Source organism: Rattus norvegicus, chromosome 2 (assembly GCF_021556685.1).
Source record: "Rattus norvegicus strain SHRSP/BbbUtx chromosome 2, alternate assembly SHRSP_T2T, whole genome shotgun sequence".
In the NCBI taxonomy this organism is placed as follows: Eukaryota; Metazoa; Chordata; class Mammalia; order Rodentia; family Muridae; genus Rattus; species Rattus norvegicus.
In genome coordinates this window covers 64,505,961-64,578,049 of record NC_141535.1, presented here as the reverse complement: position 1 = coordinate 64,578,049, position 72,089 = coordinate 64,505,961, and the positions used below count along the sequence as shown (strand labels likewise).

At 38.3% G+C, this 72,089-nt stretch overlaps 1 pseudogene; it reads right to left on the bottom strand.

Annotated features, from left to right (window-relative positions):
* Positions 1-43,290: 43,290 nt before the first annotated feature.
* On the bottom strand, positions 43,291-44,447 carry LOC108350230 (glyceraldehyde-3-phosphate dehydrogenase pseudogene; annotated as a pseudogene).
* Positions 44,448-72,089: the final 27,642 nt, after the last annotated feature.

Here is a 72,089-nt window from a genome sequence, read left to right as displayed (position 1 = left end):
CACAGGATCCCTTGTTTGAGATCGTGCATAAAATTTAAGAAATAGTTTTGGACTTTAAGGCCCTTCAGTTGAAATGAAAGCAAGAGAACTATTTCATGTTTCATTTTCTGTAGAGCTCTACCCTATAACCTGCTTAATCGCTGTCCACTTACTAGAATCTATAATAAAATGGGTCTGCAGGCATTCACATGCTGGATTATCTTGATTACATTAACTAAAGTGCAAAAGTCTACCCGCTATGACTGTCATGCTTCCCTGGGCTGGGATTCTGGACTTTGTATAAAAAAAAAAGAGCTAAACACAAGCATTCCTCACTCTGCTCCTTGGCTGCAGATATAATGTGACCAGCTATCTCAAGCTCTTGCCACTCTGACAATACATATATACATACATACATACATACATACATACATACATACATACATACATACTTACATACGTTCCAAATGTAGTCCAAAATAAACCCTTCCTTACGTTGTTTTTATCAGAGCATTTTATCTTGGCAACAAGAAAGGTTACTGAAACAGTCTCTGAAGATGAAAACAATAGGAAACAATGAAACAACATACAATTACAGGTATAGGATATCAAACCTGGAGAGGTCACCTCCTATAGCCAGGCAGGAACCCTAGTGGAGCAATAAGGACATCAACCTACCAACAAAACTTTGACCCAAAATGTACCCTGTATATAAGAAAGGCAGGGATGGGAGATGGAGAAGAGACTAAGAAAATGGCCAACCAATGCCTAGCCCAATTTGGGACCCATCCCGTAGGGAGCACAAATTCCTGACACTATTAATGATACTCTGTTTTGCTTACTACCGACAGGAGCCATGTGGTGAGAAGTTGTAGAGCTGGTCACTTTGTGGGATCAGGCAGGAATGTCGATAACCCTGAAGCAGATGTACTCTAGGATTCTAACCAACAGCAACCTAACTATTTGAACTTGACCACAGTCCCAAACCCCCCAAAACTTCCCAGAACAGTGACACCAGGGGGAAACACTGTGTGCAAACACATGAGCCTACGGAGCATGCTCTAAACCCAAGTTTAACAAAGAAAAGGACTGATTTGCTTTTAAGTTGATTACAAAATGGTTAGTACATAAATTGACCTGAAAAGAGGATCAATTACATTCACCTAGACCTCATCAATGCTCTAAACACGGGACCCTGGGGAAACTTCATGATTTCCATTGTCTGGTTTTCTTCGTTTTGCATTGTGAAGGCGTACGGAGTTTCCTTCACACTGGCAAAGTATTTAACGTCCCTATAAACTGTTCAACTGCCTGGCCCTTCTTTCAATGCTCCTCTCCATTCTAAAACTTTATTTTCAGAACTTTTTTCCTAAGCTCTCTACCTTAAAGAAAGCAAATCACTTGATGTTATTACTCTAATTTTAAAAGCACTTTTTCTCAATGAGGTAATTTTATTTCTCCTCAGATAGCAGGTCCCCTGTAGTCTCCAATATTTATTTAGCCAACCATGACATCAGTCTCATTGCTTCCAATTCCCAACAATCCAAGATGCCACCCTTACTATCTCCCCTCAAGCCTAACCAATTTTCTCTATGCCTTGATATTTATTGTTACTTTCTCGGGAAATTTACCTTCTTCTTTCTGTTTTATCAATGTCTACTTCTAAATTCATGTTACAAAGATCTCAAGCAAAATAATCCAACTATGATATCTACAAAAAATGTGACTACATCTTATTTTACTAATAGAAAAATATTTGTAAATAATAAACAAAGAAAAATAAATGACAAACTGCAACCATCCATGTATACCTGTGGGTATATAGAAGATGTAAACATTTTCCTTTATATTTAAGAATTCGATTCATATATTCAATAAATTTGACCATCCCTACCTCTTCAACTCCAACCTTATTCTTGCACTCTCTTGCTTCAAGTCTCCATTTGTTTATAAGTCACTAAGTCCACTCTGTCTTGTCCATACCTGCATGGCTATAGGGCCATCCACTGGGCCATGAGAAAACTACCAGTGGTCATATCCTTAAAAAAGAATGAATCTCTTTCCACCCAGCAGGTACTTACTGCTAACAGTTCCTTGGTGAGAAATTTGGAAATCATATGCCATATATATATATATATATATATATATATATATATATATAAAGATTTTCTTTTGCTTGATCATATCTAAGTTGTGTGTTAAGTAACCTCAATTGTTATGAGTTCATAATGTAAAAGCTATTTTGAAGTGGAAATTTCTGGATTCTTTAACCATCCAGTTGTGTCCTGTGATGTTTTTCTGGAAGCTGTCTTTTAAGAGGATATGTGATGTTTCCTGAAAATAGACACTTGAGAGAATGTGTGATGCTTAGAAAGTATTTAAATAGAACCCTACAAACAGTGAGAGCTTTTGCATTGTTATGTCATATACTGCTTTGCTTCTTTGCTGGTCTTCACTGGTCTTCTCTGGCCTTTGCCAGTCTTCACTTTATACCAAAGAACTTCTCGTGATATTCCAGATGATTCTGGCCACTTTCCCTGACTTGTGCCAATTCAGTAGAGCCTTGCTGTTTCTACTGGATCATCCACAGCTACTGATTCATGTTTGATGTTTGCTATTGAATTGGTTTGCTGGTATCCTGACAACAATTATGAAATCCCCCCCCCCAAGAAACTACTTCTAAACAGGTCCACAAACCCCTTTTCCTAGTAACCCTTTTTTCTCCCTTACCTCTGGCTGGTGGGAGAGAAGGAAAGTCGAAACATTTAAAAACCCTAAATAACGTAAGTTTTGAAAAAATCTAAGCCTATACTATGTCATTTCCAGAAGATAGCATTTCAATGCAGTCATCATATTCTCTGCTTTTTCATTCTTTCTGTCTCTTGTTCTAAAATGTCTTGAGATTTGGTAGCCAGTGCTTAATTAATGTCCTCCATAAGGGTGAGGACTCAGTCTCTTTGCTCAGTACTATAACCAGTCGTGCATCTCTCAACTGACTGCTTCCCACTCTACAAAGAAGATATTTTTGTCAAAGCTGAGAGCAGTCTTGATAATGTATGATGTGTCAGGTATTATTCAGGATGTTGTTGAAATATTGATATCATATCAGAATTTAGGTCTTCATAAGGAATAATTTTGTAGTATGCCATGCTAACAATTTTTAAATAAAGATATTAGTACCTTACTGCTACATAAGTTAGCAATAATACAATCTACATCAGTGGAAATCTAAGAATTGTAGTTAAAGTGACAATACTACTCAATTTTTCACTTAAATATTACCAAGTTAGAAGACTGAACTCAAGCCCTTACCTGCTAGGTAGTAGCTTTAGTAGTAGGTAGATCCTCAGCCTGTCAGAGGTTATTTGGTTTAACCAATGTGACTTCTGAATAACACCATTGTAGGGCAACCAGTGATTTCATTAAAACTATTTTCATTTATCAGAAATATTCACATTTTGCAAAGTTTTCTGCTGACTCATGGCACAGGTATGTAGGCCAGACAACTTTTGAGAATCTGTTTTCTCATTCTGTCATGGATCTGTGGAACAAAACTCAAGCCATTAGGCTGAAAGGCAGGAACCTTCACCCACTGAGTCTTCAGAGCAGCCTGTTTGACACTCCGTGTGTGTGTGTGTGTGTGTGTGTGTGTGTGTGTATAATCCATTTACAATATATGTACATACACACATATATATGTATGTATGTGCATTTTCTAACAAATGGAATAATTTTTAACATAGAAGATAGATTGAATGAAAATGAAAAAGAAAAATAATGTTTCATACATACCTATGGGTTTAATACCAAAAATAAATGATTATTTGCTTAGACTTTGACATTAAATTTCTCTTCATTCCAGTCTCGGACTCTTTCTTTAACCTGTCACTCTAGAAAATTTGTCAGCCAATTCCATTCCAATCAGGTTTTCAGTTTTTATAAACCTTAGTAAGATTCACTCAGATGTGTGTGTATGAAATGGCTTGAGAAAGACCTTACTATAAAACCTTAACATTCTATCCATCTTAGAGTAAATTCTGCAGCCATCTACCCTCACAGGTTTAGAAATTTAAAGACACTGTTCTGTTACCCTCAACATACCCATTTTAATTATATGAAACCCCAAGGAGCTTGAGAAAGCCTAAGAATCTTCCAAAGAAGCACATCGTGTTAGTTAAAGGAAAATATTTATACTTCATTATCTTTTTAAAAGATCTTAGTAGTACACTGAATTGGTGTTTGTTTGGGAAAAAAGATGAAAGCCATTTTTGGCAGGAATATGGTTGAAAACTTTCCAGAATGTATTTCTGTTCTCAATGGAACAAGAGAACTTGGTATTTTCTCACTTTTACAAAGGAGAAAGTGTATTCATATATTCACATGTTTGTGACAAATCAAATAAAGTGTCTTAACTTTGACAGAAGCTCTACCTTTCTCTTGAACCCTCCCCCACATTTCATGACAGAGAAGCAAAGAGAAACCATCCTAATAGCTGTGTGTATCCACACAATAAATGTCTCTGTGAGAATATAGCTCTCATAAATATTATTTTGTGTATATTATCTGAACTTCACTATTTTACATGTAGAACTCAGTCATGGGGAACGTGTCGTTGTTCATGAATAGAGTCATTCTTCTTACTGTGCAGAAGATCCATCACATAATAAAAGCTTATATTTGTGAAATGTTTCACACATGCATAGCACTCAGAGTGCTTTACATACCCGGTTTTGGTTGATTTTCATAAGTGAGTTAAATACCATTGCTACTATTTGTGTTTTACAAAGGGAGAATAAGGATAACAGAGATGTTTAGCTAATCTCTCTTGGCTGTACTGTGGGAAACAGCAGACCCAGGCTTGAGTAAGACAGATTCTTCTCTACAGCATTCATGACACTGTCCTTTATAGGTGATGCCTATGACATTCTTATTAATATTTGTTCTTTATGCAGCAATTGGAATACTAGATTTTTATTTATTTTGAATTGCTTGAGTTTAAACTCAGCTCTTGGAGAGGTTCTTTGTGTTTTAACATGGAAGGCAAGCCTTCTACCAATGGTCTATGATGAATTCCAACTCTTCTTCCTTTCTTTTTGCATTTTTGAAATTTTAACATAATTACACCATTTTCTGTTTCTCCTTCTTCCCTCCCAACCCTCTCATATACCTTTCCTTCCTCTTTTTAAGCATTTTTAATTAATTGTTGTTACAAGTGTGTGTGTGTGTGTATGTGTGTGTGTGTGTGTGTGTGTGTGTGTGTGTGCTCACATAAATCTGACAGTATATATGTCACTTTTAAAAACACATGAAGCTTCTGGTCTCCATCTGCACCGAGATAAGGCTGTACCAAAACCTCTGGACCAAAACCTTCCTGGAGAGAGCTGTTCTCCCAGGAGTTCTCTGACTCCTAGGACCACAGGAGAGACCCCAGTTTCATTCCACTAACTATCCAAAGAGGGACCCACCAGAATCACAAAAGGCACAGACACTTCCAAGCAGCCTGGGATAGGAGCCCTCTGATCTCCATCTGTACCCAGAGCTAAGGCTGTCTACAACCCTCCAGACCCAAAGCCTGCCCAGAGAGAGCTGGTTTCCCAGGAGTGTTCTTGCCCCTAAGATGTCAGGCTCACAGGCCTACAGGGAGGACAAGCTCCAGTAAGAGACAGCAAGACCAACTAACATCAGGGATAACCAGATGGCCAGAGGCAAGCACAAGAACCTAAGCAACAGAAACCAAGGCTATTTGGCATTATCAGAACCAAGTTCTCCTACCATAGCAAGTTCTGGATATCCCAACACACCAGAAAAGCAAGATTTGGTATTAAAATCACATCTCATGATTATTATAGAGGATTTAAGAAAGACATAAAAAACTCCCTAAAATAAATACAGGAGATGGATGGTGGGGGGAACAACTGTATGGGGGAGGGGGAAAGGGATGGGGGTTTAAGGACAGGAAACTGGGAAAGGGAATAACATTTGAAAACATAAATAAAGAAATATATCTAATTTTAAGAAAAAGAAATGGGGTAGAGTGTGTGGAGGGGAAACTGGGACTGAGATGTAAATAAAAATATACCCAATAAAAGAAAGAAAAAAAACAAAAAGAATCTTTTGCTTCTGTATCAGGTGCACATCTATACTTAGCTTACATTTTCACTAGCAAAATATGTGAGAAATGATTTTATCCCTTCACCCGTCTGATGCATGTCTCCTTTAATGATGAAATAATAACTAATTAGACCTATAATGAACAATGATCTGACTGGCTTGGAACTTCAAATCCTTGTACCTTAACTTCATAGACATTATTTTTGTAGATATTTGTTAACATATCTGGCTGTATAATAAACCATCCAAATAAATAATTTAAAATTAAAAAAACAAAAAAAAATACAGGAGAATACCAGTAAACAAGTGAAACCCTTAAAGAAGAAACCCAAAAATCCCTTAAATAATTACAGGAAAACAAAAACAAACAGATAAAGGAATTGAACAAAACCATCCAGTATCTAAAACTGGAAAGAGAAATAATAAAGAAAATGCAAAAGAGACAATCCTGGATATAGAAAACCTAGGAAAGAGATCAGGAGACATAGATGCATATACTGCTAAGAGAATACAAGAGATAGAAGAGAAAATCTCAGGGACAGGAGATATCATATAAAACCTTGACATAACAGTCAAAGAAAGTGCAAAATGCAAAAATCTTCTAATCCAAAATGTCTAGGAAATCCAGGAAACAATGATAAGATCAAACCTAAGGATAATAGGTATAGAAGAAAGGGAAGGTTCCCAAATTAAGGGGCCAATAAATATCATCAAGAAAACTATAGAAGAAAACTTTCCTAACCTAAAGAAAGAGATGCCAATGAACATACAAGAAGCCTACATAACTGCAGATAGATTGGACCAGAAAAGAAATACCTCCCATCGCATAATAGTCAAAACACCAAATGCAAAAATAAGAGAAAGAATGTTAAAAAGCAGTAAGGGAAAAAGGTCAAGTAACATATAAATGCAGACCTATCAGAATTACACCAGACTTCTCAACAGAGACTGTGAAAGCCAGAACATTCTGGGCAGATGTCATACAGTCCCTAAGAGAACACAAATGCCAGCTGAGGCTACAATATCAAGCAAAAATCTCAATTACCAAAGAGGGAGAAACTGAGATATTCCATGACAAAACCAAATTTATACTATATCTTTCCACACATCCAGCACTACAAAGGATAATACAGGGAAAACTCCAACACAAGGAGGGAAACTACACCCTAGAAAAAGCTAGAAAGTTATCTTTTTTCAACAAACCCAAGAAGTTAGCCCCACAAACATAATTCTACCTCTAAGAACAAAAATAACAACAACAAAAAAAAAACAACAATCACTATTCCTTAATATCTCTTAACATCAATGAACTCAATTCAGTAATAAAAAGACATAGACTAACAGGCTGGATATGTAAACAGGACTTAGCATTTTGCTGCATATAGGAAACACACATCACTGAGAAAGAAAGACACTACCTCAGAGTAAAAAGATGGAAAACAATTTTCAAAGCAAATGGTCCCAGGAAACAAGCTGGAATAGCCATTCTAATATCGAATAAAATCAACTTCACCCAAAAGTTATCAAAAAAGATAAGGAAGGAGTCTGCATACTCATCAAAGTAATAAACTACCAAGATGAACTCTCAATTCAAAATATCTATGTTCCAAATGCGAAGGCAACCACATTCATAAAAGAAACTTTACTAAAGTTCAAAGCATACATTACGCCATTCACAATATTAGTGGGAGACTTAAACACTACACAATCATCAATGGACAGATCATGGAAAAAGAAACAAAATAAAAACACAGTAAAACTAACGGAAGTTATGAAATAAATGGATTTAACATATCTATAGAACATTCCATCCTAAAACAAAGGATGTACTTTCTTCTCAGCACCTCATAGTAGCTTTTCTAACACAGACCATTTTGTAGGTCACAAAACAGGCTTCAACAAGTACAAGAAGATGGAAACAATCCCATGCAAACTATCAGATCACCATGGACCAAGACTGGTCTTCAATAACAACAAAACCAGCAGAAAGTCCACGTATACATCGAAGCTGAACAACATTATACTCAATGATAACTTGGTCAAAGAAGAAATAAAGAAATTAAAGACTTGAGAATTTAATGAAAATGAAGATACAACATACCCAAAATTATGGGATGCAATGAAAGCAGTGCTAAGAGGTAAACTCATAGCTCTGAGTGCCTCCAAAAAGAAACAAAAGAGAGCATATACTAGCAGCTTGACAGCACACCTAAATGCTCTAGAACAAAAAGAAGCAATTACACCCAAGACAGGTAGAAGACAGGAAATAATCAAACTCAGGGCTGAAATCAACCAAGTAGAAACCAAAAGGATAATACAAAAAATCAACAAAAAACAGGAGCTGGTTCTCTGAGAAAACCAACAGGATAGGTAAACCCTTAGTCAGACTAACATGAGGTCACAGAGAGAGGGTCCAAATTAACAAAATCAGAAATGAAAAGGGTGACATAACAACAAAATCTAAGGAAATTTTTTTAAAAAAATCATCAGATTCTACTAAAAAAGCCTATATTCAACAAAACTGGAAAATCTGGATGAAATGGACATTTTCCTAAACAGATACCTGACACCAAAGTTGTTGTAAAAATATAAAAATAAAAAAGTAAGTATAGTTGTCTTTTACCCCGCTGGGTCTACACCTTGGTGCCCCAAGATACCTGCTAGATATCTTGGCGGAAGCACAGCCCAGCTGCACTTTCCTACACTCAAACTCTCACATAAAAGAACACACAACACAATAATCTTAGATCCAATTGCTAAGATATAATTGCCCACTTAAACATACAAAGCCCGGTACTATCCATCCCTTGAGAACATTAATAACAACCTGTAAATACACAGAGCAGAATCTTAACATCACCTGCCGTCTTGTCCTACCACGGCTTCTCAGCCCCTCTGTCCCTCCTGTCTCTCCTCTCTGTCCTAGTCTCCTTCTCTTCCTTCAAACTTCTCTCCTGCCCATCCTTCCTTCTCCAATAATAGGCATCCTTCTATCCTGTACCTGCCCCTCACCTGTACTTTACAAATTCAATGGGGAAAAGGATCTGGTCAAGTCACCTGATTCCTGAGTATGCGACTAGGCAGCTGTCCTTGGGGCAGTGGAATTAGCATCAAAATACAGATAACTTCAGGGCAAACCATAGCACAAAGTTAAATCAGGATCAGATTAAATCATCCAAACAATCCCATAACCCCTAAAGAAATAGAAGCAGTCATTGAAGTCTCCCAACCAAAAAGCCCAGGAAGAGATGGGTTTAATACAGAGCAGAAATCTAGCAGACCATCAAAGAAGGCCTAATAAGGGTAATCTTCAAACTATTTCACAAAATAGAAACAGAAGGAACACTACCCAATTCATTCTTTGAAGCCACAATTATGGGAATATCTAAACCACACAAAGATCTTACAAAGAAAGCAAACTTCAGACCAATTTACCTCATGAATATCAGTGCAAAAATGCTCAATAGAATTCTGACAAACCAAATCCAAGAACACATCAACATGATCATCCATCATGATCACAGAGGGTTCATACCACGAATGCAGGGATGGTTCAATATTCGGAAAGCCGTCAACATAATCCACTATTTAAACACACTCAGAGGAAAAAAAAACACATCATCCTCTCATTAGATGCTTAGAAAGCATTTGACAAACTTTAACACCCCTTGATGATAAATGTCTTGGAAAGATCAAGAATTCAAGTCCCGTACCTAAACGTAGTAAAAGCAATATACAACAAACCAGTTGCCAACATCATACGGAATGGAGAGAAACTTGAAGCAGTCCTACTAAAATCAGGGACTAGACAAGTCTGTCTACTCTTTCCCTACCTATTCAATATAGTACTTGAAGTCTTAGCCAGAGTAATCAGACAGCAAAAGGAGGTTAAAGGGATATAATAGGAAAGGAAGAAATCAAAATATCATTATTTGCAGATTATATGATAGTATACTTGAATGACCCCAAAAATTTCACCAGAGAACACCTAAAACTGATAAACACCTTCAGCAAAGTGGCTAGGTATAAAGTTAACTCAAATTAGTAGCCTTCCTCTACTCAAAGAATAAACAGGTTGAGAAAGAAATTAGGGAAATGACAACCTTCACAATAGTCCCAAATAAAATAAAATACCTTGGTGTGACTCTAACCAAGCAAGTGAAATATCTGTACAAAATAACTTCAAGTCTCTGAAGAAATAAATTGAAGAAGATGTCATAAGATGGAAAAACCTCCCATGCTCATGGATTTGCAGGATTAATATAGTAAAAATGGCTACCTTATTGAAAACAATCTATAGGTTCAATGTAATGCCTACCATAATTCCACCTAAATTCTTCATAGACTTAGAAAGAGCAATTTGCAAATTCATTTTGAATAGCAAAAAATCCAGGAGAGCAAACACTATTCTCAACAACAGAAACATCTGGGGGTATCACCATCCCTGAATTTAAGCTGTATTGGAAAGCAATCATGATTTAAAAAAAAATCACATGTTATTTGTACAGAGAAAGGCAGGTAGATCAATGGAATAGAATTGAAGACCCACACACCTATGATCACTTGATCTTTGACAAAGAAGCTAAACCCATCCAGTGGGAAAAAGACAACATTTTCAACAAATAGTGCAGGTTCAACTAGAGGTCAGCATGTGGAAGAATAAATGCAAATTAACCTATTCCTATCTCCTTGCATAAAGCTCAAGTCCAGGTGGATCAAGACCTCCACATAAAACCAGATACACTGAAAATAATGCAAAAAGAAATACATAGGTACAGGAGGAAATTTCCTTAACAGAACATCAATGGCTTGTGCTCTAAGATCAAGAATCCAAAAATCAGACCTCATAAACTTTCAAAGAATCTGGAAGGCAAAGGACACTGTTGATAGAACAAAATTGCAACCAACACATTGGGGAAAGATCTTTACCAATTCTACCTCTGATACAGGGCTAATATCTAACATATACAAAGAACTCAAGGAGTTAGACTCCAGAGATCCAAATAATCCTATATAAATATAGGATACAGAGCTAACAAAGAATTTTCAACTGAGGAATATTGAATGACCACAAAGCACCTAAATAAATGTCCAACATCTACAGTCATCAGGGAAATACAAATCAGAACAACCCTGAGATTTCACCTCACACCAGTGAGAATGGCTAAGATCAAAAACTCAGGTGACAGCAGATGCTGGTGAGGAGCTAGAGAAAGAGGAACACTCCTCCATTGATCGTGGAATTGCAGACTGGTACAACCACTATGGAAATCAGTCTGTGGTTCCACAGAAAATTGCACAGAGTGCTACCTGAGGACCCAGCTATAGCATCCTGGGCATATACCCAAAAGATGCTCCAATATATAACAAGGACACTTACTCCACTATATTCATAGCATCCTTATTTATAATAACCAGAAGCTGGAAAGAACCCAGATGTCCTTCAACAGAGGAATGGATACAGAAAATGTGGTACATTTGCACAAGGGAGTGCTATTAAAATCAATGAGTATATGAAACTCGTAAGCAAAGGATGGAACTAGAAATAGCATCCTGAGTAAGGTAACTCAGTCACAAAAGAATACACGTGGAATATACTTGTTCATAGGTGGATAAAGTAATCCAAATCTTGGAATACCTTAGATACAATTCACAGATCATATGAAACACAAAAGAAGGAATACCAAAATGTTGATACATCAGTCCTTTTTAGAAGAGGTAACAAATACTAATGGGAGGAAATACAAGGAAAAAAGGTGGAGCAAAGACTGAATGGAAGGACACCTAGAGACTGCCGCACCTGTGGATCCATCCCATATGCAGCTACCAAACCCAGTCACTATTACTGATGCCAAAAAGTTCTTGCTGACAGGAACTTGATATGAATGTCTCCTGAGAGGCTATGCAAGAGCCTGACGAATACAGAGGTGGATGCTTGCAGCTAACCATCAGACTGAGCACAGGAACCCTAATGGACTGAAGCAGCTGAAGGAGGTTTACAACCCCATAGGAAAATCAACAATATCAACCAACCAGAACTCCCAGGAGCTAAACCACCAATCAAAATACACATGGCTCTAGCAGTATATGCAGCACAGGATGGCCTTACCTGGCATCAGCTGGAGGAGAGGCACTTGGTCCTGTAAAGGCCTGATGCCCCAGTGTAGGAGAATGCCAGGGCAGTGAATTGGGAGTGGATGGGTGTGTGAGGGTGCACCCTCATAGAAGCAGGGAAAGGGGGGATTTTATAAGGGGGGGTGTGGAACCAGGAAAGAGGCTAACATTTGAAATGTAAATACATAAACTATCCAATAAAAAAGATAAAATATAAACATGCAGTGACAGCCTCAATCTCTTTTTGTAAGAACCCACTGCTGCGTATATTTACAAATACAATTTTTGTCAAAGATTAAACGTCTGTCATCTATTTTCAGTACACTACTTACCATAGATTCTAGAGCCTAAGAGCTATCAACTGTAGAATCAAATATGAGTTGTAATAAGTGGTATGTTCACCCAGGAGGAGTAGAAGGCAGGAAATAATCAAACTCAGAGCTGAAATCAACCAAGCAGAAACAAAAAGGACCATAGAAAGAATCAACAGAACCAAAACTTGGTTCTTTGAGAAAATCAACAAGATAGATAAACCCTTAGCCAGACTAACGAGAGGACACAGAGAGTGTGTCCAAATTAACAAAATCAGAAATGAAAAGGGAGACATAACTACAGATTCAGAGGAAATTCAAAAAATCATCAGATCTTACTATAAAAGCCTATATTCAACAAAACTTGGAAATCTGCAGGAAATGGACAATTTCCTAGACAGATACCAGGTACCGAAGTTAAATCAGGAACAGATAAACCAGTTAAACAACCCCATAACCCCTAAGGAAATAGAAGCAGTCATTAGAGGTCTCCCAACCAAAAAGAGCCCAGGTCCAGACGGGTTTAGTGCAGAATTCTATCAGACCTTTATAGAAGACCTCATACCAATATTATCCAAACTATTCCACAAAATTGAAACAGATGGATCACTACCGAATTCCTTCTATGAAGCCGCAATTACTCTTATACCTAAACCACACAAAGCCCCAACAAAGAAAGAGAACTTCAGACCAATTTCCCTTATGAATATCGACGCAAAAATACTCAATAAAATTCTGGCAAACCGAATCCAAGAGCACATCAAAACAGTCATCCACCATGACCAAGTAGGCTTCATCCCAGGCATGCAGGGATGGTTTAATATACGGAAAACCATCAACGTGATCCATTTTATAAACAAACTGAAAGAACAAAACCACATGATCATTTCATTAGACGCTGAGAAAGCATTTGACAAAATTCAACACCCCTTCATGATAAAAGTCCTGGAAAGATCAGGAATTCAAGGCCCATACCTAAACATAGTAAAAGCCATATACAGCAAACCAGTTGCTAACATTAAACTAAATGGAGAGAAACTTGAAGCAATCCCACTAAAATCAGGGACTAGACAAGGCTGCCCACTCTCTCCCTACTTATTCAATATAGTTCTTGAAGTTCTAGCCAGAGCAATCAGACAACAAAAGGAGGTCAAGGGGATACAGATCGGAAAAGAAGAAGTCAAAATATCACTATTTGCAGATGACATGATAGTATATTTAAGTGATCCCAAAAGTTCCACCAGAGAACTACTAAAGCTGATAAACAACTTCAGCAAAGTGGCTGGGTATAAAATTAACTCAAATAAATCAGTAAGTAGCCTTCCTTTACACAAAAGAGAAACAAGCCGAGAAAGAAATTAGGGAAACGACACCCTTCATAATAGACCCAAATATTATAAAGTACCTCGGTGTGACTTTAACCAAGCAAGTAAAAGATCTGTACAATAAGAACTTCAAGACACTGAAAAGAAATTGAAGAAGACCTCAGAAGATGGAAAGATCTCCCATGCTCATGGATTGGCAGGATTAATATAGTAAAAATGACCATTTTACCAAAAGCAATCTACAGATTCAATGCAATCCCCATCAAAATACCAATCCAATTCTTCAAAGAGTTAGACAGAACAATTTGCAAATTCATCTGGAATAACAAAAAACCCAGGATAGCTAAAACTATCCTCAACAATAAAAGGACTTCAGGGGGAATCAATATCCCTGATCTCAAGCAGTATTACAGAGCAATAGTGATAAAAACTGCATGGTATTGGTACAGAGACAGACAGATAGACCAATGGAATAGAATTGAAGATCCAGAAATGAACCCACACACCTATGGGCACTTGATTTTTGACAAAGGAGCCAAAACCATCTAATGGAAAAAAGATAGCATTTTCAGCAAATGGTGCTGGTTCAACTGGAGGTCAACAAGTAGAAGAATGCAGATCGATCCATGCTTATCATCCTGTACTAAGCTTAAGTCCAAGTGGATCAAGGACCTCCACATCAAACCAGACACACTCAAACTAATAGAAGAAAAACTAGGGAAGCATCTGGAACACATGGGCACTGGAAAAAATTTCCTGAACAAAACACCAATGGCTTATGCTCTAAGATCAAGAATCGACAAATGGGATCTCATAAAACTGCAAAGCTTCCGTAAGGCAAAGGACACTGTCGTTTGGACAAAACGGCAACCAACAGATTGGGAAAAGATCTTTACCAATCCTACAAGAGATAGAGGCCTTATATCCAAAATATACAAAGAACTCAAGAAGTTAGACCACAGGGAGACAAATAACCCTATTAAAAATGGGGTTCAGTGCTAAACAAAGAATTCACAGCTGAGGAATGCCGAATGGCTGAGAAACACCTAAAGAAATGTTCAACATCTTTAGTCATAAGGGAAATGCAAATCAAAACAACCCTGAGATTTCACCTCACACCAGTGAGAATGGCTAAGATCAAAAACTCAGGTGACAGCAAAGGCTGGCGAGGATGCAGAGAAAGAGGAACACTCCTCCATTGTTGGTGGGGTTGCAGACTGGTACAACCATTCTGGAAATCAGTCTGGAGGTTCCTCAGAAAATTGGACATTGAACTGCCTGAGGATCCAGATATACCTCTCTTGGGCATATACCCAAAAGATGCCCCAACATATAAAAAAGACAGGTGCTCCACTATGTTCATCGCAGCCTTAATTATAATAGCCAGAAGCTGGAAAGAACCCAGATGCCCTTCAACAGAGGAATGGATACAGAATATGTGGTACATCTACACAATGGAATATTACTCAGCTATCAGAAACAATGACTTTATGAAATTCGTAGGCAAATCGTTGGAACTGGAAAATATCATCCTGAGTGAGCTAACCCAATCACAGAAAGACATACCTGGTATGCACTCATTGATAAGTGGCTATTAGCCCAAATGCTTGAATTACCCTAGATGCCTAGAACAAATGAAACTCAAGATGGATGACCAAAATGTGAATGCTTCACTCCTTCTTCAAAACGGGAACAAGAATACCCTTGGCAGGGAATAGAGAGGCAAAGATTAAAACAGAGACAGAAGGAACACCCATTCAGAGCCTGCCCCACATGTGGCCCATACATATACAGCCACCCAATTAGACAAGATGGATGAAGCAAAGTGCAGACCGACAGGAGCCGGATGTAGATCGCTCCTGAGAGACACAGCCAGAATACAGCAAATACAGAGGCGAATGCCAGCAGCAAACCACTGAACTGAGAATAGGACCCCGGTTGAAGGAATCAGAGAAAGAACTGGAAGAGCTTGAAGGGGCTCGAGACCCCATATGTACAACAATGCCAAGCAACCAGAGCTTCCAGGGACTAAGCCACTACCTAAAGACTATACATGGACTGACCCTGGACTCTGACCTCATAGGTAGCAATGAATACCCTAGTAAGAGCACCAGTGGAAGGGGAAGCCCTGGGTCTTGCTAAGACTGAACCCCCCAGTGAACTAGACTTTTGGGGGGAGGGCCGCAATGGCGGGAGGGTGGGGAGGGGAACACCAATAAAGAAGGGGAGGGGGGAGGGATTAGGGGGATGTTTGCCCGGAAACTGGGAAAGGGAATAACACTCGAAATGTATATAAGAAATACTCAAGTTAATAAAAAAAATAAGTGGTATGTTATTCAGACATACATTTTGCAAATGCTGACAATACATGTCTTTATATTTTGTTAAAGAATAAAAGAGTGGATGCATTCAGAATTTAATTGATTGCTTAGTAAATAATATTTAGGAAAAGATCAATTCCATAACTATTTAGCAAAAGCTCTTCTCTGAATTCCATATTTAGTTTCCTACAAATGTAGCATATAGTCTTACCCCCAATGCTTTTCATACATATTTTATTCATTCCCACTTTAATGTAAGAAATGCACCTCTATATTTCTATCTCCCTTATTCTCTTTCCCTCTCTTCCTCTCTTTTTCTCTCTTAATTACCTCTTTTCCATTATTGTACCCCATTTCATCATCCTCTCTTCCTACTTGCAGTCTCTCTGCTCTAAGTTCATTAATCAGTGAATGATGGAAATATAGGAAGTAGGTAATTTCCAATATGCTTTTCCTAATTCTTTCCCATCTCCCTTGTTCTCAGTGTCAGAAACCCTTGATCATATTGATTAGTGTACATTCCTTTGATCAGTCGTTTCTTAGCTAAGTACCATGGTACACATGTTTAATCCAAGCACCTGAAGTGCAGTGCAGGTAGATCTCTGTGAAGTTGAAGCCAGTGTGGTCTACCGAGTAAGTTCAGGTCATCCTGGCTAATTAAAACCCTTTCTTTAAAAGTGCCCAATTTCCTTTTTATCTTGTCTTGTCCTTGTCCTTGTCCTTGTCCTTGTCCTTGTTCTTGTTTTTGTTATTGTTCTTTTCTTGTTCTTCTTGTTCTTGTTCTTGTTCTACTTGTTTCCCCCCCTCCTCCTCCTCCTCCACCACCACCACCACCACCTCCTTTTCCTCTTCCTCCTCCTCATCCCCCTCCTTCTCCTCCTCTTTGTTTTTAACTATTTTATGATGTAATGTAATTTTAAAAACCCAAACATGTAATTTGCTAATTGTGTTAAGATGGGAGCTACATAGTAACCTGATAGCTCCAGAGTAAAATGTAGTTTCATTTCTATCATATAGCCACATTCATTGTCTCAGTAGGGTTTCAATAGCTCTGATAAAACACTATGACCAAAAGCCACTTAGAGAGGAAAGGGTTCATTTCATATTCGATATTGTACTCTATCACCTACACAAGTAAGAGCAGCAACTTAAGGCAGGAACCTGGAGGCAACAATTGATGTAGAGTCTATGGGAGAGTTCTGGCTTCCTCAGCCTACTTCGTTACCACCCAGGATCACCTTTCCAGTGATAGCAACATTCCCTGTAAGCCAAACCCTTCCATATAAATTATTAACCAGGAAAATGCTCCACAGGCTTGCTTGCCCACAGGCCAATCTAGCAGCGATATTTCCTCAGTGGGGGCTGTGTCTTCTCAAATAACTCTAGCTTGTATCAAACTGACAAAAAGGGACATTGATTAAAATAAGTGTACATAGAGACATTTCCAGTTTGCTCTTTGTTGTGTAGACACAGCATGAATTCACTGTAGTTTGTTTTATTCAGTTTGCCTTGAGGAAAATTCATTTACTTGTACCGATAACATTCTGTGATGCTTTAATGACAGATGGAATGAGCAAGATCTTAATCACCTCGCTGCAGCGACAAGAGGGCCATGCACCTGTGCAGGCCTAATAGCAAAGAGAGAGCATGCTACCTCACTTGTAATTATTGGACTAACATTGTTTAACTATCAGCTATCATGTGTTTTGGGATTTTGTTTAATTAATTATTTTGAATTTTTCAATTCTATCGCCCTGGTTGTATAATTTTTATTCTCCTCTCATTTCATTATATTTTGTGGCACACAACTGACTCCCAATCCTTTATATGGAAATTGTGTTTTATGTGAGTAAAAATTCAAGGTTCATTCTTCATAAATCCAAAGGAAAAAATATCTACATCTAAGTAGGTGTGCTTTCCAAAGTACAAACGTGAAATAAAAAGCAGGGAAAGCTTCCAAAAAAAAATGAGAATGGGAAAAGTATTTAAATGCAGACAGTTGGAAAATGTGTTGTTTCACCTCTGTATGATTTGTGATTCCTACTCTTTGCCTCTCTCTCTCTCTCTCTCTCTCTCTCTCTCTCTCTCTCTCTCTCTCTTTCTCTCTCTCTCGTAGGATGCTTGCCTGTGTGTTGCATAATTAAAGAACCGCAGTGGAGAAACAGGAGTGAGTTGAATTCTGAAACTGATTTTCACGAGTGGGCAGTGAAGAATTCAGTTTGCAAAACCAGAAGGAAGACTTTGTACAAAGCATTGTGGTAGAGAAAAAGGTGAAATGTAAAAGCATAGGAAAAGGAGGTCTCCTGACATCCTGATAAAAACTTGAGAATTATTTGGCAGTTCCAGCAGCTCTTGACAAAATAGAAGCACTGCAGGGCATAGGCACATGTCCAAACAGTCTAAAGACTCAACCGAAGTCCCACCACTGTGGACTCAAAGCACCCATTAAGGGCTAATACACAGCAGTCTTGATCAAATGCCTACTGTGACATGTTCCAACTATACTTCCAAAGAGCAATGTGGCTATTTAAGTCTTTGTTCTTACTAACCACTGCACTAATGAGTTGTTCCTTTGGCTGTCAAGCAAGATTTGGAGGGAGGTGTGAGCTTAGTAGAGAAAAAGATTAAAATAGTTTCTTCAATATAATGTTTAAAAAGCACTCTGTGTGTCAACTATCCAGAGTCCCAGAAAAGTTGGAATGATAATGGAAACTGGGTGTTTATTATATACTTATATTAATTCCAGAAGGTTAGCCCTAAAAAAATTGCAAAGCCCTCTACTTTAAGAACCCCTTGCCTTGACTCTATTAGGATACTTGTCAGGTATATATCTGACATAGACATTCAATATGACCAAGGTCAATCTGTAAAACACTGGGCAAGACCTCATATGTGTTCTGATCAATCATTTCATAAATTTTTAGCATTCCTGGCAATCACTGTTTATTTTTTCAGACCATGTGTAGAATTTGTATCTATTAAACTTCTGCATCCCCAAACACTTACTCCTAATTTGGTATTCTCAAAGCCAAAAGCTATGGTAGTTCATTAATTTGCAGTTGGTGTTGTGCAAGTGCTCCCCATAACTTCTTTTACTTCCAAGGGATTGCTTTCTGAATTGCATTCCAACTAGCAGAAGTAATTGATTATGCTTAGTTCTTGGTTAGTCTTCACAAATGGCTTCCCAAATTAACACTAAGATGATATGAACACATCTTTGATTCAATGAGCTGTGGTTTATAAAAACATTTCCTCATTTATTTAATCATTTAAAAATCACTTCTGAGTACACACTTACGCAGAGGTAATGTGAACATCCAGGACTATGAAGGCATGGTTTATTCAGCATTACAGTCTAGTGAATAGATATAGCATACAAACTAGTGTGTGTACAGAGGGTGGCATGTAATATGTACTGCAAAAGAAAGTAAACACAAATGTAAACAGGGAATCACCATCTCTACTAATGGGTGTTTCTACAGATTAACAATTCCTAGAATTGTTAATTTTACATTTGTAGACCATTAGAGTCAACTAACTGGTGTCACTCACCAAGTTCTGAGCAGGTGACATCACAGATAAACAATAAACAGATATTCAATAAGCTCTTTATAACCTTGATCTTCTGTATGTTCAGAAGTACACAGTGAACAATAGCTCAGAAAATGTTAACCTTGTGGAAAATAAAATCCATTTGCTTCCTAGCTTCTCATCAAACTCTCAGACTTCTTATCCTTGTGTTTCTCCTCTACCTTAGAATCTGCTAAAACAATCCTGTCTAATTCATACTCAGTGTCCATTCCACTTTAAAAGGAAACCAATTAAGTCACTGGATTTCATACCTTGTACATGGTAGAAATAGATTCCTGAGATTTATTTTTATATTCCATCACTCTTAACTGCTAATCTTCCATAAATGCATACTTAATGTCATCTGTAGGAAATCTAAAAGTATGCATTATATATTCATGGTGAAACAGCATTTACCTATCCTCCATTTTAGTCCTTAGTAAAAGATAGGATGAGTGAAGTCCTATAGAATTCATCGTTAATGAATCCCATTAAAAGGATTTTAATGAATTTTGTGCTCCAAATTTGAAGATTTTAACTTGTGGCATCTTTCTTCTTTTCAAAGTAATCACAAATTTAATCGAGTTACTATGAGTTTTATCATCCATGTAAGATGGCACCCCCCTACACTTTTATCACATAGGAAACTATGAGAGAAGGGTTTCTGAGAGTTGGGGACAACCAGCCATCGAGGGATGCCTAGCAAGATGCTGACTCCAAAATTAAAGGAAAAGATATACAAATATTTAACAAGGAAAATGTTATCAAATTAATAGAAATTTTCCACTTAGATCAATGAGATTATTTGTGGCATAATATATCCCAAAAATACAAAATTATTTTGTAATTGAAGGCATTTGTAATTTTGTAAATTGAAGGCATTTGTGTTCTGTTTACTGTTAGAAATGAAGTACATTAGCACATTAGTAAGTAGTAAGTAGAGTTTGTCTCTTCTTAAGTTAAATTATAAGTTAGACTGTAGGGAGACAAATAACCCTATTAAAAATGGGGTTCAGAGCTAAATAAAGAATTCACAGCTGAGGAATGCCGAATGGCTGAGAAGAACCTAAAGAAATGTTCAACACCTTTAGTCATAGGGAAATGCAAATCAAAACAACCCTGAGATTCCACCTCACACCAGTCAGAATGGCTAAAATCAAAAAAACTCAGGTGACAGCAGATGCTGGCAAGGATGTGGAGAAAGAGGAACAATATAAACAATAAACAGATATTCAATAAGATATTCACTGTTGGTGGAATTGCAGACTGGTACAACCATTCTGGAAATCAGTCTGTAGGTTCCTCAGAAAATTGGACATTTAACTACCTGAGGACCCAGCTACACATCGCTTAGGCATATACCCAAAAGATGCTCCAATATACAACAAAGACACATGCTCCACTATGTTCATAGCAGCCTTATTTATAATAGCCAGAAGCTGGGAAGAACCCAGATGCCCTTCAACAGAGGAATGGATACAGAAAATGTGATACATCTACACGATGGAATACTACTCTGCTATCAAAAACAATGACTTTATGAAATTCATAGGCAAAGGGATGGAAATGGAGAATATCATCCTGAGTGAGGTAACCCAATCACAGAAAAACACACATGGTATGGACTCATTGATAAGTGGCTATTAGCCCAAATGCTTGAATTACCCTAGATGCACAGAACACATGAAACTCAAGAATGATGATCAAAATGCTAATGCTTCACTCCTTCTTTAAAGGGGAACAAGAATACACTTGGGAGGGAATAGGGAGGCAAGGTTTAGAACAGAGGCTGAAGGAACACCCATTCAGAACCTGCCCCATATGTGACCCATATATATACAGCCACCAAACTAGGTAAGATGGATGAAGCAAAGAAGTGCAGGCTGACAGGAACCGGATGTAGATCTCTCCTGAGAGGCACAGCCAGAATATGGCAAATACATAGGCGAATGCCAACAGCAAGCCACTGAACTGAGAATGGGACCCCCGCTGAAGGAGTCAGAGAAAGGACTTGAAGAGCTTGAAGGGGCTTGAGACCCCATATGAACAACAATGGCAAGCAACCAGAGCTTCCAGGGACTAAACCACTACCCAAAGACTATACATGGACTGACTCTGGTCTCTAACTGCATAGGTAGCAATGAATAGCCTAGTAAGAGCACCAGTGGAAGGGGAAGCCTTTGGTCTGCCAAGACTGAACCTCCAGGGAACAGGATTGTTTGGGGGAGATCTGTGAGGGGAAGAGGATTGGGAAGGGAACACCCATAGGGAAGGGGACGGGGAGGGGCTAGGGGGATGTTGGCCGGGAAATCAGGAAAGGGAATAACAATTGAAATGTAAATAAGAAATACCCAATTTAATAAAGATGGAGGAAAAAAAGAACAAAAAAAAATAAAAGAACATCAGATTTGTTTGTTTGCTATATTAAAAAGCAACCTCCTCTAAATTCATTGAAATGTGGATGACTATGTACAATGGAGAATTTTTTGACAGTATTAAAAATTTGGTTGAAAAAATAAAGGTGTTCATTAACATTAAAAATGAAAATAAAATAGATACTTGTACCATCAGAAAAAAAATAAAAGACTTAGAAATAAATTGAATGAAATAAACAAAGCTCTCCCCGCCCTCACAAAAAAACAGGTTAGGTAAGAAAGATAATATATATTAAAAAAAAGAAATGTTTGGAGAATGGTGCTTTTCCATGAACTGAATGATCTAGCGCTATAAAAATGCCTAACGGACCCTAACTAATCAGTGGAATCCCAATAATTAACTCAATAATTATGGTAGTAAGTGACAAACTGAATCTTAATTGCTAATTAAGAGGCCAAGAGAAAATGGAAAGGTGAATCTCTAAGAGCAACACATTGGGAACCTTACAGAGTATCAGTGCTGACAATCTAAAGGAAGCAAGATCAGTGAGTGCAGCAGTGTAGGGGTAAGGAATAGTCAGCTGTATTGTGATAGAGCTCTGCTCGAGTGCCAGGGTGAAGACCAGTTCCCAAGTTCTATTTCCAAGCCAACTGTTTCTCCATGTGGAAAAAAGTTAGATTTGAGCCCCATCTCAAATGGTCAAGAAAGAAGTGATGTCTCCGTGGATTGAAAGTATAAGCGGAAAACTAGAACATACATCATCTAAAAGATAACAAAGGATACTGTCTCCATTTTTTGAGGGGTGATAAACACCTCTTAAATAGTCAGCAATGCATTTAGTAAGTAATGAAAACACTACAAAGTGTATATTGCTAAAGTTGATTGTTTATGTAAAGTCACCAATAAAGACTCATGACAATACTTAGAATGAGAGATTAGTTCAGTGCCACCTGCACCTGAGGAAAAAAAAAAAACTATGTCAGGTGTTTGCAAACGACTCCATTCAGTCATTAGGAAAATAGAATCAGCTCATTTTTTTTTCCTCAAAAGGAAAAAAATTGAACGGGCACTTCCCAAAGCAAGATACTCACATGCACAAGCTGCACAGACAGGTTTACTCAACATGTTTAGTTATAACAGTACTTATTTAGTTAAAAATAAAATGAGATAATATGAAAATGGAACAAGGGTAGGGAAATTGGGACTGAAGGGTTTAAAGTGCTTGATCTGCAGAGTACACCCAGAGTACAGCCATGGTGGGTTCTCAGGATTTGGGAGGGGAAAGGCAGGTGCCCAGGGACCTTCCAGTGCAGTCAAATTAGTGATTTTAGATCTTTTCTAAGAAAAGATAGATGCCTCCTGAAAAACACTGTCAACGTCTGGTCTCCATACATAAATACTCAATGCACACACATGTGTACAATTTCACATAAGAACTGCACACACAAACATATGTGACATAATGAATAATCGTAAATGTTGATATGTTGGTTACATTTTTCAAAAACTAAAACAAATGTTATAATAATATAAATGTAAGGAATTTATATACACAGTTGAGGATTTTGTAAAACACATCTGTCATGTTCCATTTTGGAAGGCCTTTTGGTAGCATTTTCTAAAGTTGAATAGTGGCAGACTCTATGGCCCAGTAATTCAACCACAGGCATACACATAAAAGAAAAAAGATACATGTGGCTCTCTACTTGTGTGTGCAAAGGTTCTAAATTTCATACTCCTCTGGTCAGATACATGGGTCCTGTGATTTCTGATTGTGGTGTAGAACTGACAATATATACTACAAAGTTTTATATATTACAATTTATTTTATAATGATATCATATGAAAATGTATATTTATTGAAAAATAATGCATTTTAAGACACCATATTTTAAGTAAAATAAATGTAAACCTTTAGAAATTGAAGCTATTTTTGCCACAGCAATCCTGAATAGAATACGTTTACCTCTCCACTTTCTCTGGTTCTACCCCATTCTTATCAAAAAGGCTTACCCTCATTTCTGTGGAAGAAATGACATGGTTTAGCACATATCCTTTCTCATCATGGAAACCAAAAGCTCAGAGAGACACATTGGAGAATACTGAAGACATGTGGTCCTCAGCATTCAGACTCATTTCCCTTCAGTATAACCACTTCTGAGTAGGCTTCTTTTCTGTCAACCTCAAAGCACTTCTTTGATTTTGTCAGCTAGAATATATAACAATTTATTTTTATTTCTTTGTTCTGAACTACTAAATAGATAACATTACTTTTCACCATGGCAGTCGGTTTATAGTAATATTGCAGCAGGAAAAAAAATCCTACCCTTCATATAATCCAAAGTATATGCGTTGTCCATTTAATTTACCTCCAAAATTATGTCTGCATGCATGCGCTCCTGGAGGCCAGAAGTTCATCTTGACTGACACTCCCAATGTGGTATCCCGTTTCTGCTTATGGCATTTTTCATTGGAGTAAATTATTTACACAGAAACATCTGAGTTTTTTTGTCTTGACACAGGATCTTTTTCCAAGTAGGCTCTGCTAGCTGGCCACTGAACCATATCTAACACCCATTTCTGCTTCTCCAGGGCTGGGATTGCAAGTACATGCTACCATGCCCACATTTTAATGTGGGTTCTGAGGCTAAAATTCAGGTTCTCCTACTTGTACAGCAAGCACTTTACTGACCGCTCTGTCTCCCTAGTCCTACCTCTTAAAAAGTAATAAATTCCATGTTAGCTATAAATTATGTAGTTAACATCGAAGTCATATCAGTAAGAGATGTTTCTAAGTGTCAAGCACTTGTTGAATTAAGTGAATGAATAGACAAGAACCTTGCTTAGGCGTTTGAATGACTGCTGTGGGCAGGTGGCATAGCTACTTGTGGACAGTAGAAAGGAGACAGGAATACTTAAACTGTATTATAATATAGTTTTCCAAATAAGGAAAAGATGGAAATTCTTGGGCGGTAAACGGCATGGCAAGGATTATAACAGCAGCAGAAAACAATGTAATCCAATTATGAGGCATTCACGTAAAGAGAAGGTACTACTGTCTCCTGCAGAATCAAACTGGTTCCCTGCTTATTCACAGTCTCAAAATGAGGTTATATACGGGGCAGGCAGCTTGCTCAACCTTATAATAGGTATAATATGAACACAACATCATTAAAGCCTTTCAACAATCCCAGTGAGTCCAAAGTCTTGTCTGCAAGTCTGCTATCACTGTCATTGATATTTAAGAGTTTTATTTCAAGATCTAACTTAAAAAAATGGTTAATTCCTAATTGACCACGTCCAACATAAGTTTAGTATTCCTATGGACGTAGGACATAGAACAATGGACACTGTGATACATAAACTAATGATATTTTTGGATGTATTTCTGAAGTTCAGAATAAGATCATCTGACTTCCTGTTTCATGGAGCACTGTGGCAGGGGTCCCTCTCCTTGACCAGTGCCTGTTGTGTCCTCAGCTTGCCGTGATCTTACCATGCAGTGCTTTATGAGACTCTAGTTGTTATTGTTTATGATAATGGTGTTTTAATTGGTGTTGTCTCACACTGAGCATCTTGGTGAAAGCTTCATGATGATTAAAAATATTATTGTAATAGTTTCTGGAAGGTAAAGCTATAGTCATGGATCTTAGAGGGGAATTCATGTAGAAGCTAATTGGACCAAGAATCAATATATTTCCTTTGGGGGCAGTAAGAAGAAAATTAAAAACGACATCTTTTTTTGGCCTCTGTAGACCCTCTTACTACTACTGTTTTCTTTGGGATGTTTTTTTCAAGACAGTTTTTTTTTTCTGTGTAGCCTCAGCAGTCCTGGAACTTGCTCTGTAGACCAGGCTGGCCTTGAACTCACAGAGATCCACTTGCCTCTGTATCCTGAGTGCAAACATATCTTTTATAACATCAATTCTATTAGACCATGTTTCAATTTGTGTCAGCCATGGTATCAATATCACATCAAAGGCATTATCTTAGCTTGCAAAACATACAAAACACTCACGAATACACAAACTGGTAGGGATTACTTGATGGGAAATGGTAATTTAAGGGTTATTTAATGCCAATTACTATTTGTTACTTGAAAACCATTTATACATAATTGGGAATTCCTTGCTGTGGTTTGTTAATTATAATTTTTACTATTATTTCCAGGTAGCAATAGTTTTATTTCTATCAAAGTCATTTTAATGGACTTTTCCAGTCTTTGAAAGATTAAGAGTTGAAGCAAGGCATAGTGGCTCATGCTTTTTAATCCAAGCACGAGGGAGGGAGAGGCAGGTGGATCTCTGAGTTTGAGGCCAGTGTGGTCTACAGAGTAAGTTGTAGGACAGACAGAGCTCCATGGAGAATTCTTGTTCCTTGTCTCAAAAACAAACAAACAAAAAAACACCCCAAAAACAAACAAACCAAAAAACCCAAACCAAACCAAACAAAACCAAACACCAAAACCAAAAAACAGAAACAAAACAAAGAATGACAATAGACTACAGTCAATCAATGCTGTTTTTCATCCCTTCCTGGGAGATGATCTTAAATATTTTATCTGACTATATTCCTTCCACTAGTAAAGTAATGAGTATTCTTTGGGCATATATATATATATATATATATATATATATATATATATATATATATATATATATGATTGGGTCTTTTTTTCCTCCATCTTTATTAACTTGGGTAATTCTTATTTACATTTCAATTGTTATTCACTTTCCCAGTTTCTGGGCCAACATCCCCCATAACCCTTCCCCATCTCCTTCTATATGGGTGTTCCCCTCCCCATCCTTCCCCCATTACTGCCCTCCCCACAAAATCCACATTCACTGTCGCCCGAGTTTTTGATTTTAGCCATTCTGACTGGTGTGAGGAGGAATCTCAGGGTTGTTTTGATTTGCATTTCCCTGGTGACTCAAGATGTTGAACATTTCTTTAGGTGCTTCTCAGTCATTTGGCATTCCTCAGCTGTGAATTCTTTGTTTAGCTCTGAACCCCATTTTTAATAGGGTTACTTGTCTCCCTGCGGTCTAACTTCTTGAGTTCTTTGTATATTTTGGATATTAGCCCTCTATCAATTGTAGAATTGGTAAAGATCTTTTCCCAATCTGTTGGTTGCCGTTTTGTCCTAACCACAGTGTCCTTTGCCTTACAGAAGCTTTGCAGTTTTATGAGATCCCATTTGTTGATTCTTGATCTTAGAGCATAAGCCATTGGTGTTTTGTTCAGGAAATTTTCTCCAGTGCCCATGTGTTCTAGATGCTTCCCCACTTTTTTCTATTAGTTTGAGTGTATCTGGTTTGATGTGAAGGTCCTTGACCCACTTGGACTTAAGCTTTGTACAGGGTGATAAGAATGGATCGATCTGCATTCTTCTACATGCTGCCCTCCAGTTGAACCAGCACCATTTGCTGAAAATGCTATCTTTTTTCCATTGGATGGTTTTGGCTCCTTTGTCAAAAATCAAATGACCATAGGTATGTGGGTTCATTTCTGGGTCTTCAATTCTATTCCACTGGTCTATTTGTCTCTGTACCAGTACCATACAGTTTTTATCACTATTGCTCTTTAGTCTTGATAAATATTTAAAGAAATCTATTTAAAATTATCAGTGTAAAAGTTTTCTTTTCCAATATTTGTAATTGTTTCTAAAACAATTTGATGTTTACAGGGCCCAAAAAGTTTACAACTTTTTATTCTCTTCCTGTCCTTTTCTGTTTACTTATTTGGCCCATTGAACTGCCCAACAACCTACGACAAAGCTAAGCAGGAGGGTTAATATCATTTCCTCTCATTCTTTTTTTTTCTTTTTTGTGTCAAGCCAGGAGAGGAAGAGAGGGAGAGAGAGAGAGAGAGAGAGAGAGAGAGAGAGAGAGAGAGAGAGAGAGAGAGAATCTCCTCTCATTCTTATGGATGGACGCTTTTCATATTTGACCAGTAAATTAGAGGCTTGCTCTAGTCTTCTGTTAAGACCTTTTGGAAAATTAAAGATGTTCCTCTTCTTCCTGAGCTGCTAAGAATTTTTATCATGAACAATGTTGAAATTTATCGAATACTTTTCTATACATTCACAGTGATCATGCCACTTTGCTCAACAGACGCAGTAAAGTATCAATCAGTATTTGAGCTCTTAATCTATTGTTCTTAGAATTCTTACAATAAATAGACACCAGATTTTTTTCTTACATTTCCATGAGATTTTCAAATATGAAGAAAACTTTCATTAAGAAATAGTAAAACTTTACACACACACACACACACACACACACACACACACACACACACACACACACACAAAGAAAAACAAAACACCTTATTTTCAGGCACATCTGACTGTTTTGAACACTGCTTTCAGTGTTCTTTGCCAGAGGACCATTTCACTGGTTTTCATTTCATGTTAGGCATCCCATCATAAGTGACCTGGATAGTTCACATTTTCTTTGCCTCTTATAAGTTATATAATCAAGAAACTTGAAATGAATCTCTTCATATGAGAAGAATTATACATTTACATAAATATTTATCTATTTATGTGTATTTGTGTAAAATTATATATTTATGTAGGAAAATATCTGACTCTTTAAACTGATTGTTTTAAATATTGACCAAGAAAACTATTTTCAATTACACACATGATTTGATGATGAGTCTGTTTGTCTACTTTAAAACATTAATGAAGGTGTTAGTGTCATGAAGAAAAGTTACCCAGAGTCTCCAGCTCTAAAGATTCACCTACTTTTTAGCAGTTTCTTCAATTGATCTACTAACTTCATGGCAAGTCTCATAAAACAAAATGTGGTTTATAGAGTGAAATACTCCACGGATATATATAGGTTCAATACGCTATGAATATCCACACCAACTGCCAGAAGATAACCCTCTTGTTCAGTGGTGGCATATCTGCAACAGAAATTACTAACCTCACTCTAATTGAGGCCACCTTCATGGGAAGAAATGGATACAAATTATGAAAACCTAATTCAAATACGCCTGATGGAATAACAGGCTCGATTGGTTGACTTAGTACTCTTTAGTTCATTTGATACCTTGCCAACATTTGCTTCTAAACATTTGCCCGTAGACAAAGGCTACATATGACCTTATTGCAGGCCAATCAGTAGATAACAGTAAATTCAGGGACTTTAGTAACTCAGAGGACTAAGAATCAGTGGTCAGCTCTAAACATGGCATCTCTACCACTCCTCTATTGTTTAGGGAATGCCTTGGACGAGAGATCAGAAATACAAAACAAAATAAAATAAAGATAAGAGCTGAGAGATAAAGAGAAGAAAGGCTCTAAATGCCACCTTCTGGCTATGACCAGCCATTGAAATCATGAATTTACAGCAGCTGTAGTACCCTTCAAAATATCAGAAAACAAAACATGGCATGTGGGAAAGGAAATTATAGAGAAGACAAAGGAAAGAGGTGAGAGGAATAAGAATGAATTTTATATTATATATAAAAATGTCACAGAACAAGTCTAATTGTAAAATATTTCCTTCTTTTTTAAATATCTAAAACTTTTCTTTTTTTATTAACTTGAGTATTTCTTATATACATTTCGAGTGTTATTCCCTTTCCCGGTTTCCGGGCAAACATCCCCCTCCCCCCTCCCCTTCCTTATGGGTGTTCCCCTCCCAACCCTCTCCCCATTGCCGCCCTCCCCTCATAGACTAGTTCACTGGGGGTTCAGTCTTAGCAGGACCCAGGGCTTCCCCTTCCACTGGTGCTCTTACTAGGATATTCATTGCTACCTATGGGGTCAGAGTCCAGGGTCAGTCCATGTATAGTCTTTAGGTAGTGGCTTAGTCCCTGGAAGCTCTGGTTGCTTGGCATTGTTGTACTTTTGGGGTCTCGAGCCCCTTCAAGCTCTTCCAGTTCTTTCTCTGATTCCTTCAATAGGGAACCTATTCTCAGTTCAGTGGTTTGCTGCTGGCATTCGCCTCTATATTTGCTGTATTCTGGCTGTGTCTCTCAGGAGCGATCTACATCCGGCTCCTGTCGGTCTGCACTTCTTTGCTTCATCCATCTTCTCTAATTGGGTGGCTGTATATGTATGGGCCACATGTGGGGCAGGCTCTGAATGGGTGTTCCTTCAGTCTCTGTTTTAATCTTTGCCTCTCCCTTCCCTGCCAAGGGTATTCTTTTTCCTCATTTAAAGAAGGAGTGAAGCATTCACATTTTGATCATCCGTCTTGAGTTTCGTTTGTTCTAGGGATCTAGGGTAATTCAAGCATTTGGGCTAATAGCCACTTATCAATGAGTGCATACCATGTATGTCTTTCTGTGATTGGGTTAGCTCACTCAGGATGATATTTTCCAGTTCCAACCATTTGCCTACGAATTTCATAAACACGTTGTTTTTGATAGCTGAGTAATATTCCATTGTGTAGATGTGCCACATTTTCTGTATCCATTCCTCTGTTGAAGGGCATCTGGGTTCTTTCCAGTTTCTGGCTATTATAAATAAGGCTGCGATGAACATAGTGGAGCACGTGTCTCTTTTATATGTTGAGGCATCTTTTGGGTATATGCCCAAGAGAGGTATAGCTGGATCCTCAGGCAGTTCAATGTCCAATTTTCTGAGGAACCTCCAGACTGATTTCCAGAATGGTTTTACCAGTCTGCAATCCCACCAACAATGGAGGAGTGTTCCTCTTTCTCCACATCCTCGCCAGCATCTGCTGTCACCTGAGTTTTTGATCTTAGCCAATCGCACTGGTGTGAGGTGAAATCTCAGGGTTGTTTTGATTTGCATTTCCCTTATGACTAAAGATGTTGAACATTTCTTTAGGTGTTTCTCAGCCATTCGGCATTCCTCAGCTGTGAATTCTTTGTTTAGCTCTGAACCCCATTTTTAATAGGGTTTTTTGTTTCCCTGCAGTCTAACTTCTTGAGTTCTTTGTATATTTTGGATATAAGGCCTCTATCTGTTGTAGGATTGGTAAAGATCTTTTCCAAATCTGTTGGTTGCCGTTTTGTCCTAACCACAGTGTCCTTTGCCTTACAGAAGCTTTGCAGTTTTATGAGATCCCATTTGTCGATTCTTGATCTTAGAGCATGAGCCATTGGTGTTTTGTTCAGGAAATTTTTTCCAGTGCCCATGTGTTCCAGATGCTTCCCTAGTTTTTCTTCTATTAGTTTGAGTGTGTCTGGTTTGATGTGGAGGTCCTTGATCCACTTGGACTTAAGCTTTGTACAGGGCGATAAGCATGGATCGATCTGCATTCTTCTACATGTTGCCCTCCAGTTGAACCAGCACCATTTGCTGAAAATGCTATCTTTTTTCCATTGGATGGTTTTGGCTCCTTTGTCAAAAATCAAGTGACCATAGGTGTGTGGGTTCATTTCTGGGTCTTCAATTCTATTCCATTGGTCTATCTGTCTGTCTCTGTACCAATACCATGCAGTTTTTATCACTATTGCTCTGTAATACTGCTTGAGTTCAGGGATAGTGATTCCCCCTGAAGTTCTTTTATTGTTGAGGATAGCTTTAGCTATCCTGGGTTTTTTGTTATTCCAGATGAATTTGCAAATTGTTCTGTCTAACTCTTTGAAGAATTGGATTGGTATTTTGATGGGGATTGCATTGAATCTGTAGATTGCTTTTGGTAAAATGGCCATTTTTACTATATTAATCCTGCCAATCCATGAGCATGGGAGATCTTTCCATCTTCTGAGGTCTTCTTCAATTTCTTTCCTCAGTGTCTTGAAGTTCTTATTGTACAGATCTTTTACTTGCTTGGTTAAAGTCACACCGAGGTACTTTATATTATTTGGGTCTATTATGAAGGGTGTCGTTTCCCTAATTTCTTTCTCGGCTTGTTTCTCTTTTGTATAGAGGAAGGCAACTGATTTATTTGAGTTAATTTTATACCCAGCCACTTTGCTGAAGTTGTTTATCAGCTTTAGTAGTTCTCTGGTGGAACTTTTGGGATCACTTAAATATACTATCATGTCATCTGCAAATAGTGATATTTTGACCTCTTCTTTTCCGATCTGTATCCCTTTGATTTCTTTTGTTGTCTGATTGCTCTGGCTAGAACTTCAAGAACTATATTGAATAAGTAGGGAGAGAGTGGGCAGCCTTGTCTAGTACCTGATTTTAGTGGGATTGCTTCAAGTTTCTCTCCATTTAGTTTAATGTTAGCAACTGGTTTGCTGTATATGGCTTAAACTATGTTTAGGTATGGGCCTTGAATTCCTATTCTTTCCAGGACTTTTATCATGAAGGGGTGTTGAATTTTGTCAAATGCTTTCTCAGCATCTAATGAAATGATCATGTGGTTCTGTTCTTTCAGTTTGTTTATATGATGGATCACGTTGATGGTTTTCCGTATATTAAACCATCCCTGCATGCCTGGGATGAAGCCTACTTGATCATGGTGGATGATTGTTTTGATGTGCTCTTGAATTCGGTTTGCCAGAATTTTATTGAGTATTTTTGCGTCGATATTCATAAGGGAAATTGGTCTGAAGTTCTCTTTCTTTGTTGTGTCTTTGTGTGGTTTAGGTATAAGAGTAATTGTGGCATCGTAGAAGGAATTCGGTAGGGCTCCATCTGTTTCAATTTTGTGGAATAGTTTGGATAATATTGGTATGAGGTCTTCTATGAAGGTTTGATAGAATTCTGCACTAAACCCGTCTGGACCTGGGCTTTTTTTGGTTGGGAGACCTTTAATGACTGCTTCTATTTCCTTAGGAGTTATGGGGTTGTTTAACTGGTTTATCTGTTCCTGATTTAACCTCGATACCTGGTATCTGTCTAGGAAATTGTCCATTTCCTGAAGATTTTCAAATTTTGTTGAATATAGGTTTTTATAGTAAGATCTGATGATTTTTTGAATTTCCTCCGAATCTGTAGTTATGTCTCCCTTTTCATTTCTGATTTTGTTAATTTGGACACACTCTCTGTGTCCTCTCATTAGTCTGGCTAAGGGTTTATCTATCTTGTTGATTTTCTCAAAGAACCAACTTTTGGTTCTGTTGATTCTTTCTATGGTCCTTTTTGTTTCTACTTGGTTGATTTCAGCTCTGAGTTTGATTATTTCCTGCCTTCTACTCCTCCTGGGTGTATTTGCTTCTTTTTGTTCTAGAGCTTTTAGGTGTGCTGTCAAGCTGCTGACATATGCTCTTTCCTGTTTCTTTCTGCAGGCACTCAGCGCTATGAGTTTTCCTCTTAGCACAGCTTTCATTGTGTCCCATAAGTTTGAGTATGTTGTATCTTCATTTTCATTAAATTCTAAAAAGTTTTTAATTTCTTTCTTTATTTCTTCCTTGACCAGGTTATCATTGAGTAGAGCATTGTTCAATTTCCACGTATATGTGGGCATTCTTCCCTTATTGTTATTGAAGACCAGTTTTAGGCCGTGGTGGTCCGATAGCACGCATGGGATTATTTCTATCTTTCTGTACCTGTTGAGGCCAGTTTTTTGACCAATTATATGGTCAATTTTGGAGAAAGTACCATGAGGAGCTGAGAAGAAGGTATATCCTTTTGCTTTAGGATAGAATGTTCTATAAATATCCGTTAAGTCCATTTGGCTCATGACTTCTCTTAGTCTGTCTACATCACTGTTTAATTTCTGTTTCCATGATCTGTCCATTGATGAGAGTGGGGTGTTGAAATCTCCCACTATTATTGTGTGAGGTGCAATGTGTGTTTTGAGCTTTAGTAAGGTTTCTTTTACGTATGTAGGTGCCCTTGTATTTGGGGCATAGATATTTAGGATTGAGAGTTCATCTTGGTGGATTTTTCCTTTGATGAATATGAAGTGTCCTTCCTTATCTTTTTTGATGACTTTTAGTTGGAAATTGATTTTATTTGATATTAGAATGGCTACTCCAGCTTGCTTCTTCTGACCATTTGCTTGGAAAGTTGTTTTCCAGCCTTTCACTCTGAGGTAGTGTCTGTCTTTGTCTCTGAGGTGTGTTTCCTGTAGGCAGCAGAATGCAGGGTCCTCGTTGCGTATCCAGTTTGTTAATCTATGTCTTTTTATTGGGGAGTTGAGGCCATTGATATTGAGAGATATTAAGGAATAGTGATTATTGCTTCCCGTTATATTCATATTTAGATGTGAGGTTATGTTTGTGTGCTTTCATTCTCTTTGTTTTGTTGCCCAGACGATTAGTTTCTTGCTTCTTCTAGGGTATAGCTTGCCTCCTTATGTTGGGCTTTACCATTTATTATCCTTTGTAGTGCTGGATTTGTAGAAAGATATTGTGTAAATTTGGTTTTGTCATGGAATATCTTGGTTTCTCCATCAATGTTAATTGAGAATTTTGCTGGATACAGTAACCTGGGCTGGCATTTGTGTTCTCCTAGGGTCTGTATAACATCAGTCCAGGATCTTCTGGCCTTCATAGTTTCTGGCGAGAAGTCTGGTGTGATTCTGATAGGTCTCCCTTTATATGTTACTTGACCTTTTTCCCTTACTGCTTTTAATATTCTTTCTTTATTTTGTGCGTTTGGTGTTTTGACAATTATGTGACGGGAGGTGTTTCTTTTCTGGTCCAATCTGTTTGGAGTTCTGTAGGCTTCTTGTATGTCTATGGGTATCTCTTTTTTTAGGTTAGGGAAGTTTTCTTCTATGATTTTGTTGAAGATATTTACTGGTCCTTTGAGCTGGTAGTCTTCACTCTCTTCTATACCTATTATCCTTAGGTTTGATCTTCTCATTGAGTCCTGGATTTCCTGTATGTTTTGGACCAGTAGCTTTTTCCGCTTTACATTATCTTTGACAGTTGAGTCAATGATTTCTATGGAATCTTCTGCTCCTGAGATTCTCTCTTCCATCTCTTGTATTCTGTTGGTGAAGCTTGTATCTACAGCTCCTTGTCTCTTCTTTTGGTTTTCTATATCCAGGGTTGTTTCCATGTGTTCTTTCTTGATTGCTTCTATTTCCATTTTTAATTCCTTCAACTGTTTGATTGTGTTTTCCTGGAATTCTTTCAGGGATTTTTGCGATTCCTCTCTGTAGGCTTTTACTTGTTTATTAATGTTTTCCTGTGCTTCCCTAAGTGTGTTCATGTCTTTCTTGAAGTCCTCCAGCATCATGATCAAATATGATTTTGAAACTAGATCTTGCTTTTCTGGTGTGTTTGGATATTCCATGTTTGTTTTGGTGGGAGAATTGGGCTCCGATGATGGCATGTAGTCTTGGTTTCTGTTGCTTGGGTTCCTGCGCTTGCCTCTCGCCATCAGATTATCTCTAGTGTTACTTTGTTCTGCTATTTCTGACAGTGGCTAGACTGTCCTATAAGCCTGTGTGTCAGGAGTGCTGTAGACCTGTTTTCCTCTCTTTCAGTCAGTTATGGGGACAGAGTGTTCTGCTTTCGGGCGTGTAGTTTTTCCTCTCTACAGGTCTTCAGCTGTTCCTGTGGGCCTGTGTCTTGAGTTCACCAGGCAGCTTTCTTGCAGCAGAAAATTTGGTCTTACCTGTGGTCCCGAGGCTCAGGTTCGCTCGTGGGGTGCTGCCCAGGGGCTCTCTGCAGAGGCAGCAACCAGGAAGACCTGTGCCGCCCCTTCCGGGAGCTTCAGTGCACCAGGGTTCCAGATGGTCTTTGGCTTTTTCCTCTGGCGTCCGAGATGTGTGTGCAGGGAGCAGTCTCTTCTGGTTTCCCAGGCTTGTCTGCCTCTCTGAAGGTTTAGCTCTCCCTCCCACGGGATTTGGGTGCAGAGAACTGTTTATCCGGTCTGTTTCCTTCAGGGTCCGGCGGTGTCTCTGGCAGGTGTCCTGCTGCTCCTGGGCCCTCCCCCACGGGAGCCCAAAGGCCTTATACAGTTTCCTCTTGGGCCAGGGATGTGGGCAGGGGTGAGCAGTGTTGGTGGTCTCTTCCGCTCTGCAGCCTCAGGAGTGCCCACCTGACCAGGCGGTTGGGTCTCTCTCTCACCGGGTCTGGCACTAAATATCTAAAACTTACAAGGGAATTGTGGATTGGATCATCCAGGTTGGATAAATAAAAATAATAATTAATAATCAAAAGAATTTATAAGGAAGCACTAAGAATTTTATAGTCACATCATATTTTGGTAAGGAACCAATAGATAAAATAGTGAGTCCATTTAAATTTTTATTTATCATTATTATTTTTTTTAGAGTCCAGTCATTACCTCCTGCCTGGTCTACCTTTCCACAGTTCCTCATCGCATTCGTCATAATCCCTGTCTTTAAGAGAATAGTCCCATCCATCCACCCCCACCCCCACCAGGCCTTCCCACTTCCTAGGGCCTCAAGTCTCTCCAGGGTTAGGTGCATCTTCTCTCGCTGAGGTCCGAATAGGCAGTCGTCTGCTGTATACGTGTCAGGGTTCTCAGACCAGTTCCTGTATGCTATCTGGTTGTTGGCTCACTGTCTGAGAGATCTCAGTGGTCAGGGTTTGTTGACATTGCTGGTCTTCCTATGGCATTGCCCTCCTCCTCAGCTTCTTCCAGGCCTTTCCTAATTCAACCACAGGGCTCCCTGACTTCAGGCCATTTGTTGATGTTAGGTATCTGTGTCTGTCTCAGTTTCCCGGTTTCCATCAGCCAAATTTTCTACTTTTCTTGCTTTGTGTTCCCTTTTGCTTCCAGGTCCCTCCCTCCCTCCCCACATCCCATGTGGTTTTTTTCCTACCACTCCCAAGTAAGACTGAGGCATCCTAACTTGAGCCCTTCAGATTGTTGACATTTTTTAGTTCTGTGGACTGAATCTTCAATATTCTGTACTTGGTTTTTCTGTTTGGTTGCTTTGTTTTTGTTTTGTTTTGTTTTGTTTTTGGCTAATATCTACTTATTAGTGAGAACCAAACTTGCACGTCCTTTTGGATCTGAGTTACCTCACTCAGGATGATATTTTCTAGTTCCATCCATTTGCCTGCAAAACTCAGGATGTCCTCGTTCTTAATAGCTGAGTATTATTCCACTGTGTAAATGAACCACATTCTCTGTATCCATTCTTCTGTTGTGGGACATCTGGTTGTTTCCAGCTTCTGGCGATCACAAATAGGGCCGCTATGATTATAGTGGAACATGTGCCCTTGTGGCATGCTGGGGCATGCTTGGGGTATAGTCCCAAGAGTGCTATTGCTGGATCATTAGTTACATATATTTCCAGTTTTCTAAAGAACCTTCAGATTGATTTCCAGAGTGGTTGTATCAGTTTACAATCCCACCAGCAGTGGAGGAGTGTTCTTTTTACACATCCTTGCCAACATGTGTTCTCACCTGAGATTTTAATCTTAGCCATTCTGATTGGTGTACAGTGGAGTGTCAGGGTCGTTTTGATTTGCATTTCTCTGATCACTTAGGACTTTGAACATGTCTTTAGGTGCTTCTCAGTCATACAAAATTCATCTGTTGTGAATTCTTGGGTTAGTTCTAAACTCCATTATTTGATTGGGTTTTTGGGGGTTTTGGTGTTCCTGAGTTCTTTATATATTTTGTATATTAGCCTTCCACTGGATGTGAGGTAAATGAAGATTATTTTTCCCAATCCGTAGGATTGCCAATTTGTTTTATTGACTATGTCCTTTGCCTTAGAAGTGCTTTCCAGTTTCATAAGGTCCCATTTATCACTTCTATTTTAAATTAATTAATTAATTAGTTAATTAATTAATTCTTGCAGTCCAGATTCTACTTCTCCTTCCAGTCTACCCTCCTGACAATTCCACATCCCATCACCTCCTCCCAGTCTCCACAAGGATGTCCCCACCACACCCACCTCACCAGACATCTAAACTTCCTGGGGCCTCTAGTCTCTTGAGGGTTAAGTATATAAGGGACATATCATAATTGCCCTCCGAAAGACCCAACAAGCAGACAAGCAGCTGAGAGAGTCAGATGCAGATATGGTTACCAAACAAATGAACAAAAGCTGCTGACCCCTCTGAGGAGAAGGGCAACCCTGTAGGAGGAAGAGCAATTTTAATTAATCTGGACCCCCATTTATCAATTCTCGATCTCAGATTATGAACCATTGGAGTTCTGTTTAGGAAATTTCTGTGCCAGTGAGTTCAAGGCTCTTTTCCACTTTCTCTTCTATTGGATTACATGTGTCTGGTTTTATGTTGAGATCCTTGATCCACTTGAACTTGAGCTTTGTGCATGGTGACAAATATGGATCTATTTACATTTTTCAATGTACAGACGGCCAGTTAGACCAGCACCATTTATTAAAGATGGTTTATTTTTTCTATTGTATATTTTTGGCTTCTTTGTCATATATCAAGTGTCTGTAAGTATGTGATCTTATTTATGGGTCTTCAATTCTATTCCATTGATCAACCTGTCCGTCTCTATACCAATAACATGCAGTTTTTATCACTATTGGTCTTTAGTACAGCTTAAATTCAAGAATGTGGATTCCCCCATCTGTTCTTTTATTGTCAAGAATTGTTTTTACTATTCTGAGTTTTTGACTTCCCAGATGAATTTGAAAATTGTTCTTTCCATGTCTTTGAAGAATTTTGTTGGGATTTTGATGAGGATTGCAATGAATCTGTAGATTGCCTTTGGTAGAATGGTCATTTTTGCTATCTAAATTCTGCCAATCCACGAGCATGAGAGACCTTTCCACTTTCTGAAGTCTTTGATTTCTTTTTTAAGAGACTTGATGTTCTTGTCATACAGATCTTTCACTTGTTTGGTTAGAGTTACCCCAAGAAAATTTATTTTATTTGTGGCTATTGTGAAAGGAATTGTTTCCCTAATTCCTTTTTATCCTATTTATTATTTGTATTAAGGAAGGCTACTGATATATTTGAGTTAATTTTCTATCCTGCCACTTTGCTGAAGTTGTTGTAGAATTTTTGAGGTCATTTATGATACTATTATATCATCTTCAAATAGTGATATTTTGACTTCTTCCTTTCCTATTTGTACCCCCTTGACCCCTTTTGTTTTCTAATTTCTCTAGCTAGAACTTCAAGTACTATATTGAATATATAATGAGAGAGTGGGCAGCCTTGTCTAGTCCCTGATTTTAGTGGGATTGCTTCAAGTTTCTCTCCATTTAGTTTAATGTTAGCTACTGGTTTGCTGTATACTGCTTTCATTATGTTTAGGTACGGATCTTGAATTCCTGATCTCTCCAAGACTTTTAACACAAAGGGATGTTGTATTTTGTCAAATGCTTTTTCTGCATCTAAGGAGATAATCATGTGGATTTTTTTCTTTGAGTTTGTTTATATGGTGGATTACATTAATGAATTTTCACATATTGAACCAACCTTGAATCCTTGGGATGAAGCCTACTTGATCATGGTGAATGATGGTTTTGTTGTGTTCTTGGATTCAGTTTTCAAATTTTTGTTGAGTAATTTTGCATCAATATTCATAAGCGAGATTGGTCTTAACCTCCCATTTTTTTGGTAGGGTCTCTGTGTGGTTTTGCCTCCATTTGTGTTTTCATTATTGTTTCTACTTCCACTTTTAGGTCTTGGACTGCTTTATGCAATTTCTTCACCTGTTTGATTGTTTTCCTGTATTTCTTTAAGGGATTTATTTGTTTTTTTTCTTTAAGGGCTTCTTAAATGGGTGTTTACTTGTGTTTTCCTGTATTTCTTTCAGTGAGTTATTATTCTCTTTAAAGGACTCCTTTACCTTCATGAGATAGGATTTTTGGTCAGCTTCTTGATTTTCAAGTGTCTTGGTGTGGTAGGAGAATGAGGTTTTGACGATGCCTACATTGACGATGCCTACGTACATTGGCTTCTATTGCTTATGGTCTTGTGCTTGTTTCTCACCATCTCTAATGTTTGCTAGTCTGGGTGACTCTATCTGGAGTCTGCCTCTTTTGTCCCTGGGTTGCAACAGGTCTTCTGGTAGGCCTGCGGCCCTGATTGTAGCAGACCTCCTATGGGGCCTTCCAACTGGAGGGTATTCAGTGGAGCATAGAAGCTGCTGATTTATTGCCCTGGCTGCAGTAGATATCCTGGGAAGCCTTCAGAATGTTGGATCTCAGAAGAGTAGTCAAATGGTTTTCCTGTGTTCTCCAGGGGTTCAATGAACTGTCTTTTCTGTTTCCTTGTGTGCAACTGCACTCTAGGGAGGCTTTCAGTCTTTTGGGTCAGTTGTCCTGCATGCCACAGAGGCCCCTGAAGGTCTTCAGATTCTGGTGTCCATTGCCTAGTTGCCCTATTTACAGAAGAACTCTTGGGATGCCTTCAAGCTGTGGTATTTTGGGTGTAGTGGATCTCCTAGGATGTCTCCCTTTTTGGTGTCAGATGCCCTGGGGGCAGCAGATCTCCTGGGATGCCTCAGGATGTGGTATCAATGCTTTGAGTGCAGTGGATCGTCTGGTATGCCTCAAGATATAGTGTCTTCCTGGGAGCAGACTAGATAGCGGTCTGTGCCGGCAGAATGGACCAGACAGAAGGGAACTCTCTTGTTACTTCCTGTTTCTCCTGACCACATATTCAAGGTCCACCTCCTTTCGTGGCAACGTCCTCCTCCCTCTTGTCTGTTTTATAAAGTCTTGTAGCATCAATAATCCATTTTACATAATTCATTAAAATATTTGTTAGTAGCTGAAGAGATGGCTCTGGGACTAAAAGCACACAGTGTTCTTGCAAAGAACCAGAATTTTGGTCCCAGGATCCATGTTTCATGACTCAATGAACTTTAAATTCAGCTTCATATGAGCTCCAAAATCTCTGGCATCCAGAGCTATCTGCAGGCACATGCACATACCCATACTAAGACACATGTATGTGCACACATAATCAGCCACAAAAATAAATATAAAATCAGAGTTCAGTCAAATAGGATTATCAGATTTGAAATATATCCTCCTTCAAGATATTGAGGTTTTTGCCCAATTTTGTTTCTACTTATTCATTGATAATTTCATATTTCCTTCTGTGGAAAAGAAATCAAATCTAGTCAACAGAGTATTTAATCCTCAAAAAACTTTTCCATTACTTTACCAAGATATACCAGGCAGTATATCTTGCCTGGTAAATTAGTATGAAAGCATGAAAGTTCTTGAGTTGGGAAAACCTTAAGGTATGTTTCACCCTCAGGAGTTTTCAGAGCAACTTCTGGCGGTATGAGAGCTTGCCAGAAGGAGTAGGGTGACCTGGTCAGGTCAAGAATGATTTCTCTATGTTAGCAATGAAATTATGTGGGAGCAACGGGTCTCATCAAGATACAGTTATCTTGTGCAAGGGAGTTATCTTCTGCAAGGAAAGAGCACTTTCAATAGCCTGTATTGTTTGAGGTGCCTCTGGGTCCCCCATGAGTAATAACTCTCAGGGACATAACTCATGTCTGGCACTGAGACTTTCATTTAATTACCCCCTCTTCTGGGAACACTAATGTGTTCCCTAACATGGATACTTTTACTCAAACTCCTTTTTTTAAACTTATACTTTTAATTAGTTTACACAAGAGTAGGGTTTCATAAGTTTCTTCATATATCTTTAGTTTTAGTTAATATTCTCTTGTATCTCTTTTGCCCTACTTCCAAGAGCCCTTGTTTAAACACTAGGATGTCAGTATTGACCCACTCCCATTCATGTGCTCTGCTATCTCTAATATAAGCTTTATTGGGTTATCTAACACAGTATCCCATTTAGGGTTTTTCTGGACTTTTCATTTTGGTTAACTCTTTCTCTGCCCCATCATTTTTCCACCTCAACCACTATACTACTCGCTTGCAATTTCTCTAGCAATGCACTTCATCTAATTTTTTAAATTTATAAATGGTGACACTGTGTTCACTAGTGGACATTCAATATACGTTTGACAAAGTAGAAGTCTTTATCATGGAAAATCAGAGCTATAATTTAGTGATGAAGCAAGTCTATTATTAATCATTTATATTTTAAAGTCTTGATGGTGAAATTGCCCATGGACCAAATTAATTAGCCTCTATGAACAAACATGCAAGATGTCACTCAATCCTTATTTATTAAAAGTAACCTTCATGTATTTTTAGGTTTAGAATCCACACTTGAAAATATGGTAATTATTTCAGAAATAAAAATAACATTTTCTAATATCTATGCCAGATAAAACAACATCAACAGCAAAATTTAAAATATTTTAAAAGAAAAATTCCATCTGTAGAGCAACTATTTTTTTAACTGGTTTTACTGATTTTCATTCAAAATATTTGTGTATGTATTACCTCTTACTCTGCCCATGCAGTTGCTAATAAGATACTTAAGAAAACCTTTGGTTGAATATTTGACTAGGATTTTTTATATGAATACTTTCTGTCATAGGTTAATAATGTGGCTTCAGAAATATCTAATTAAAAGCTTTCTGCGAGTTTCATAACCTTGTTTTATATACTGAATAATCTTTGATATCGTTTTTGATTTCTTCCTGTGAAATTCATTAACAGCAATTTCTATTCAGGTTGCAAACAAAAAACTGATCAATGTTTAAAATATTTTGTAAGGCAAAATTTCTATAAAGCTGAACCTAGAAATGCCCCCCAAACCTTGTGGTGCATCAATTTTTACCATGACCCATAGATTTACTCAGTCATCTTTACTCTCCAACTGCTCCACATGGACCTACAAATATTTAAGCCCATTGAACTAACTGTTTACTTGTCTATACAGAGAAAACTTCACAGCCATTTCTTTAAAAAATCAAACACAATAGAGCAAACTAGATTGATTTGGTAGATACCTCTCTATTGTGCTAGAATGAAGAGCCTTGCAGGAAATTTCATTTTCTCAACAGCAGTTTGAGAAGTGTATACATAAATTTCTTTATTGATTAACCAGTATTACTTAGGCCTACACATCACATTCGTTATTCAATTCAGAACGTTCTAACATAACCTGTGAAACTATATTTACACAAGACACACCTAAGATCCTTGCTAGACATTAGCTCTCTGCTCTTCTAGCAAAGCCAATGGGGTGTGGAGTCTAGAACAGCTCAAGATCATCAAGTTCTTTTCCCAGGAAAAGTAGGAGCACATAACCAAATGCAGAAACTCTTGAAACTGCACTATCTTGATTCATTTAATGTGCAATGTGGTGATGTTTTCATTTCTGAAGTTTGTACTTTTCCTTAGAAAGTGAAAAATCAAGGAGCAAACACAACGTATCATAACCTTTTAGAAAAGAGAGGAGTTGACTAACATCTTCAAATACATTTTTTTTCTTTTTTTGGGGTGGGGGGTTCAGCGAACTTTATTGATGGTATTCAAGAGAGAAGGGAGGGCTCCCTAGGCCCCTCCTGTTATTATGGGGTCTGGGGTGGAATTGTGAGGGAGATGCTCAGTGTTGGGGGCTGAGTTGGGATGGGGACTCCTCAGCAACTGAGGGCCTCTCTCTTGCTCTCAGTATCCTTGCTGGGCTGGGGTGGGTGGTCCAGGGTTTCTTACTCCTTGGAGGCCATGTAGGCCATGAGGTCCACCCCCCTGTTGCTGTAGCCATATTCATTGTCATACCAGTAAATGAGCTTTACAAAGTTGTCATTGAGAGCAATGCCAGCCCCAGCATCAAAGGTGGAAGAGTGGGAGTTGCTGTTGAAGTCGCAGGAGACAACCTGGTCCTCGGTGTAGCCCAGGATGCCCTTTAGTGGACCCTCAGACGCCTGCTTCACCACCTTCTTGATGTCATTATACTTGGCAGGTTTCTCCAGGTGGCATGTCAGATCCACAACGGATACATTGGGGATAGGAACACGGAAGGCCATGCCAGTGAGTTTCTCATTCAGCTCTGGAATGACCTTGCCCACAGCCTTGGCAGCGCCAGTGGATGCAGGGATGATATTCTGGGCTGCCCCATGGCCATCACGCCACAGCTTTCCAGAGAGGCCATCCACAGTGGCAGTGATGGCATGGACTGTGGTCATGAGCCCGTCCACGATGCCAAAGTTGTCATGGATGACCTTGGCCAGGGGGGCTAAGCAGTTGGTGGTGCAGGATACATTGCTGACAATCTTAAGGGAGTTGTCATATTTCTCGTGGTTCACGCCCATCACAAACATGGGGGCATCAGCTGAAGGAGTGGAAATGATGACCCTTTTGGCTCCACCCTTCAAGTGAGCCCCAGCCTTCTTCATGGTGGTGAAGACGCCAGGAGACCACGACATACTCAGCACCAGCATCACCCCATTTGATGTTAGCAGGATCTCGCTCCTGGAAGATGGTGATGGGCTTCCTGTTGATGACAAGCTTCCCATTCTCAGCCTTGACTGTGCCGTTGAACTTGCCATGGGTAGAGTCATCCTGGAACATGTAGACCATGTAGTTGAGGTCAATGAAGGGGTCGTTGATGGCAACAATGTCCACTGTGCCAGATGCAGAGCAAAAGGCAGCCCTGGTAACCAGGTGCCCAATACAGCCAAATCCGTTCACACCAACCTTCACCATCTTGTTTATGAGACGAGGCTGGCCCTGCACGAGAAGATGTGGCTATCTCTGGAACAGGGAAGAGCAGAGAGCCTAAATACATTTTCTTTAACTACTTCATTGAACTATGTGTAATAAAATCTTAAAGTGAGTTAAATCCCAAAATAATTCACATATTTTCTCTTTCAGTGAAATATCCTCTCCATACATAGACAAGAACTCAATGCATTACTTTTTACCATGTTTGTATATGATGCATGTATATTTATAAGTACAAGGACAGTGTTTATATAACATATTCATTCCAAATACCAAATTTTATACTCACAAAATTTAAATATATACTAACCTTATCAATCAAATATTTGAAAGATTTTCTAAAGTTAAGTAAATGATATCTTTGATAGAATTTGTTACAAAGATTAAGAGATACAATTATTCTTCCTAATGGCTTTGGTTGTAAATAAAAAATCATATTTTGTAATATCTATAAAAACCACATATATATTCTAAGTATATGAAACATTAGATTACAACATCTTCATCTTATTGGTGTGCTTCTTTATTTTTTGCCATTTAAAAGAGAATGAAGGGAATTCACTGCTCAAACAGTGCATCATATCATTCACTCCAAAGTTTGAAACATGTAATACATTGTCGTAACATGGAACATCATATTACATTTCATTTTTTTAATTTTTTATTGAACATTCCATTCATTTACATCTCAAATGATATTCCACTTCCTGATTACCCCTCCACCACCACCCCCATCCCACATCTGGCCTTCCCCCTCCCCTTTGTCTATATGAGAGTGCTCCCCCACCCACCTACCCTCTCCCACTGCACTACTCTAGCATTCCCCTACACTGGGGCATCAAGCTTGCCTGGGACCAAGGGCTTCCCCTCAAGTTGCTGTCAGACAAGGCCATCCTCTGCTACATACGAATCTGGAGCCCTGGATCTCCTCCAACTACACTGCATGGTTGGTGGTCTAGCCTCTGGAAGAACTGGGTGGTCAGGCTTGCTTACTGTGTTCTTCCAATGGGGTTGCAATTCCCCTCCTGTCCTCCAGACCTTCCATAAGCTCCCCCATCTCTCAGTCTGATGGTTGGCTCCAAGCATCCACATCTGCATTGATCAGTTACTGGCTGGACTTTCTCAGGAACTGCCACACTAGGTTCCTGTCAGCAAGTACCTCTTGACCACAGCGACAGTGTTGAGTTTGGTGTCTGCAGACATGATGGATCCCCAGGTGGAGCAGTTGCTGGTTGGCCCTTCCTTTGATTCTTAACCACTGACAAGCTGTGCTCTCTAGAAAGATGTTTCCTGCTGTGCAATCAGAATCCTTTGGCCTAGTTCAGTATTCAAGCCAACACCAACTAAAACTAGCTGAACCTTCTGCCTCACCTATTTCACAGAGCCAATTATTGCTTCCCTTACGCACTTGTGCCTTCTTTGTTTTGTAACTCTGCCTATCAACCCGTTTGCTTTGGCCTGCACCACTACTTACATGATGTTTCATGGGCATGTGCTTTTAGAATAGTGAATAGTTTTGTTCTCCTGTATGAGATGCAGATTATTCCAGCAACTGATTTAGCTTCTAAAGGTTTGGTTCCATTCTTCTTCAAATGGGTATCTATTTTGTCAATAGTACTTACTGAAATTATTATACTTACTAGGAGTGTTTATTGGCATCCTATGCATCTGTCAGTTCACTTTTTTTGTTCTCTTTTGGGCCCATAGGTAGGTGTCTGTGTCTATGCCAATTCTATGTCATTGCTGTGACCACAGTTTTGTGGTGTATTTTGAAGTCAGATGGTGGAATATCTCCTGTTTTGTCCTTATTCAAGATCACCTTGCTTATTCAATTTTTTATGACCTGATGCATATTTTAATATTATTTTTTAGATACCTCTGAAGAATGTTATTGGCATTTTGGCTTGGATTGCAACCTTAAGTCTACAAAAAGGGGCAAACAAAACAAAACTCAATCAACAGAGAGAAATATACTGAAAAAGAGAAAATGCTTACAAACCAAATATCTGACAAGAAAAATCATATCAAAGTACATAAAGACATGTAAATCCTTGACACAAGAAATAACAATAATAGCAATAGTAATAATAATAAATTATTCATTCAAATGGGTAACAGGCCTTAATAGAATAGCATATACAAAAAATGCTCAGCATCCCTAGTTACTAGAGAAATGCAAAGGAAAATAGAATTACATCACCTCACCCAACAAGGAAGGCAAAAGGTAAAAGGAGAACTAGTATCTGATCTTCAGCTATGCTCCTCTGGGGTATATAACTAAAAAGAGGGAAACAAATGTGTGGAAGAGGTATTTGTTCTCCCACATACATTGCAGCGCTGCTAATACCAGCTGAGAAATAAAAGCAATCTTAATTTTCTACTATCTTGATAAACAGATCATCTACTTATACAACCATGAAATGGGCATCAAACATTTGTCAATAACGTGAATGGAACTGAAGATCATTGTGTGAGGTATAAATAAAGCAAGAAAAGTAGGCAAGTACAATGTGATCTCACTCGTAGTAAAAGTCTATTATAAACCTGGATTTTGCAGCACCTGGGAATGGAACAGCAGTTACCAGAGAATGAGAAGAGCAGTGGGCAGAGGAGATGGAAAGGCTGATCGATGGATATGGAGATATTTAGACAAGAAAAGCACATTCGGGAATCAGTTACACAGTAGGATGATTGCTAACCCTGTTCTTCTAGAGTTCCCAATGCTAGAAGAATTTTAAAAATTTTCCTTGTAAGGAAACAAATGTTTGAGGAAGTAGATATGTGAGCCTACGTAAACAACAGATGCCTTGTACACAGAAAGAAACACAATCTCTCCACACTGTACAGGGCTTAGGATCTTAGGTACCAGAGAAAATAATTTGACTCCTATGTGAATAGTTCTTCTTTATCTCACATTTGAAGTTCCTCAACTTTAAGCTTTGCCTGTATTGTATAACTTCAGCAGACTGCGCACTGCTATCATTGTACAAATGTTTACACTAAAAGTCATCACTATGGTCCAAGGCCTACATTGTGAATTAACTTAATAAAAAGCACTTATTTAGTGTTTTTCCCAAGTTCTTGTTTAAACCTCACGGACTTCTATTAAAGGTCTCTTGAATTTGGCTCGTCAACATTTTCAACAAATTCTCCAAAATGTCATCTTCAGCTCTACCCTGTAGCTAATTATTTTTTCTATTTTCTCCTCTTACACATTTTGTGATGTCTGGTTTTCCAAATTTTTCACATTAAAACATTTCTTTTTTTTAATTAACCTAATCTAATTTTAGGGCGTAATCAAATTGTTCTTCCGTGAAAATTTCACCAATCAGTCCAGATATGACTAATTTACTGTCTATTGTACTCAATTGTTTTTTAATTGCAGGTTCCTTTCTGATACATTTAATTCTATTGCATGGATTTTTATTATGGAAGTCAGAGTTATGTAATGAAAAAGTCAAAGCCTCAGAATTTGATCCCCTTTTAGTTCAAATTCTAGCAAAACATATATTAGCAGCATGATCTTAGTTAAACTTCTCTCTGTATGCGATTTCCACCTGCAAAATGAGAATCGGCCATCATGCCGTTTTCAAGGAACAGAATTCTATGAGATGCAAATGTGTTACAAGGACCAATATTCCCCTATAGTCTCATAGGTTTTACACTTAACGTTTATCAACTAGCATTTGAGCTCTTAAGGACAAAGAATTTGATAAATGCTATAAACCAGAGGATTACACAAAAGTTTCCATTTTCATAGAGTGGTTACTTCACTTGAATATTAATACCCTTGTAGAGAAAAATTAAACAGCACAAATCTATAAAAGATACTCTGTCATCAAACAACTTGCAGAATTTTATGTGTACTTGTATGTATGTGCTGCCCATATGTTAAGTGCATATGCAAATGTAAATGTATACCAATACAAAGGCATGTACATACACCCATATTAACCTATGTGTGTGTGTGTGTGTACATGCTCATATATTTATAGTCAAGCAGCTGTCAGGTAAGAACTGGCTTTCCATAGCTTAGCATATTTCTAGTCATCACAGTTGTATGGTTAATGATTTCCAAGGTAATGTACTTTCTCAGAGGAAAAAAAAGTTTTTTCAAAATTACAAGGAACATTTCAAGATTCTAACTTGAGAAGGGTTAAAAATGTGTAGTTTAGACAGATAATGCTAAAACATCTTGCAGCAAGATCAATACTTCTGCAAAATTCACAAATATCTTCCTAAGATTACACTAATTGCAAATATCTTTCTCTAAAGGTTTGATTTAAAGAACATTTAGGGAGAATTATTGATCAATCTAACGCAGAGAACAACTCCCCCTTTTCCACATTTTGTTTTTTATTTTAAAATCCAAGCACACAAGTCTGTGGCCTTGCCCTTCATTACTTCTTCCCAGTTGGAATGCCTGGCTCTTCTCTCAAGGGAATGTTTTTGCTACTTATTATTGATTTTATAGCTCAAAAAATGGAAGTGGGCAGTAAATGGCTGGGTTTCAGATTAGGAAATAACCACTTAGAAAGAGAAGCCAGCTGGACACTTGTGATAAATTGCTATTTTCGGTTTGAATTTTATACCTAGTTATAGGTAGTTTACAAAATTAAGCTCCATATGGGCAAAACGCTACTGAGGGAGCAACACCGTAACCTGTGTGTGGTTACAGATGCTTCTCACGCTCTTTGGGGACACATTGTGAGGAAACATGTCATAATCACGGATTTAGGAATAATGAAAGATTTGACTTTCATCTGTTTTTCATGGATTTACCGGAGCTGAGATAAAGAAAGCAAACACACACAAATGTTAGCTGTGATAGCATTGAGAGAGACTAAGCAAATGCTTCCTGAATGGGATTAAAAGGGCATGGACATTGCCAACCCGCGTCTTCCTCTCTCTACTGCAACCCCCCCCCCCAATGTAATTCACAGAAGTCGCTGAATTCTCAGTTTGGAAAAACCGCAATACATTTAAGTAATGGAGAAATAAATTATATGTTGTTGTTGGGCAAAACCTTGATGAATTAACAGACAGTTTTTTATTTCCTAACTTCATGATATTCTATTGGTCACCTGAGGCCATTGAACCTGACACCATCTGCTGGTGAAACCAAGAGTAAACAGTTATTTTTCTTGGTTGTAAAGGGTGGGAAGCTCCAGACCAAGGGTAGTCAGCAGATCTGTTGTGTGGTCAAAGTGTACTTCCGGGTTAGTTCTCACAGTATCAGTCCACAAAATAGGCAGGCAGAAAGAGTAGGAGGGAGAAAGCAAGGGAAAGAGGGAGGAAAGGATGGTGGGAGGGAGGGACGGAGGGAGGGACGGAGGGAGGGAGGGAGGAGAGATGGAAAGAGAAAGAGCACACACATACTGTACTTACAAACACCTGAAACTTAAGGAAAGACATTTGTGTTAATCAATATTTTAAATACTCATGTTGACAGTAATAAAAATATCCAATCATTTTATATTTATCTTGCAAAATTAACTGATGAATTATTTGGGTATATTTAACAGTTACATGCTCTACTCATCTTCCATAACAGTTCTTAACACTTAGGTCATTATCTTCTTCTAAGATCAAAAACATCATTAACAAAAGAAAAATAGTAACAGATTTCAAAAAACATTTTATGCCACTTCTATATTTTGTGAATTAAATGTTAGGATAGTTTGAAAATAAATCAACTCCATCTTGCCTTAGTGTAGTTTTAGTAAAAATGGTTTCTGCAGGGTTTTTGATCTGCCAGGCACTCAAGCGCTCCATATAATCCATCTCACTTAATTTTCCTAACAACCAAATAAAGTAGGTATTAGTAGCATCTCCATTTTTAAAATAACACTTTGATTTAGTCATTGAGTATTCCATGCATACATACAATGTTTCTTGATCACATCTACCTTCTCCAGAGTTCTCTAGAACTCTCCCATCGTATTTTGTGAGGGTTTTATTATTATTTGTATTCATCAATTTACAAATGAATCCAGTTTGTTCTATCTGTGTGTGCATTAGAATCATTAACTGTGAATGAACTTACAGTTATCCTTTAACAAAAACGGACTCTCCTTACCACCACCATCCTCTGCTCGTCTGCTAGGGGTAGGGTCTCTGGAAGTCCTCCTCCACCCATGCTCAGATTTTTACCTGGTTTGATCTTAGTGTGCCCTGTACATGTAGCCACAGCTTCTGTGAATTCATGTGTGCAACAACCATGTCATGTCTAGAGAAGAGCACTTCATAACATTCCTAACTATCCTCAAACTCATGTGTTTTTCTCCTTCCCCTCTTCAGTGATCTTGCCTGAGCTTTGGTGGAGGCAGCTGATAGAGATATTTCATCTTCAGCTAAATAGACATAGTCCCTTATTCCTAGTCATTTAAATGACTGAGTCTAAAGAAGTACCAAAGAGTCTGAAGTCGGTACATTAACCAATACCCATTCCTGATCAAGGCTGAGCATAGCACAGATGGATGGAGATGAGCATAAATATTCAGTGGGAAGTTTGACAATACCGCCATTCATTAAAGTAAAATAAATAGGTTCTCCCCTAGAGCTTATGACTGGTTTTTGACCATGATTGTAGAACAGGCCTTAAATCCAATCAAGAGAGCAGCTGGTTAACTGCAAAAATATCCTAGCTGTTATACCAGTGGACACATCTTATCTAGCAGGTCAGTGTTTCAGCATCCAAGTGCCAACCCTGGGTAAAACCACTGAAGTCTTTTGTTTCCTGGCAAGCTGAATAGAACTCTCCAGTTCTATGAAACTAGCCATCAGGGAGTGAGTTTTCTGGTCTCATGAAGATGAGAAATTTCAAGATGGACCTGTAGTATGGTGTCCTCAGCATTGGGATAATACCATATAATTATAATTGGTAATAAAGAGCAATAGCAATAAGCCTGCATTGATTTGAGTGTCTCTGGAGATGCTCTAACCAGTCACTTCATAGGAAGAAAAACTGTGTCCTACACTGAGGGTTTTATTTAATACCTCATAGGCACAAAATGGCAGTGGTATACCACTGTTCGAATACCTCTTCTTTAAGTTATATTTTCCAGAAAATAACTTACTTGTTGTGTGAAGGACAGATCATCACAGATTTGACTTTTCTAAACTCTCTGTAGAATATGTTGTCCATTTATAAGTTGAAAGGGTCAAAACAGAACCAAATCTTTCAGGGTGGGAAAAAACAGAATATTGTATTTTCAGTGGTTTACTCTAATTAAAAATTACATAGAAACCATAAGAATGTGATCAATAAAAATAAGCTTGTGGCATCTTTTTCAAGTAGTCAATTCCTTAATCTTTTGCCACAGTCCCATTTCTTTTATAAATTATTTCCATGGAAATGGCCTTATAAACTTCAAGGACAATACTTTCAATAGAAATTAAAATTTTACACATTTTGAGGGATTATCTCCACTGTATGGCAAACACTACTTTTATTGTATTATAGTACATCAAAGGACAAACAGGAACAAATTGTAAAACCAAGACAATGAGAATTTAACATTTACGTCAGTCCCAGTGTCTTTGTTCTCTTAAAAACTTTTATTTTATTTTTGAGATTATAATATAATTAGAGTATTTCTCCATTCCTTTTCTCCCTCCAAACTCTCTATTACCCCTCCCACTCTCCTTCCAATGAACATATCAATGTGGACAAAGAAAAGCCCATAAGGCCTCAACCCCATACAAAGAACTATGGACAACTGAGAAAAACTGGGGATGGGACTCCCCAGGGAAGAGTACACCATCTGGTTGCCCAGCACCAAATGAAAAGCCCTGAAATCACAGAAACAAGAAACATTATGCAGACTGATAATGTTATATACATCTGTGTATACAGCATATATATATATATATGTGTGTGTGTGTGTGTGTGTTTATATATGTGTGTATGTATGTATGTATGTATGTATGTATGTATGTATAAAAACATACATATGTGCATTCAATAACAATTAGTCCTTTGGTTTTAATACAGAATTTGGCCTATCTTCAGAGGCCAAGCACTGAATTCCTAGTTTATTTAGAAAAGCTTAAAGGACTGTGAATGCAGAGTAAATAACAATAATAAGTTGGATAAAACTATGAAGTGATTAAAAACTAAAATAACAGAAAAAGACTTAAGTCAATGTTACTAAAGCATGACTCACAGCCAGATATTCTGATAACCATGTGAGCAGAAAGAGAAATTGAATGCATGAGGGCATGGAATATTTATAACAGGATACTTGTGAGTTTTCAACCGTACTTAACAATTTTAACACTGAATTTACATGTTTGATGAGGAAATTGTTGTGTTTTGTAACATCCAAGAAAAATGTTAGCATGCTGTTTGTGGGCCTGGATATCTGAAAGGGAGAAACTTCTGTTTTGTTTTAAAAATTCCCAAGAACATTGGCAACTTGAACATTGATCTTATATCACCATCCTTTAAAATTCTAAAAACTCTTTATTTATGAACATAGGCAAAAATTCAAAGGTATTACTTAGATTCAAACTATCTGCTATACAACTCTAAAGGATCAAAAGCTGGCTCACTCTCTGAGGGACTGTGACTCTTATTGAAGACATGCTCTAGAATGCATTGAGGTCTGAGGAAAAATAAGCGAGTGCCTTTCACTGTTCTTCATGCTAGGAATGGGGATGTTTTAGCAACAGTTCTCCGGGTGTCTTACCCAATCATCCTAGCTCTCATATAATAGAACATGCAGTAGCAAAAGTGAAACTCTTACTGCAGAAAATGCAGACCCTACGGTTTCTCTCATGAAACTATGGGTTCTGTGGATTCTCTTGCAAAAGAGACATAGTAAGTCAACCTGGACACTCTGTACAGCTTCAAAGCACCCCTAAATATGAGGCGAACACATCCATTCTTCTTCATAATGTCATAATTATCATTACTTAGAAATGCCTTAAATTTGTGTTTTAAAAGGAAAAACAAATTAGGCTAAACTATTATTACTTCGTTAATTATATCTGATGAAAATAAATAGGGATAAGAAACAAAATACCACCGAATCAGCAGCAAATTAATCTGTTTTTTAAAAGACTCATAATATTGAAAGATTAATCAAAATAGCATTACCCAAAATGATTACAATGTTTTGATATGAAAAACTTAATAAGACATAAATACCTTAAAATAAGAGGTTGCTAAATACTTTCCTCTCTTCAACAGGACAACACTTTCAAACAATTTTGCACATGAGATGCACAGTTAGACAATGATCCAGTCAAGATGTAGCTGGGCCAATGAGAGTGAGAAGAAACAAACAGGAAAATATAGCACGGTATTTTTCTTATTATTCATAATTCATTTCCAACCAATCTACTTTTGAGCAAGAGATTTAAGAAAAACAAAAGCAATACACAAGCAGAGAATGGAGCTTTATTCATAATGTGGAATATATAAACCAGCCATGTTTTGTGATGATGATGCGTTTCAGCAGATCAGAGGAACGGTTACCACATAGTCTTAAATATATTTGTATGCACACACATAACAATAGTGATTTAAAAGTATGCCTTCCTGGATGCAGTGCAGATGTGCTTATATCCTACAGTAAGAGACATGAGAACGTGTCTGTCTGTACAATTCCAGAATGACCATGAGCACCCAGGCACAGGCACAAATCTCTGTCAGTGTATTTCATTTTTTGTCTATTATAGGGAGATGAAGATAATGCATCTATACACAAATGCATGTGTGTGATCTGTCTATCCCCACACACTTTCACATACACAATTTCAAGAGATCAAAAGATGCCTTGGTTATAGATTGCATAAATTAATAGTTGTAAGAAAGAACAACTTATGCAGCAGATGAGATTGGAGTATCTCATAACCCAAAGGAAAACCAAATAACCCAATCCCAAATTAAACACAAGGAAGCTAAGCATGGCCTTTTGGACATTTCCACCCCTCTTGAATCACATTATCATATATCATCATTGCCAATCTCATCCAGTAAATCCTTAATGAAATGTATTCTTTATGTAGCTTCTGCTACCCTAGAGAGCCCTGACTCACAGAATGGATGGCACTTGATCTTTTTAAATATGTAGCAATGTGTAATCCTACTACTGTGGGAGCCCAAGAAATTCTCCTCCCCTACATAAGAGTTGGGAGTGTGCTTTCTATAAATACCCAATGGAGAGCTTGCACACTGGGGAGAATCGAGGTTCTCAGTCTCACGCATTGCATCCTGGACAAAAGTTTTACTGACTGGTTAAGTCTTTCAAGACTGGATATGCTCAGATGCAACAAGTCATAGAAGAGATGGTATTATTTGTAAGGCAACAGTGGATGAAAGAAGTGTAGGATAAATGCTAAAGTAAAGGTAGAGTGGGTCTCTGTCTGGGTAGAATCTTGGCTCTATGTGCTCAATCAGCAACAAACTTGAGCAATCCCACAAAATTGTCCCAACCTAGATTATAAGCACTTGACTTGTGTTGAGAGGACAGGGTCCTTCTAACAGTGAAAGGAACAAACTGGAATTGTTGCAGTAGCTTCTCTAGTCCAAGATGTTAAACAGTCTATTATAACATGAGCAGGCCTGGTCATAGTTGTTACTGGCTACAGAATTTTTGATATTCTTCTTTTTAGCATATTTATTTATCTATTTATATTAATGTGTTATGTTTAGTTTACAAAGTTATTTTTGACAAGCACAAATGGACAACTTAAAACGGCAGCAATGCATTCTTCACTAGACATCAGATCTCGAGAAGGTGGTAAGACTGGGTTCCTGCTGAACTACTTTGGGCAGAATTCTTCCTGGCCTCCTCATTGAATTTGTTGCCTCTGGGCATTTTTTTCTTCCATTTTTATTAAATTGGGTATTTCTTATTTACATTCAAATGTTATTCCCTTTCCTGGTTTCCTATCCATCAGCCCCCTAACTCCTCCCCCTCTCCTTCTATATGGGTGTTCCCCTCACCATCCACCCCCCCTTACCACCAACCCCAACAATCCCCTACACTAAGGGTCCAACCTTGGCGGGACCAAGGGCTTCCCCTTCCACTGGTGCCCCAACAAGGCTATTCACTGCTACCTGTGCAGTTGGAGCCCTGGGTCAGTCCATTGGGTAGTGGTTTAGTCCCTGGGAGCTATGGTTTGTTGGCATTGTTGTTCTTATGGGGTCACAAGCCCCTTGAGCTCTTTCAGTCCTTTCTCTAATACTGAGAATGGGGGTCTCGTTCTCAGTTCAGTGGTTTGCTGCTGGAATTTGCCTCTGTATTTGACATGTTCTGGCTGTGTCTCGCACGAGAGATCTAAATCTGATTACTGTCAGCATGCACTTCTTAGCTTCATCTATCTTATCTAGTTTTGGTGGATATATATGCCACATGTGAGGCAGGCTCTGAATGGCTGATCCTTCAGTCTCTGGTCTAAACTTTGCCTCCCTATCTCTTCTTATGGATATTTTTGTTCCCCTTTTTAAAGAAGGAGTAAAGCATCTACATTTTGATCATCCTTCTTGAGTTTCATATGGTCTGTGCATCTTGGGTAATTCAAGCATTTGGGCTAATAGCCACTTATCAATGAGTGCATACCATGTGTGTTTTTCTATGATTGGGTTACCTCACTCAGGATGATATTTTCTAGTTCCATCCATTTGCCTATGAATTTCATGAAGTCATTGTTTTTGATAGCTGAGTAGTAATCCATTGTATAGATGTACTACATTTTCTGTATCCATTCCTCTGTTGAAGGGCATCTGGGTTCTCTCCAGCTTCTGGCTATTTTAAATAAGGCTGCGATGAACATAGTGGAGCATGTGTCTTTGTTGTATGTTGAAGCATGTTTTGTGTATATGCCCAGGAGAGGTATAGCTGGGTCCTCAGGTAGTGCAATGTCCAATTTTCCGAGGAACCTCCACACTGATTTCCAGAGAGGTTGTACCAGTCTGCAATCCCATCATTAATAGAGAAGTATTCCTCTTTCTCCACATCCTCTTCAGCATCTGCTGTCGCCTGAGGTTTTGATCTTAGCCATTCTGACTGGCCTGAGATGGAATCTCAGGGTTGTTTTGATTTGCATTTCCCTGATGACTACAGATGTTGATCATTTCTTTACGTGCTTCTCAGCTATTCAATATTCCTCAGTTCCACCAAAGAACTACTAAGCCTGATAAACAACTTCAGCAAAGTGGCTGGGTATAAAATTAACTCAAATAAATCAGTCTCTACATACAAATAAATCTTCCTCTACATAAAAGATAAACAGGCTGAGAAAGAAATTAGGGAAATGACACACTTCATAATAGCACCAAATAATATAAAATACCTCGGTGTGACTTTAACCAAGCAAGTGAAAGATCTGTATGATACAAATTTTAAGCCTCTGAAGAAAGAAATTAAAGATCTCAGAAGATGGAAAAATCTCCCATGTTCATGGATTGGCAGGATTAATATAGTAAAAAAATGGCCATTTTACCAAAAGCAATCTACAGATTCAATGCAATTCCCATCAAAATTACAATCCAATTCCTCATAGTTAGACAGAACAATCTGCAAATTCATCTGGAATAACAAAAAACCCAGGATAGCTAAAACTATCTTCAACAATTTTCTGGAGGAAATCACTATCCCTGACCTCAAACAGTATTATAGAGCAGTAGTGAAAAAACTGTATGATATTGGTACAGAGACAGTCAGATAGACTAGTAGAATAGAATTGAAGACCCAGAAATGAACCCACACACCTCTGGACACTTGATTTTTGACAAAAGGAGTCAAAACCATCCAATGGAAAAAAGATAGCATTTTCAGCAAATGGTGCTGGTTCAACTGGAGGTTAACATGTAGAAGAATGCAAATCGATCCATTCTTATCGCCCTGTACAAAACTTAGGTCCAAGTGGATCAAGGACCTCCACATCAAACCAAACTCAAACTAATAGAAGAAAAAGTGAGGAAGAGTCTCAAACACATGGGCACTGGAGAACATTTTCTTAACAGAACACCAATGGCTTGTGCTGTAAGATCAAGAATTGACAAATGGGATCTCATAAAGCTGCAAACCTTCTCTAAGGCAAAGGACACTGTCATTAGGACGAAATGGCAACCCATAGATTGGGAAAAGATCTTTACGAATCCTACAACTGATAGAGGGCTAATATCCAAAATATACAAAGAACTCACAAAGTTAGACTCCAGAAACCCAAATAACCCTATTAAAAATGGGGTACAGTACTAAACGAAGAATTCATGGCTGAGGAATTTTTGATATTCTATAGATATTCTGAGAATAATGTATAGGAAGATGATTGGGTGAGAAAACTGTCCAGTAAAAGAACACTTGAAATACTAAGAGTTGATTGAGACATATTGAAAGTCAGCAAAGCAGAGAGGTTGTAACCACAAAGGTGGTTGCTACAGTTTGATTTTGGATCTCTCAGAAAGTCCTATGTGTTGAAGGTTGTTCTCTATACTGGTGCTATTTAAAGATGGTGGAAACATAGAGGCAAGCAAGGATTTTCACGTCTTTAGGGAAAAATTACCAAAAAGTATTTGTGCTGTCTAGAATTATGTCAACTTGATGCAAGCTAGAGATATCTGGGGAAAGGGAACCTCAATTGGGAACATAATCCCTAAGTCTGCCTTGTTAGTAGGCAGGTGATGTATTTTTCTTAACTACTGACTGATATGGGGAGGTTCAGCTCATTAGGAGTGAGGTTCCCCTTGAGCAGGTGGTCCTGGAGAATATGAGGAAGCAGACTGAGCAAAGCAAGCCTTCAAGAGTAAGCCAGCAAGGGCAAGGTGCACTTTTCCGTGACCTCTGCATCAGTTCCTGCCTCTAGGTCCTTTCTTTGATCTCTTGCCTGACTCCATTAGGTGACAAATTGCAGTTATAAATGAAGTACAATCCTTCCTCCTCAACTTTGCTTTTGATCATGATGTTATATCATAGCTATAGAAAAGTAACTAAGACAGGGCTTTCCTTTTCTCCCTATAACCTACCATGAGTGTGTGGCTTGGTTCTGCTGTGTTCATCACAGAACTCCCCAGACAAGACCAACTGATCATGGATGATAAAATCCAAAACAATGAACCTCAATAATTCACTTTTACTTTTAATTTGATTGTCTCTATTATTTATTATAGAAATGGGTGAGTGTAGCAGATGTGTAGTTTGGTATCCATGTGGATCCCGAGCAACTGGAGCAGGAGCTATTCCAAAAACTGTTGCCTGCTTGTGGGATACTTTCTTCTAGCTGGGCTGCTTTATCTGGCCTCAGTGGATGAGGATGCGCCTAGCTCCTCAGAGACTTGATATGCAGGAACGGGGGAGAGGGGGGCGGATTGGGAGGAATCTGCTCAGAGTAGAAGCAGAGAGGAAGGATGGAGAAAAGATTGTGACAAGTGGTGACAGGGAGAGGGGCGGTGAGCAGGATGTAAAGTGAATAACTAAAAACAAATTAATTAATTCAGAAGGTAAACAGAAGCTGGTAATTGCTGAAAGGATACCTTTGAATGCCTATCTGTGATTAGTTAACCAACAAAGATTAAAATTAACTGAGGAGATGTGAGCTTACTTTTGAACTACCTTAAGAGAAAATACCCTACCTAGATATGTAGAAACACTTAGATTTAGCTGTCACATGCTATTGGTGTTTCCATGTTCAAAAAATTCATTCCATCACCATGAATCACTTGACATTGGCAAGAAATATCTTTGTAAGAGAGTTTTCTTCATTATAATCATGCAGTAAAATTAAAAAGAAATAAGTATCCTATGCTACATTTCTGGGCTGGAAAATTGTATTAATAAATAAAATACAACTCTGAAAGGGGTCATTAAATATTATCTTTGACACTGTGGAAGTTACTCTGGTTCCTTGTGATATTTTGGTATTTTCAAGTCAACAGAACATTGAATTTGTAGAGATAATTGATTAATCAACTTTCCCTATTATATAAAAGATTCTGTCAGAGTAAGAGTTACAAACAGTAGCCAAAGACAACCTACTAACATTTGAACTTTTTGTGGAAGACTTTATTCGTGAAAGAGCATGCTGTGCCTCTTTTTTAATATTATTTTTTCTCCATATGTCATATTGAAATTAACAGGCTATCATGGCAGCTTCTTTAAGGACAATTGAACCGACTACTAATTAATACAAATGGCAAGTAGTCTCAAAAGTTTTCCATATCTCCCCTTTGCCCAAGAATATTGCATTAGCAGAATTGGAAACCACACAATTAGATTTTTCCAATTAAACACATCTAAAGCACTATAGCCTATGCACAGCAAAGTAATATGTTAAGGTCACCATCAGGCCACACAAAAGTCAAACAGTTACTCCTTTAATAAACAACGATGACAATTTGAAAGATAATGATCATAAGATTGTAGAGTTTGAAAAGGTATGACATAGATAAAAATATAGACTTCAAATTAATAATCTAGAAAGCTTATAACAGTGAAAGAAAAAAACTGACAGCACTTTTTCTCCCTAAAGGCATAGTTTCTCTCTGAACATGTTGCCAAGTGGAAAAGGGGAAAACAATAAAAAAAAACTAAACAGAAAGTAACTATTATGGATGAGATTCTTTTATATGTTATAATCCCATGCTCTTTGGGCAGATAGGAGAAAACATAGAGTCTAATGTTCTAGGATTCCCAATAATACAAATAGAACAGTCACAAGCCCTCTGTTGTTGGTAGGAGAGCTAGGACAAAGTGACTCATCAGGGGGACTTAATTTCAGCTCAAAGAGCTAAGCACTTTGTTATGAGCCGCCTGTTTGCTTCTTCCTTTGAGAATACTTGTGTTGGTTTCCTGTTATTTGTGAGGTCTAGTTTTGAAGTAGGTTTTATCATGTTAGTTTCCTTTTGTCTTGCATTGCTTGTATGATTTGTTTTATCAGATGTTTGGTTTGTACAACTTCTCTCACCCTCTGTCTATGGTCCTTCTACTCCTCTGATTGTCTTTGTCCAATGCAGAAACATTTTAATATGGTCTGATTACATTTGTTTATTTTATTTACCTTGTGAACTATATTTTTGAGTTGGTATTCAAAACCTCCTAGACCAGTGTTGTGGGTATCTCCTACTAGCCCTATGTGTTTTTGTTGTTTTGCTTTTTTGGTTTTGGTTTTGGTTTTGGTTTTGGTTTTGGTTTTGGTTTTGGTTTTGGTTTTGGTTTTGGTTTTGGTTTTGGTTTTGGTTTTGGTTTTGGTTTTGGTTTTGGTTTTGGTTTTGGTTTGGTTGGTTTGGTTTGGTTTGTTTGGTTTTGTTTCTTTATTTGTTTGGTTTTTTGTTTTGTTTTTTTTTTGTTTTTTTGTTTTTCTGTTACATAAAAGTCTTTAATCCACTTTGAGTAGCTTTAGACAGCTAGTAACTAAGGTGAACACAACTTCCTTCTCCTGAATGTGCACATCCAGCTTTTCAGTTGTCACGTCCCCCTTTTTATTTCTGATTTTGTTAGTTTGGATATTGTCTCTCTGCCTTCTAGTTATTTTTAGCTAAGGGTTTGTCTATCTTGTTGGTTTTCTCAAGACACAGCCTTGGCTTTTGGTGATTCTTTGTATTTTTCTCTTTGTTTCCAATTGGTTGATTTCAGCCATAAGTTTGAGCATTTCCTGACATCTGTTCTTCTTGGATATGTTTGCTACCTTTTGCTCTAGAGCTTTCAGTTTTGCTGTGAAGTTGCTAGTATGTGATCCCTCCAATTTCTATTTATTTTTCATTTTTATTAGATATTTTCTTTTTTTACATTTCAAATGTTTTCCTATTCCTCGATTTCCTTTCCAGAAAACCCCTATCCCATCACCCTCTGCCTCCTTCAATGAGGGTGCTCCCCCATCCAACCACCAACTCCCTCCCACCTACCTGCTATGACAATTCCCTATACTGGGGCACCAAGCCTTCACAGAACCAAGGGTCTCTTCTCCCACTGATGCCTGACAAGGTCATCCTCTGCTACATATGCGACTAGAACCATGGTTTGCTCCATGTGTACTCTTTGGTTGGTGATTTAGTCCCTGGGAGCTATGGAGGACCAGGTTGGTTGATATTGTAGTTCTTCCTATAGGGCTGTAAACACCTTCAGCTCCTTTAGTCCTTTCTCTAACTCCTCCATTAGGGACCCTGTTCTCAGTCCAATGATTGGCTGCAAGTGTCTGCCTCTGTATTTATCAGACTCTGGCAGAGTCTCTCAGGAGACAGTTATATCAGGCTCCTGACAGCAGCACCTTTTAGCATCTGCAATAGTGTCTGAGTTTGGTGACTGTATGTGTGATGGATCCCCAGGTGTGGCAGTCCTGTAAAGGCCTTTCCTTCAGTCTCTGCTCCACACTTTATCTTCATATTTCCTACTGAAAGTATTTTGTTCCCCCCTCTAAGAAGGGCTGGAAAAAATCTACATTTCGTGCTTCCTTCTTCTTAAGCTATGGTCTATAAATTATATTTTAGTTATCCCAATCTTTGGGCTAATATCCACTTATCAGTGAGTGCATATCATGTGTGTTCTTTTTGATTGGGTTAACTCACTCAGGATATTTTCTTGTTTCATCCATTTGCCTAAGACTTTCATGAAGTCATTTTTATAGCTGAATAGTACTCCATTCTTGTTCATCTATCCTAGTTATGGTAATATTACTCTGCTGTAATACCATGATCAAAAGCAAGCTGGGAAGGAAAAGGGTTTGATGGGAAACCCTGCTGCTAATGTCAAAGTCTGACACTACCAGACTGCTCTGAGCTCAGTGCAAAATGACAGACTCTCTTTTTCAGCAGGGCTTCTCATTCTCTGGGGGATACTGAACTACACACTGAGGAATGTCACATAGTCCTCCATAGAGATTCTTGGAATCCCTGCCCATGCTAATGAGGCATCTCAGTACCTGAAATCTTTAACCAATGACCTTTGCCCACCCTGGATATTCTCACATTCTTCCCAAAACCATAGTACCCTTGGTTCACCTCAAATAAAGTATATGCATGTAAGTCCACCCCAAATAAAGGTATATGCACATACTAAGATCATCTCAGCTATTTCATTGACGATCATCAGAGAAGGCCTTCATCTGAAAAATCTGTATCTCTAAGATCCTTGGAAAAGGCATTCTCCTCTCAAACTCCTCCTCATCCCTGGCTCCCAGATGGACCAGGATCCTGCCCATTATGAACTCTGCTTCAATCTTCCAGCCCAGTGTGCAACAGAGTCTGTACACCCTGAGAGGGAGAAAGCAGAGGACACAACCACGATGGTTTATTTGACTTATACTTCCAAATCAGAGTTTGTCATTGAAGGAGGTCAGGGCAGGAACTCAAACAGAGCTAGAATCTGGAGGTGGTAGCTGATCCAGAGACAATGGAGGAGTGCTGCTGCTATGTATGTCTCAGTAGGCCTCTTATAGAACCCAGGATCATCAATCCATGGATAGCATTACTTAAAGTAAGTTGGGCTCTCCTCAGTCAATCATTAATTGGGAAAATGTTTCACAGGCTGGCCATCAGATCAATTCTATGAAGGCATTTTTTTCAATATCTGTATCCATGTCAAAATCTAAAAATTAGATCATCTTGTCTAATAATAAAACTATAATGTGTTTCAAAAGAAATATTTGTACACCTATGTTCATTCTATAATTATTCACAATATCCAAGAAATACCAGCATTCTAAATATGTATTGGGGACTAAATAAACATGGTGGAATGTAATAAATAAGAATGGCTAAATACTATCTTTGAAAAAGAAGGACTTCCTTTAATTTTTGATAATGTGGATAATTCTAGAGGACAATATAATATACTAAAAGAAATAAAAGTGGTACAAAAAGGAAAGTGTATCAATCAAGCATATTCTATTAGAATCTGTATAAACCAAGCATCAAATCAGATAATAGGGTGAAAGTTACCAGATGCTGAAGATAGGGAGAAAATTTTTTTTAATTTTATATCATCTTGATTGCAGCCCAGGCTCTCTTCTCCTCTCAGTCCCACCCCTTTTTATTGGTTATTTAATTTATTTACATTTCAAATGTTACTTCACATCACAGTTTCACTTCCACAAAATTCCTACCCCCTCCTACCTCCCCCTGATCCTATGAGGGTGCTCCCCCACCTGCTCACCCACTCCTGCCCCAGCAGCCTAGTGATTCCCCTATCCTGTGTTTTCAAGCCTCCAGAGGACCAAGGGACTCCCTTCCCAGAGATGCCAGATAAGGAAATCCTCTGCTACATATACAGCTAGAGCCATGGGTATGCCCTATGTACTCTTTGGTTGGTGGTTTAGTTCCTTGAAGCTTTGGGGGATCTAGTAGGCTGGTACTGTTTTTCTTCCTATGAGGTTGCAAACCCCATCAGCTCCAACAGTCCTTGCCCTAACTTCCCCACTGGGGTCCTGATGCTCAGGTCAATGTTTGGCAGTGTATATCCACATCTGTATTGGTCTGGCTCTGAAAGAACCCCTCACAGGACAGCTATAGCAGACCCCTGTCAGTAAACACTTCTTGGCATCAGCAATAGTGTCTGGGTTTGGTGTCATCATAGTGGGATGGATCCCTAGGTGGGGCAGTCTCTGGATAGCCTTTCCTTCAGTTTCTGCTCCACTCTTTGTCCTTGCATCGCTTTTAACAGGAAAAATTCTGGATTAATTTAAAATGGGACTTTCTATGGTCAAAAGATACCAGGGTCCAGTTACACCTCAAGAGTAGTGTGGAGACACAGCCTAATCACTGCAATCAGCACCAATCTATGCCTCATTGTCTGATGGTATAATTGATCCAAGTTGACACAGCAACTTTCAAAGGTCTGTCCACAACAATTATTAGCAAGGACTAGGTTAACATGTATGTTACTTTGTTTTATTTAATTCATAATGCATATTCATGTATCAATGCATCATTACTTTCAGCTGCATAAATGTTACAATTGTGATGTGTCAAAATAATATTCAATTTGCTAAGTGAAAGCAATTAAAAACAGTTTGAGGAACTAGATGATTTCAAGGGAAAATGTGGGTGGGGACAAATTTCTTAATTGAGATAAGGATGAAGGCTAGTCTTCAAAGACTTTTTGAAGATGAGACTTGGGGTTGATGAGTTAACTTAGGGAAGAAATAAAAAGTGAGTAGGGGGAGTCGAGTGAGGGAAAAGACCTTTTTGGCCAAAGGAGCCATTATAGCAAGAAGTCAGGAAAGCAGGCAGGAAGAGCAGGAAATAAGACGTGTTTGACAACATAAAAGATATTCACATTAAGAAGCTTTAACTTCACTTTTCCCAAGAGGCACTGAAAATAATAGGAGTTTTCAGGCAGAAAACTAACAGGATATGATTTCCAAATTGATCTTTGAAGGTAGATGGAAATCATGAAAGGTCAAGGAAACAGTAATCATGGAAGAGGAAAAGAATAAAAGGGGTATTGAATAACACTGTAGAGTTTATTTGACGTGGCAACTTAATGGAAGAGATGTAAAAAGAAATTATGTTCAGTGTGTATAAGCAAGCCGGTGGTGTCTGGTATGTTTTATTAACAGGATATTTTGGGAGAACAAGAGCTGTGAATCATTATCATACTTCACAATATGAGGAAGGATAAATAACAGGCTAATTCATTGCAATTTTGAGTTATTTGAGGAAAGCCTGATAATATTTTTAAAGATATGTTTTTCACATTTAGCATAAAAAGTACATCAAAGATGATGCTATTGGAGATTCCACTGTACAAATAAAATACTAATAATGGAAAATAGCAATAATTACACAAAAGATTGGGGGAAAATATCAAAGGAAAGAACAGACAAATTAGCTCATTTAAGAGGTGAACAAAGGAAAACTGGAATTTAGAGTATAATTATGACTTTCAGTTAACCAGATGCAAATATTATAATTTCCAAAAAATGAAGAAACTTAAAACTATGTTTAAGCAATGTTTCAATGTGTTAAACATTTTTTAAACCATCTGTATTATGTACTATGAATTTCCTCATAGATGCTTGGGAGTGAGTATTCTTTGGAGATATTAGGAGACCAGACAAGACAAAACAAAACTGGAAAAAGTAATGTTGTGTTAAAGTAAGGAGAGATAGCCGGTGAGATACTGTTCTTCCCTCAGGAACCTAATGAAAAATGTTTTCACATATTAAAGTAGGCTGCACATATTTGTCAAAGATAAATCATGTCAAGCTCTGTGTTATTTTTTTTTTCTTTAGGTAGGCAAATGTATGGGGTGTGGAAATTAGCCTGGTTCTGAACATTCACACTTGCAAACAAAGGTTGAAAAATGAGAAGACTTACAGCCTTTCAACATATCAAGAATGTTAAGGAAGAAATCACAAAATTACCTAAGTTTGCAACAAATACAAAAACTGAAAACTCCAAAGGAAGGCATTGCTCTCTCTCATAACCCACACAAATGAACTCAATGACAGAAATGCCTTTCATTCAACCAATTTCCAAATTTATTTTTGATAAAGTTGCTGCAATACATACAAGTTGCTAATTAAATTGACTGCCATTCGTTCAAGGAGTTTAAGGACTCAAACTCATAATACATCAGGCAAGGATCTCAGGAGAAAAGTCATCTCTATACCCAAGGTACAGAGAGTTTAGCGAGGAGATGACAAGCAAATAAGCAGCTGCAACTTATGAGTGGTGAAGGACAAGGCCCTATGGAAGTTCACTGTAAAGAATTGAACTTATAAACAAGTGTGTTCTTCACAGAGGAAAAGAGCTCAGTTGAGACCACCAGGATCTCAAGATGGAAGATCATCAGTACAGACAAGAACATGATTTCAGCCAAAGAAACAACTTACGGAAATGCATAATTAAAAGGTGAATGTGTTCCAAATTGACCAAGGAAGTGGAAGGTAACACTGAAAGAAGAGCTGCCTGACTCAGATGAATGCATCATCTACCCACTTCTTCATAATTGATACTGATGCTCTGCCCTTACACAGCGACAGCAGTACCACATTCTTTTTTTTCTTATATATTTTTTAAAAATTTTATTTAGAAAGGCTAACCATATTCATTTGTCAATTTTTCTTCTGCTTTAAGGAAAATAGTTTAAAAAACATAAAATTGTAAATACACTCAAGAGTAACTGCTATTAAACAGTTCTGAACAGGCAGAAAATGTACTTTCCTTTTACAGAAAATGTTAAATCTGTAATAGCAGCATAATTTATATATAGAAGAAAGCTGGCTTTGAAAACCCAGATTTTTGTAGACACAAAACATCTTCCTTTTTCTATACGACACCTATGTTTTCTGGGAAGGCGTCTTCACATTGCCGTACTTCCCCAGTGGGCAGCTCCTTCGTCCCCATCGTCAGCGGGCTCTAGCCCGGCCGTCAGTCCAACACTAGGGCAGACAAGGCATTCAGGTCTTTCATATACTGATGAGCTACCAGAATCTGGTCGATCTTCAGCTTCTGCTCAGAGTCAGGGAAGATCTTCAGTAGAGCTTCCCTCAGCTCGCTGGTCTCTGCAGAAGACCTCTGTGCTGGCACGGGAAGGTTCTGCTGCATAATGGGAAGCGTGGCCAGGGGTGTGAAGTGGGGCTGCTGAGGAAGCCAATGGTTTGAGGAGGTCTGGATCCGGGATGGAGGCTGGTGGCTGGTGTTGGCTACCTGGGTGCTGGGACTCCGGAAGCCAGGAGTACCACATTCTTTACAAGTCATCAGAATGGATCTCTATTGTACCTTCAGAAACACTTCCAAATATCTTTCTAATTTAATGGTAATGTGGCTGGTTTTAATTCATAAAGGAGACACAGTTCAGGCATTGAAATTGAGATAAAAGACAAAGAGTAAAGCGAATTTCAATAACTTGTTACTGTTTTAGAATGTTTCTAAGCTCATTGTTTATCAGAGTCATTGCGCTGGTTTTATATTTTCCAACAATCAGATTCACCAGTAAAATACCTTATTTTCATCAAACTCCTCCCTAGTGGAATATCTCTCTTCAACATCATTTTGACTTCTTGTTACCTGGTGCTGGAAGAAAAGAAAGACAATTAAAAAAGGAAGTAAAGAAAGGTGGAAGAAAAAATGAGGAAGACATTAAGGCTGAAATGCAGTAAAAATCAACCAATACCAACTTAGATAAAAAATGATAGCCTTATCGAACAGGTGTGAACTTGTGTGTGAGTGGGTACTGTTAGCCTGAAAGAATCTGGAGGCAGCCAGGAAATAGGCTTCTACATCAGTGTGGGTAGAGGGATGATCTCCATTATCCTAGCTGAGAAGACCCAGTTTAATGATGGGTGAGCCCATTCCATGGGCAGGAGATCCCGGACTGTATAAAATAATCAATGTGATTTAAGCATTTATTTTCTGTTTGCTGCTTGTGGTTGCTAAATGGTCAACTGTTTCAAGCTCCTACTGCATTGACTTCCTTGCTATGGTGAACAATACCCTCAAACTGTGAGCCAAATGAATTCTTTCTCCATTCAGTTTCTTGTCTCAGAACATTTTATCACAGTAACAGAAAAAGGAACTAAGACAACTTGATAATTAATCTAGAAAGAATAATTGGGAAATTATCCCCGTTGTTGAATTAGTAGATCAAGAATACAAGAAGAGGTTTGCATCACTGTGGCTTTGTGTCACTTCATTTGTGACAAAAACTAGATAAATAATTTTGGCATATATTGGTATCAATCAGAGAAGAAAGGACAATAACATCTTTACCATACCATTATCAACACAGACTAGCTATCACTCCATAAAATGACATGCGACTACCCTTTTCATCTCACTGACCAGAAATTTATTATGTAGTCATGTTCAACTCCAAGGAAATTGGGGAAGACAAATATAATTTTCTTAGACACTGTCAGTCAAGAGAACTAAGTTGATGGATATTGAGGTGAATGCTGAATATATTAAGAGGTAATCCTAAATTTTATAAATAAATGAACAATCTCAAACATATAAAAGAAAAGAAGTAAAAATCTTCTGGAAGGAAAAGGACAATATCAATAGAACAAAATGGCAAGCTGCCTATATAATGAAAAGAGATTTTCACCAGCTCCACATCCAATAGAGGGGTTATATCCAAAACATACAAAGAACACAAAAATCTACACATCAACAAACCAAGTAATCCAAATTTAAAAAAAAATGGGGAAGAGATGTTCTCAATAGTAAAATGGCCAAGCAACACTTAAAGAAATGTTCAGCATCCTTAGCCATCAGGGAAATGCAATTTGGGGGACATTTGAGGACTGGTGTAAAAACTAGTGCAATGGAAATTTCTGGGAACTGTGAGGGTGACCCTATCATGGACTCCTTTTAATGAATGATGCAGAGCCTGAATCAGTCATCTTGTGTTACCAGGCAAGCTATCCAATGGTGGAAACTGGAACATCAACCCAGTCCCAAAACAGACCCACAACCTGTCCTGCCTGCAAGATGTGCTGGAGCAACGGTAATTTAGAGCTTGTGGGAGTGACCAACCAATTACTGGTCTAATTTGAGACCCAGTCAATGAGAGGAAGCCCATATCCAACACTTCCTGGATGACCAGGAAACAGAAGCTGGATGGTCCGGAGACCTAGGATAGAACCAAAATTGGCTAACCAGAGGGGGTGGGGAAAGAACGAAAGAAGAAAAGAAAAAGTCAATGAAATTATTCTTAATGATTTTCTGCTATACTTATAGATCAGTGCCCACCCCAGTGGTCATCAGAGAAGCTTCCTCTGGCAGCCAATGGGAACAGATGTGGAGAGACACAGCCAAACATTAGGTGAAACCCTTTGAACTCCCAGAAGAAGGGAAGGAAGAATTGTAGGAGCTAGAGGGATTGAGGACACCAGGAGAATGTGACTCACAGAATCAACTAAGCAGGGCTCATAGCAGCTCACAGAGACTGAAGCAATAATCATGGAGCCTGCATGGGTCTGAGCTAAGTCTTCTGGTTACATGCTGTGGTTATTTACCTTGAGTTTTCTGTGGAAAACCTAACAGTGAGAATGCGCATCTCTAACTCTGTCTAGCCTTGGTAAGAAGTGGTTTTGTCTAGTCCTATTTTAACTTGTAATGCCATGTTTGGTTGATATCCCTGGGAGGCCTGCTCTTTTCAGAAGGAAAACAGAGGAGCAACGGATATAGGAAGAAGAGAGATAGAGGGAGGTCTGGAGAGAGGGAGGGTTTTGGTCAGAATGTATTGTATGAGAGAAGAATAAGTTTTTTACAAAAGAACACCTATGTCTCAATTTTTGACTCTAAGAAAAATATTCTCACTTCAATATTTTCATTTCAAAAATAACACATATGACATGGGTTGCTATGGGAACTAATGAAGTATGCAGAGTATTATTGGCTATTATTTCTGTGACCATGCTATGGTAAAAACATGGATAAGAGTAATCAAATAATGCAAACTATGACTAGATGAAAGCACCTTTCTTTCTCTCGGATGCTTAAGATGAAAAAAATGAGCTGAATGGAGTTTACTATTCAACCTGATATCACTGAAGCCACGTGAATAGTATATTTGGTGTCTTACATTTAACTGTTATGTGGACTAATTTCAGTCTCAATATCAAGTTCTTAAGTCAAAAACAACACTCTCCAGGTATTTTCAATAAATGTACGCATGGAAAATTAGCACAACTGTGGATATTTACCTAGCAAACTATACACTAAAGCCACATTAGCCATCTTCACATTTTTACAATCCCTTCTCAAAGAAAAAAATCTGAACTTCAAACTGTCCTCAGTGATCATAAGTATTACATAAAATGAATGATATAGTTTCATTTCAAATGCATAAAGGACTTATATTAATTATTATGGGAAATATGAAGTATTCCAAAGATGGCAAACAATTTATCTGATGCTAAGTCTTCAATTAGGTCTCTAACCTCTAGTGATGCTCAAAACACCCAGCTACCACGTGGTAAGAAACTTGGGTTAAACAAAAGCTGCCCGGTATTTCCATGTGAAAGGAATCATAATGTCTATTGGGAGGACTGGCTTTAGGCAAATGAATTATAAACTGGAAAACAATGTGAAGGACGAAAAGGAAGAGGATGAAGAGCAGAAGGAAGAAGAAGAAACGGATGGAGCAGAAATGAGAAGAGTAGGAAGAAGGGAAGGAGGGTGAGGAGAATGAGGCTCGAACACGCAAGGTTAAAGGCACAGACCCTAGATACAGGTGATAGCCAAGCTCCGAGTCAACAACCAGTTCCCACAACCACCTGAGGTAGAGTGTGGACATTCTTAAACATCCAACCCAGGCAGGCATTCTAATACCCCAGGCTATTTTTGGCTGTCTGACATTTTGCTCTTGGACAGGAAAATTGACTGCAAAACTCAAGTGAGAACCATGCACCCTCATACCAAACTGGAGGAAGATCAGAGGCTGTGGTAGAGTGGTTCATTATGCAGCAAGAGACAACCAGACCTCTCAGAACTGAGCTGCAAGAGCCATTTCACAGGTACAGGTTTTTATTTTTATTTTTTGTGAATCATTCCATTCATTTACATATCAAATGATATACCACTTCCTGGTTACCCCTATACCAAATCCCCATTCCATGTCTGCCCTATCCCATACCCTTTACCTATATGAGGGTGCTTCCCCACCCAACCACACTCTACTCCCCCACCACTCCAGCATTCCCCTATGCTGAGGCATCAAGCTTCACTGAAACCAAGGGTCTTTCCCCAATGCTGTCAGGAAAAGCCATACTCTGCTACATATGTATCTGGAGCCATGGATCCCTCCGCGTACACTGCTTGGTTGGTGTTCTAGTCTCTGGGAGAACTGGGTGGTCAGGCCAGACTATATTGTTCTTCCAATGGGGTTGCAATCCCTCTCCTCTCCTCCGGACCTTCCATCAGCTCCCCCAACCGGGTTCCCTTAGCTCAGTCTGATGGTTGGTTCCAAGTATCCACATCTGCATTAGTCAGTTGCTGGCCCACACTATGTTCCTGTCAGCAAGCACCTCTTGGCCATGACAACAGTGTTGGGTTTTGTTGGTACAGGCTTTTAAAAATGCTTGTTTATTTTATGTAAATGTCTGTTAGTTTACCTGGGTATCTGAACCACACACATTTCCTGGTATCTGAGCAGGACAGTGGGGGATTCCCTGGAACTAGAATTGCGATGGGTTGGGTGCCACCCTTTGGCCAAGTACCAGGAATTCAGCTTGCATAATCCACAAAACTCGTAACCACTTAACCATCTTTCCAGCCCAGCATCAACTTTTTAATAGGAATGATTTTATGTCAAATGCTGGTCCAATGTTCTTTTTCGTTATTTTCACATTGAATCTTCACACAACCATGTTGGGTAGTTTAATCATTAATCTTACTTTACAGATGACATCATGTAAAATAGCCACACAGGGAGCCTTTCACCTGTTCTATCAGGACTTCTGTGAGCAGGTTAATGACAAAATCAAGTAAAGAATTCGTCCTGTCCTCAGTGTACAAAGAGCTATGGCTCAGCTTGCTATTCTACATGACTCAAGGCTCTGACTACCTCTGAATTAAAAGCAGGAGGAGGAGAAAAGAATGGAGGGAAAGGTGGTAGTAGGGAGAAGACATAGCATTTTTGTGTTAAAAATAACAAGCGATTGCATGGGCTGTATCAGAATAATCATTCATTAAAGAAATGCTTAGTGAGGTTATACTGTGTACCA